General features: G+C 43.0%; 2 protein-coding genes and 1 pseudogene across 2 annotated transcripts; all 3 read left to right on the forward strand.

Moving 5' to 3' along the window:
- Nucleotides 1-509: 509 nt before the first annotated feature.
- LOC139309317 (E3 ubiquitin-protein ligase TRIM39-like) lies at nt 510-16,441 on the forward strand. The gene is made up of 7 exons (XM_070933372.1): nt 510-908; nt 1,693-1,788; nt 2,368-2,598; nt 4,215-4,237; nt 6,674-6,792; nt 8,098-8,130; nt 15,687-16,441. The coding sequence occupies exons 1-7, from the start codon at nt 510-512 to the stop codon at nt 16,199-16,201; spliced, it is 1,416 nt and encodes a 471-aa protein (XP_070789473.1). The 3' UTR covers nt 16,202-16,441.
- A 7,830-nt stretch (nt 16,442-24,271) lies between these two features.
- LOC139309318 (E3 ubiquitin-protein ligase TRIM17-like) lies at nt 24,272-27,490 on the forward strand. The gene is made up of 3 exons (XM_070933373.1): nt 24,272-24,714; nt 26,550-26,645; nt 27,224-27,490. Exons 1-3 carry the CDS (start codon nt 24,301-24,303, stop codon nt 27,374-27,376), a joined length of 663 nt encoding a protein of 220 aa, XP_070789474.1. The 5' UTR covers nt 24,272-24,300; the 3' UTR covers nt 27,377-27,490.
- Nucleotides 27,491-54,620: 27,130 nt separating this feature from the next.
- On the forward strand, nt 54,621-68,272 carry LOC139310081 (E3 ubiquitin-protein ligase TRIM39-like; annotated as a pseudogene).
- Nucleotides 68,273-71,532: the final 3,260 nt, after the last annotated feature.

Below are 71,532 nucleotides of genomic sequence, written 5' to 3' on the forward strand. Positions count from 1 at the left end.
TAGCCCCCTGCTCAAACAGGAGGCCCTATATACCATTTGAAATCCACAAGTCATAAAGGGCCCATGGTTCCCCACCTGTCCTTTAGCAGAATGTTTGGATCAATATTTGATGGGGTGGGGGAGCATCCCATGAATTTTGGCTTCTCCCCAGTTTTTAAAAACTTTTTTTTCTCTTTAACAGGATGCTGGGATCAATTGTAATTGATTGGTGATTAGTCCCAGGGATGCCTCCTTCTCTCCAGTTTTTAAAACAATTTCCCCCTTAATGAGCTGGTTGGGCTAATAATAATTGATCAGGGGTCCGTCCCGCAACTGTTTACTCCTCCCCAATTTGTTCCTTTCAACATACTGCAGTTCTTCTTTAAGAAGCCAGTGAAGCTGATCGCAAGAGGAACAAAAAATTCATTTTGGTTTCCTGCCTAGGCGCAGCCCAAAGACGGTCACCTGTTTTGGAGGAAAAGAAACTAAACTTATCTTTCTCTTTCTTTGTCCCGGCAGAGGAAGCGGTGATGGCAGCTGAAGCGTCCTTGCAGGATTTGGTGGAAGAAGCCACCTGCTCCATTTGCCTGGACTTTTTCCAGGACCCCGTGCTCATCCCGGAGTGCGGCCACAACTTCTGCCGGGGCTGCCTGACTCGCAGTTGGGGGACGTCGGAATCGGAGGCTTCCTGTCCCCAGTGCGGACAGACCTTCGCGCCCTGCAGACAGCTGGCGCGGGTGGCTGAAGTGGCCAGGCGATGCGGAGGTCCTTGGGGCGAGGAAGGATGGAGCTTCTGCCCAAAGCACCAGGAGCCCCGCAAACTCTTTTGTAAGCACCATGAGACTCTCATCTGCGTGGTCTGCTACCTATCCAAAGAGCACAAGGGCCACTCGGTGATCCCTGCGGAGGAGGCTTTCCAGGAATTCCAGGTAGGAGTCAGCCAGGAGGAATCGCTGCGGAGGGGCATCCAGTGCCAGCCCTCGCAGTCTTTTTACCTCTTTACTTGCTTCCTCCTGCTTTATCCCACCCCTTATCTCCCTGCCTGCAATGTTTAAAAAACAGGTTGACATCCCTGTTGTCACTGATCAAAATTCAGATGCTTGTCATGTCAACTGTCATGTTGTGTTGTCCTGGGCTCTTGTGTTCACCCTTTGCCACCTTCTGATAAGCAAAGTCAATGGGAAAGCCAGATTCGCTTAACAGCTGTGTGACTAACCTGACAATGGCAGTGATTCACTTAACAACATTTGGAAGAAAGGTTGTAAAATGAGACAAAACTTCCCTTAACTGTCTTGCTTAGCAACAGAAATTGCCTGTAGGAAGAAATAGGCTCCCTTCACCAGCTCCCTTTCCACATTTGCTCTAGAGCGAAATTGTCATGGAGTCCAAATCTTGAGTGCAGAGGCCAAAAACCACTCCTGCTGGATCAGCCCAAACTTTCATTTCTCAGTGATGCTTCTGGGATGATTGCAACCAGGAAACTCAGGCAGCTCACTTTAATGCCCTTGCAGGGAGTCCTTGGCAATGAAAAAAGTGACAGAATGTTTTTTACCCTTGTGATCATTGCAGGCATTCCATGGTCACAGGATCAAAATTTGGACGTTTGCCAACTGTCATGTATTTATGATGATTGAATATACTGGGTCTTCTAACTGGGTCTTCCCTCCGATGTAATTCTTTACAGAAAAGAAACTCAAAACTTATATTTTTCAGATCAAGGTGGAGGATTGCCTGAAGGCTCAGAAGGAGCAGAAAGAAAAAATAGCTACATACAAAGGAGACACAGAGCAAACTGTGCAGGAGATGCTTGTAAGTATTGATCCAACGGTGAGGAGCTTCTGAGCTAATAGGAAGGAGAACCTCAGTCGCCATCTTTAATAATAGGCAGCCTGTCTCTAAGTACAAGTTCTGACTTAAATTAATTCAAAGTTAAAGACTGTGTGAGGCACAGAACTTGTTCTTAACCTGGGGACTGAGATGTCACCATTGGCTGAATGAGTCTCAGTTGGGTTAAGTGCCCCTATCCCATGAGCTGTGTTTTATGCAATAGGTTTGGCTTCCTTAATAAATTAAGGCAAATCGTATTTCATCACTGAAAAAATTGTGAACACAAACATTTTTCTGTCTACATTTTTGAAATCCCTGATTGCTAAGAAAATTTTCATGAGAGATCATTTAAACTGGAGCCTTTTTTTTTTCTTTTTAGAAACTTCCCCCTTGTGTTTTTTAATGTCAAAAGGATTTTTTTCTTCCTAGGAAATTCTCCCACTTCACTTTTGGATTCTTCAAGGAATCCATTTAATTATCATGACAAAATTAAAATTATTAAATAAAATAATTAAAATAAAATAAAATTATGCCATTTGCTTTTTCTCTTTCTTGTTCTAGGATCGCATCGACAAAGTGAAAAAAAGTGTAATGGCTGAATTCAGAGAGCTACAACTCTGGTTAGAAGGACAGGAGAAGCTTCTATTGACTAAAATGGAAGAAACGGAGAAGGATATTATGGCAAGAAAGGAGAAGGGTTTGGCCAAGCACATGGAGGAACTGGGCTCTCTTGACCATCTCATCCAGGAGATAGAAGAGAAGCTTCAGCAGCCAGCCAGCAAACTCTTACAGGTCAGGTTGTATCATAGAGATCATAGAATCCTAGGGCTGGAAGGGACCTTGGAGATCTTCTCTGCCCAAGGCAGAGTCCTTATTCCATCCGGAACAAATCTATTATTGGAAGCCTCCAGTGATGGATCACCCAGAACTCTGGGAGGGAAGCTGTTCCACTGATAAATACTTCTCACTGTCAGGAAATTCTTTTGTATTTTAGGTTGGATCTCTTTGTGCTGAGTTTTCACCCCATGCCTCTTGTCCTGCCTTCAGGTGCTACGGAGACTAAATCATGCCCTTTTCTCTATGACAGCCTTCCAAGTATTGGAAGATGGCTGTAGGGTCTCCCCTAAGCCTTCTCTTTGTTAGGCTGAGTCCCCTTTGCCATTCATTGTACAGTTTGGCCTCCAGAGCCCTTATCACCTTTATTGCTCCTCTCTGTCTCAGCATTTTTTTGGTATCATGGTGTACCAATGATGAAATGGAATAGCCTGCTTTAGCCCCTCCACAGAATACTCTTTTTGACTCTTCCCTTCCCCCTCCCCAGAAATTTAATTGAAATTATAATAGTGAAAAGTACAAATGGAAATAAAGAAAATAGGGAAACGGAGAAGGATAAGAATGGGAAGGAAGTGTCAGATAAAGGGAAAACAAAACATTTTCAGCACAGTAAAATACAAAATAAAATTACAGCCTCAAGTTATTTTTTTATATTTACTCATTATTAGCCATGTGTATAAAAACAGATTAGTCTAATAAGAAAAATCAAGTATCAAGAGTTCTTTTTTTTTTCTATCTCAAGCAGAAAGTTTAGAAGCAGCTTCCAAGTAGAAGCAATGGGTCATATCTAATTAAAGCAGTCAATTTTGTCATTTTTTCTAGCTCCATCACTTTTTCCATCCCTTCTTCTCTTGTGGAGGTTGATATACCTTCCCATGTCTCCATGTAGGATTCTGTCTGCATTTGACTCTATGGAAAGGAACGGTCACCAAATGAGCTATTTAGTCAAGGACTAACTGTATTGGCTTAAATTAGGGATACATAATTTGATACAGAAAAAGCAGGCCATGCAAAAAGCAGGAATTCAAAGTACTGGTCACTGTCTCTATATTCTTCACAATTTGAGGTTCCTGTCCCCTATTAGAGGATGTAGTGGTGGGTGTTCTTTGTAGGGTCTCCCCCTCCCCTTAATCTCCAGGCAAGGAAAAACCCTACACTGATTTCTTTCTACAAAGTATTATAACCACCTGGATTTTCCAAAGTGCCTTCATTCTGGAAGCATAAATGCAGGACATGTTTTTATTCTATTGATGCACTGTTTTGTTTTTCAAATGGTCTTTTCTTTTTGCTATTATGTGTTATATATATATATATTCTGTAATTGTGTTGAATTCAAGTAGGGTATAATTTTTCTCAGACAAAAAAGTAAAAACAATACCTCTCCAAAAGAGGTTGAACAGCTGAGGAAAAAAGAGCAATGGGATTTTTTTTCTTTGAAAAAAATGGAAGTATTTTATCTGTCTGTTAGTGTCTGGTTGTCCAGAGGTTTCACTCATTTGTTTTTGTAAATGTAAGAATTTAATTTTCTGCTTAGGAAATGGCTCTTTTCAATGCTTTGTCTCTCTTATTTTTAGGACATTGGAAGCATCTTGAAGAAGTAAGTAAATCTACCCTTTTCTTTACAGTCTCAGAGATTAGCAGCTCCTCCAATAGTTTTCCTATTTTGGGAAGTTCTGTTTGTATTTCGGAGTATTTTAATGTAAAGATTGCGTACTGTATTTCAGGGCTTTTTAGACATTTCCTCAGATAACTTCAACACAATATAATTAGCAATATTGGATATGATCAATTATTGTTGGTTGCATAGTCAGCCAGATGTTTAGACTGAATTTGGCCATTTTACCTGCCTATTGAATCTTTCCCAAGAAGAGACAGATGTTTGATGGTTTTGAAGGTATCATTGTATGATGTAAACTGTTCCAAGTAATGCAACTATCATAAATACATGCCAGTTGCCAAGCACCAGAATAGTGATTACAAGGACATTGTGACAGATGTTATCTGCTATTTCATTGCATTACCTTTAAGTTTAAGGTTAAGTTTACTTTGTGTCATTGCACCTCGTACATCAAAATTAAATGCCATCTTCAGTGTACATCATACATAAGAAAACTATAAATAATAATAATAAAACAAAAACAAAAACATATCCTTCACATTCTACACAATTAAATTGAAAACCTGTGATACTGCATTAGTATTGCACTATACAGTAGAATTCAACATAGTTACCTCTCTGGGATAGAAGCTGTTTTTCAGCCTATTTGTCCTTGTTTTTATTTACCACGGTTGTTTTTTCCTGAGTAGTCTCAAGTAGTATAATCTCTGCTGGGCCCCTTTGACCAGTGCTGCAGTGTGAGCACCCCAGGTCAGATCCTCTTTTATGATAACACCCAAAAAACTAAACCTGGCCACTTGCTCCACCTGGTCTCCATTGATAAGCGAGGGCTGGATATCTGATCTGTTCCTTCTGTAGTCCACTATAAATTCCTTGGTCTTATTGGTGGTAAGGACGAAATTATTGTCTCCACACAGTGAAAGCAACTGGTCCACTTCATCTCGGTAGGCAGACTCATCCCACCCCCTGGAGATGAGTCCTACCATTGTTCTATCATCTGCAAATTTAATAATAGTATTATTGGCGTGAGTGAGAATGCAGTCATGTACGTAAAGAGTATAGAGTAAGGGACTCAACACACAACCTGTGGTTTACCAGTGTTAAGAATAAGGGCCGAGGAGGTGTGATTACCTAATCCTATTTGGAGTCCTATTTGGAGAAGGGCGGTATAGAAATTTAAACAAATAAATAAATAAATAAATAAATCTGACCCTCTTGAGAGCAGCCAGACAGGAAATCCATAATCCAAAGGTAGATTGAATGAGAAAGTCCAAGGTCCTTAAGTTTAGATAGACACTAGTCTATGTGGAAGAATTGTGTTAAATGCAGAACTAAAATCCATCAAGATCAGTTTGAATATTATATCCATCGTCTAATTACCTACGTCACCCATAGTAGTCATGTGTCATCAGTCATTTGGTAAGATACAATCCATTGTTTTGGCCAAGAGATTCACAAGAATTTTCAAGAGTAGGGAGCCCCAAAACTGAAACTTATTGGCCTTTACTAGATCTCTCCTTGAACTTGACGAAGGTGGATGAGTGCAGTTCTGGATCAGGATCCACTGAGTCGCACATGGTGCCCATATTTGAATAGCTAGCCAGAGAAATGACTGAAGCCATGGAAACAGGGCCCTTCTCAGTCAACAGGAGTGCTGATTTCCCACCAGCTTACCAGGTACTTGGGATCCGAGGACAGGGCAACATAAGAAAATGACAATCAATGAGTTAATAGCTGTCCATCAACACCCCACTTAACAACTAAAAGCCACACACAACCAGGCACCACATAAATACAATGCGTAGAACAGCCCAGTGCACACATTCTGGAGAGAGAGAGAGAGAGAGAGAGAGAGAGAGAGAAGTTCCCTAAGGATGGGCTCCAGCACGAGTCTGAAAGCTCAGAAGTCAAAACCTCCAGTGACCAACTCAGATTAGATCCTGTAGCTAGCCAATCCTCAAGCACCATCTGATGGTTTAGAAAGCTTCTTCTATTGGCATATTGATAAAGGTTGCAGGAACTGGGCATGGCTAGTCTAGTGAAGAGAAGGACCAGGGGAGACATGATAGCAACAGTGTTCCAATATTTGAGGGTCTGTCACAGAGAGGAGGGGGTCAACCTGATTTCCAAAGCACCTGAAGGCCAGACAAGGAATAATGGATGGAAACTGATCAAGGAGGGATTCAACCTGGAAATAAGAGAAAAATTCTGACTGAGGAGAATGAACCACTGGAAGAGCTTTGCCTTCAGACGTTGTGGGAGCTTCATCACTAGAAGCTTTCAAGAAGAGGCAGGACTGCCATCTGTCAGAAACGGTGTGGGGTCTCCTGCTTAGGGGTTGGTGGTGTGTGTGTTGGACTAGATGACCTACAAGGTCCCTTCCAACTCTGTTGTTCTGCTATTTTGTCTTGCCAGATACCAGGCAAAGGAAACATATGAGAATCCGGTGGATTTACTTCTAGAGCCAAAGTGGACAATCTGGGATTACAGTGATATGACTGAGCTTCTGAAAAGTGCCATGAAAAAACTGAGAGGTAAAAAACAGCCGCTGGGGTTTTACACTGGATGACATTTTGAGCATCCAAGAGAGATTCTGGGTCAATGTCACATGGATCAAAGAGGGATCGATTTCAGGATCAGTGTCTCAGTTAGGATTGTAAATGGAGACTACCTGTAGTCTTCGTAGCCCAAATCAGTGGTGGGTTCCTACCGGTTCGCTCTGGATCTTGCAAACTGGTAGTAGCGGCGGTGGGAGGCTCTGCCCATCCACCTGGACATCATCACAGACACTCTGCGCACGCACGCACATTGTGAACCGGTAGTGAAGGTAAGTGGAGCCCATCCCTGGCCCAAATCCATATGCCCTGATCACTGGGGAAGCAGAATAAGTTTCCACTAAGTATAATGGAATACATACAGGTAGTTCTTGACTTACGACCTTAGTTGAGCTGAAAATTTCTGTTGCTAAGCAAGGCAGTTGTTAAGTGAGCAGCGCCCCATTTTACAAACTTTTTTGCCACAGTTATTCAGAAAATGACGGCACTTAAGTGAATCGTGGTTGATAAATGAATCTGGATTCATGCATTGATTTTGCGTGTCAGAAGCTCCCCAGGAAGGTTGAAGAGGACAATCCCAGAATCATGGGATGCTGCAACCATCGTAAATACAAGCTGGTTCCCAAGTGCCCAAATTTTGATCACGGGACTGGGGAGGCTGCAACCGTCATAAGTGTGAGAACCGATCATAAAGCTCCTTTGTCAGTGCTGCTATAACGTCACTAAAAAAATAGTTGTAAATTGAGGACTACCTGTATATGGAATTTATTTATTTATTTTTATTATTTATTAGTCCAATTTATATGCCGCCCTTCTCCGTAGACTCAGGGCGGCTTACATTGCATTATAGCAATAGCCTGCATACTTTTTTGAATATACCTGCTTATTAGGGCTTCCCCCCCCCCGCGGTGTTGTTCTATACAAAGTTGGCTTATTGGCCCCACAATCCGGGTCCTCAATTTACCTACCTCGAAAGGATGGAAGGCTGAGTCAACCTTGAGCCTGGTGAGATTTGAACTTGCACTAATTGTAGGCAGCTGGCAGCTAAGCGCTAGCACTTAATAGCACTTTAGTCCGCTGCACCACTGAGGTGCATATATAGTAGAACATATTTATACCTGATGGAATATATATAGCCACCAATGACATTCTGGCTTGTAGCTTTCCCTATTCCTTATTTCCTGATCTGAGGCCAAGGAAAGCAAACCAGGGAATCTGAGGGAGGCCCTTCTGTTGCTCCAATTCCAGGGATGAGATGCTGAATTCCTCCCTTTTCTTCCCCAGATACTCTGGAAAGTGGACTTCAACTACAGGAAGGTAAATATGAGTTATAGGAATTGGATTTCCTTGCTATTTTAAGCTCTGATGCCAGTAACGTGAAGAGAAACATAATAGATCAAAAAGAAAAATATAGGATTAATTACTATATAAGACTATGATGATCCAGTAAACTTTAATGATTATATGATTTATGAACTATTACTTGCCATTTATATGTACAATATTAGCTAATGCAGTGGAGAAAAATTCCTTGTGTGACTGATCACATTTGGCCAAATAAAGCTGTTGTTCTGTTCTGTTCTGTTCTGTTCTACTCCTCTACTCCTGCTCCGCTCCGCTCCGTTCCGTTCTATACATACCATATTTTTTGGAATGTAAGACGAACCTTTCCTCCCCTAAAAGAGGCTGAAAATTTGGGTGCAACTTATACTCTGTATGTAGCTTTCTGGAAGCTTTTTTTCAGCCCCACCGAGGCACTAATGAAGCACTAGCAAGCAATCTTCCCAGCTTTGCCTGCTCCCTCAACTCCCTGAGTGAAGCAGTCTCCCTGCTTTGCTCCGATTCTCAGCTGTTCTTTAGAAGCTTTTTTCTGCCCTAACCAGGTACCAGCCGAGTGAAGCTTTGCCTGCTTTTCTCATTGCTCTTCCTCTCAGCTGTGCCTTAGAAGCTGTTTTTTATCCCCAAGCAGGGGATAAAAAACCAGCAAACTAATGTGCTGAAGCTGACCAGACTAAGGACGATAGCCAGATGAATACCTGGTAGGCAGATTTTTTTTTCCTATTTTCCTCCCCAAAAACTAAGCTGTGTTTTATACTCCGGTGCGTCTTATACTCTGAAAAATATGATAATCTAAAAAACTGAAGCCAATCTTGGTGTAGAATGAAATACCTAGACAAATGGGAAAATATGACTTGGGAGTGAAAGGAATCTTGAATTCCTACCAAGCTAATAACATCCTCTTGATTTTACTGCCTGACTATAAGTTGGTGAGAGACCAGGTCTTTGGGAGCAGAAATTAGGTCCTTTGGGTCAAAGCAAATAGCAAAGTTGGAGCATCAGGGTTGCCTCCACTCTGTGGGCCCTCAGACTGGTGAAAGCAGAGGTTTCCTGTATAAGATCCTCCCCTTTTGTACATCCCTGTGATACCCTGATGCTCGTAGAGAAAAAGACGGAGCTTCCTCACATCCCATCATGTGTCCTAAATTACCTCTGGGGGATCCTTCTGACTTTTCCCAGTTCAGAATTGAAACATGGCAGCCTCTTGCTCTGCCTGATCTTCTGGAAGAGGTGGAGCGCTATGAAGTATTTGAAGGACTTGGCCATTGTGAGACTTGTGGACTTCAGTTCCCAGAATTCCCCATCCAGGAATCCTGAAGGTGTGCAGCTTAGTGGCAGCTGGAGGGGAGGCAGATGGACTGGAAGATGGCGAAGGCAACCTAAGTGAATGGATGACATATAATTAGCAATATTTGAGATGATCAATTATTGTTGGTTGCATAGTCAGCCAAACGTTTAGACTGAATTTGGCCGTTTTATCTGCCTATTGAGTCCTTCCCAAGAAGAGACAGATGTTTGATGGGTTTGAAGGTATCATTGTAGGGTGTAAGCTGTTCCAAGTAATGCAACTATCATAAATACATGCCAGTTGCCAAGCACCAGAATAGTGATTACAGGGAAACTGTGACAGATGTTAAGTGTGAAAATGGTTGTGAGTCAGTTTTTTGAGAGCCGTTGTAACTGGTTGCTAACAAATACTCATCAATTTCCTTAGACAACCTCAACAGGACATAATTAGCATTATTTGATATGGTGAATTGTTATAGTCCGTCACACACTCAACCAGACGTTTAGATTTAATTTGGCATTTTTTTCCACCTATTGAGTCCTTTCTAAGAAGAGACAGATGTTTGATGGTTTTAAAGGTATTGTAGGATGTAAGCTATTCCAAGTAATGCAACTGTCATAAATACATGCCAGTTGCCAAGCACCTGAATTGTGATTACAGGGACATTGTGACAGATGTTATCTGCAATTTCATTGCATTACCTTTAAATTTAAGTTTACTTTGGTGTCATTGCACCTCGTACAATGAAATTAAATGCCATCTTCAGTGTACATCATACATAAGAAAACTATAAATAATAATAATAAAACAAAAACACATATCCTTCACATTCTACACAATTAAATTGAAAACCTGTGATACTGCATTAGTATTGCACTATACAGTAGAATTCAACATAGTTACCTCTCTGGGATAGAAGCTGTTTTTCAGCCTATTTGTCCTTGTTTTTATTTACCGTCTGCCAGATGGCAATAGTTCAACAAAAGGGGTGCCCAGGATGAGATGGATCTTTGGGAACGTTTTGAACTTTCTTAAGGCAGCGGGAGCTATAAAGCTCTTCCAAGGAGGGGAGGGGGCAACCAATGATCCTCTGGGCAATGATGTTAACCCTCTGGAGCGCTGTCCTATCTGCCACGGTGCAATTGGCAAACCATACACAGGTGCAGTAAGTTAAGATACTCTCTATAGTGCAGCGGTAGAAGGTCACCTGCAGTTTTTCATTCGGTTGTTTTTTCCTGAGTAGTCTCAAGTAGTATAATCTCTGCTGGGCCCTTTTGACCAGTGCTGCAGTGTGAGCACCCGAGGTCAGATCCTCTTTTATGATAACACCCAAAAACCTAAACCTGGCCACTTGCTCCACCTGGTCTCCATTGATAAGCGAGGGCTGGATATCTGATCTATTCCTTCTGTAGTCCACTATAAACTCCTTGGTCTTATTGGTGGTAAGGACCAAATTATTGTCTCCACACAGTGAAAGCAACTGGTCCACCTCATCTCAATAGGCAGACTCATCCCCCCTGGAGATGAGTCCTACCATTGTTGTATCATCTGCAAATTTAATAATAGTATTAGTGGCGTGAGTGAGAATGCAGTCATGTACGTAAAAAGTATAGAGTAAGGGACTCAACACACAACCCTGTGGTTTACCAGTGTTAAGAATAAGGGCCGAGGAGGTGTGATTACCTAATCTGACCCTCTTGAGAGCAGCCAGACAGGAAATCCATAATCCAAAGGTAGATTGAATGAGAAAGTCCAAGGTCCTTAAGTTTAGATAGACACTAGTCTATGTGGAAGAATTGTGTTAAATGCAGAACTAAAATCCATCAAGATCAGTTTGAATGTTATATCCATCGTCTAATTACCTACGTCACCCATAGTAGTCATGTGTCATCAATCATTTGGTAAGATACAATCCATTGTTTTGGCCAAGAGATTCACAAGAATTTTCAAGAGTAGGGAGCCCCAAAACTGAAACTTATTGGCCTTTACTAGATCTCTCCTTGAACATGACGAAGGTGGATGAGTGCAGTTCTGGATCAGGATCCACTGAGTCACACATGGTACCCATATTTGAATAGCTAGCCAGAGAAATGACTGAAGCCATGGAAACAGGGCCCTTCTCAGTCAACAGGAGTGCTGATTTCCCACCAGCTTACCAGGTACTTAGGATCCGAGGACAGGGCAACACAAGAAAATGACAATCAATGAGTTAATAGCTGTCCATCAACACCCCACTTAACAACTAAAAGCCACACACAACCAGGCACCACATAAATACAATGCGTAGAACAGTCCAGTGCACACATTCTGGAGAGAGAGAGAAAGAAAGAGAGAAGTTCCCTAAGGATGGGCTCCAGCACGAGTCTGAAAGCTCAGAAGTCAAAACCTCCAGTGACCAACTCAGATTAGATCCTGTAGCTAGCCAATCCTCAAGCACCATCTGATGGTTTAGAAAGCTTCTTCTATTGGCAGGTTGATAACGGTTGCAGGAACTGGGCATGGCTAGTCTAGTGAAGAGAAGGACCAGGGGAGACATGATAGCAACAGTGTTCCAATATTTGAGGGTCTGTCACAGAGAGGAGGGGGTCAATCTGTTTTCCAAAGCACCTGAAGGCCAGACAAGGAATAATGGATGGAAACTGATCAAGGAGAGATTCAACCTGGAAATAAGAGAAAAATTCTGACTGAGGAGAATGAACCACTGGAAGAGCTTTGCCTTCAGACGTTGTGGGAGCTTCATCACTGGAAGCTTTCAAGAAGAGGCCGGACTGCCATCTGTCAGAAATGGTGTGGGGTCTCCTGCTTGGGGGTTGGTGGTGTGTGTGTTGGACTAGATGACCTACAAGGTCGCTTCCAACTCTGTTATTCTGTTATTTTGTCTTGCCAGATACCAGGCAAAGGAAACATATGAAAATCCGGTGGATTTACTTCTAGAACCGAAGTGGACAATCTGGGATTACAGTGATATGACTGAGCTTCTGAAAAGTGCCATGAAAAAACTGAGAGGTAAAAAACAGCCACCAAGGTTTTACACTGGATGACATTTTGAGCATCCAAGAGAGATTCTGGGTCAGTGTCACATGGATCAAAGAGGAATCGATTTCAGGATCAGTGTCTCAGTTAGGATTGTAAATGGAGACTACCTGTACTCTTCGTAGCCCAAATCAGTGGTGGGTTCCTACCGGTTCGCTCTGGATCTTGCAAACTGGTAGTAGCGGTGGCGGGAGGCTCCGCCCATCCACCTGGACATCATCACAGACACTCTGCGCACGCACGCACATTGTGAACCGGTAGTGAAGGTAAGTGGAACCCACCCCTGGCCCAAATCCATATGCCCTGATCACTGGGGAAGCAGAATAAGTTTCCACAAAGTATAATGGAATACATACAGGTAGTTCTTGATTTACGACCTCAGTTGAGCTGAAAATTTCTGTGGCTAAGCAAGGCAGTTGTTAAGTGAACAGTGCCCCATTTTACGAACTTTTTTGCCACAGTTATTCAGAAAATCACGGCAGTTAAGGGAATCGTGGTTGATAAATGAATCTGGATTCATGCATTGATTTTGCGTGTCAGAAGCTCCCCAAGAAGGTTGAAGATAACAATCCCAGAATCACGGGATGCTGCAACCATCGTAAATACAAGCTGGTTCCCAAGTGCCCAAATTTTGATCACGGGACTGGGGAGGCTGCAACCGTCATAAGTGTGAGAACCGATCATAAAGCTCCTTTGTCAGTGCTGCTATAACGTCACTAAAAAAATAGTTGTAAATTGAGGACTACCTGTATATGGAATTTATTTATTTTTATTATTTATTAGTCCAATTTATATGCCGCCCTTCTCCGTAGACTCATGGCGGCTTACAATGCATTATAGCAATAGCCTGCATACTTTTTTGAATATACCTGCTTATTAGGGCTTTCGCCCCCCCCCCCCGGTGTTGTTCTATACAAAGTTGGCTTATTGGCCCCACAATCCGGGTCCTCAATTTACCTACCTCGAAAGGATGGAAGGCTGAGTCAACCTTGAGCCTGGTGAGATTTGAACTTGCACTAATTGTAGGCAGCTGGCAGCTAAGTGCTAGCACTTAATAGCACTTTAGTCCGCTGCACCACTGAGGTGCATATATAGTAGAATATATTTATACCTGATGGAATATATATAGCCACCAATGAGATTCTGGCTTGTAGCTTTCCCTATTCCTTATTTCCTGATCTGAGGCCAAGGAAAGCAAACCAGGGAATCTGAGGGAGGCCCTTTTGTTGCTCCAATTCCAGGGATGAGATGCTGAATTCCTCCCTTTTCTTCCCCAGATACTCTGGAAAGTGGACTTCAACTACAGGAAGGTAAATATGAGTTATAGGAATTGGATTTCCTTGCTATTTTAAGCTCTGATGCAGTAACGTGAAGAGAAACATAATAGATCAAAAAGAAAAATATTGGATTAATCACTATATAAGACTATGATGATCCAGTAAACTTTAATGATTATATGATTTATGAACTATTACTTGCCATCTATATGTACAATATTAGCTAATGCAGTGGAGAAAAATTCCTTGTGTGACTGATCACATTTGGCCAAATCAAGCGGTTGTTCTGTTCTGTTCTGTTCTACTCCTCTACTCCTGCTCCGCTCCGTTCCGTTCTATACATACCATATTTTTTGGAATGTAAGACGAACCTTTCCCCCCCTAAAAGAGGCTGAAAATTTGGGTGCAACTTATACTCCGTATGTAGCTTTTTGGAAGCTTTTTTCAGCCCCACCGAGGCACTAATGAAGCACTAGCAAGCAATCTTCCCAGCTTTGCCTGCTCCCTCAACTCCCTGAGTGAAGCAGTCTCCCTGCTTTGCTCCGACTCTCAGCTGTTCTTTAGAAGCTTTTTCCAGCCCTAACCAGGTACCAGCCGAGTGAAGCTTTGCCTGCTTTTCTCATTGCTGCTTCCTCTCAGCTGTGCCTTAGAAGCTGTTTTTTATCCCCAAGCAGGGGATAAAAAAACCAGCAAACTAATGTGCTGAAGCTGACCAGACTAAGGATGATAGCCAGATGAATACCTGGTAGGCAGATTTTTTTTTCCTATTTTCCTCCCCAAAAACTAAGCTGTGTCTTATACTCTGGTGCGTCTTATACTCTGAAAAATACGGTAATCTAAAAATCTGAAGCCAATCTTGGTGTAGAATGAAATACCTGGACAAATGGGAAAATATGACCTGGGAGTGAAAGGAATCTTGAATTCCTACCAAGCTAATAACATCCTCTTGATTTTACTGCCTGACTATAAGTTGGTGAGAGACCAGGTCTTTGGGAGCAGAAATTAGGTCCTTTGGGTCAAAGCAAATAGCAAAGTTGGAGCATCAGGGTTGCCTCCACTCTGTGGGCCATCAGACTGGTGAAAGCAGAGGTTTCCTGTATAAGATCCTCCCCTTTTGTACATCCCTGTGATACCCTGATGCTCGTAGAGAAAAAGACGGAGCTTCCTCACATCCCATCATGTGTCCTAAATTACCTCTGGGGGATCCTTCTGACTTTTCCCAGTTCAGAATTGAAACATGGCAGCCTCTTGCTCTGCCTGATCTTCTGGAAGAGGTGGAGCACTATGAAGGGTTTGAAGGACTTGGCCATTGTGAGACTTGTGGACTTCAGTTCCCAGAATTCCCCATCCAGGATGGCAAAGCTGGACGGTAATCAGCAGAGTGGTTGCCACATGGGAGACTAGAGACTAGGGGAATTGACCAGTGGAGCCAAGAGACGAAGAGCTGAGGGGAGGAGCCAAAAGCTGCACAGGTAGTCAACATATCCTGAAGGTGTGCAGCTTAGTGGCAGATGGAGGGGAGGCAGATGGACTGGAAGATGGCGAAGGCAACCTAAGTGAATGGAAGGAGAAGGCCAGAGGAGCGCTGAAGAGGCCGGCAGTTAACAGAGGATGGGACTAAGACAGTGGGAGAGCCTGAGTGCTTGGAGAAAAGGGAGCAGAGGGACCTGGACAATAGCAGCCCCATCAGCCATTGGAATTCTGTTAGTTGAAGTCTACAAGTCTTACAGTGGCCAATGTTGGAGGACTCTTGACCAGGCAATGCTTAGGTGTTGTTTAAAAAAAACAATGAGTCTTCCAGTCCGGGGGGGGGGGCAGTGTTTGGAAGCTGAACTCCATTCACACAAGAGGGTTAAACTCTTGGGGGGTGAAGACACAAACCAGGCCTGCAGCTGATATTCTTGTTCTTCCTTCCTTCCTTCTCTTCCCCCTTGCAGAGAATGTAACTCTGGATCCAGACACAGCCAATCGTGGCCGCCTTGAAGTCTCAGAAGATCGAAAAAGTGTCAAAGGAGTTGAGCCAGTTAAAGGAAAATATCTTCTCTCAGACCCAATGAGATTTGTACGCCATCCTTGTGTCCTTGGCTGTCAGAAGTTCTCCACAGGGAGACATTTCTGGGAAGTTATTGTTGGAGATAGAGAAGGATGGACTGTAGGGGTTGCCAGCAAACCACTGAACGTAACAAATGTTGATGAGCAGACCAGGCACTGGGTGTTTTGGAAATGCCTAGGGAAATACCAGGCCGTATCTCCATCAAAACGCTCTGACCTGGTCCTGACTGAGGAGCCCACGAGGATCCGCATCTCTCTCAACTGCGAAGGGGGACAAGTGAGCTTTTTTGATGCCAGCACAGCAACTCTGATCCATACATTCTCAGACGCTTCCTTGGTTGGAGAGACCCTTCTGCCCTCTTTCTGTTTGTTCGAAGGCACCTGCATGACACTCCCCTAAAAGAAGAGATAACCATAAACAAAAATTTGGAAAACTCCCTATTTGCCAAGCAGGGATCTCCGAAAGCCTTTAAAGCAGAGATTCCTTAGCTTTTTCCTACTTCAGCTTCCTTTATTGTTCTATGCCACCCTGGTCAGTCAATCAGTCCTTATAAAGGAATAACCTGATCATCATTTCTATTTGTCTGGATAAAAAAAAAATGAAGTGTCCTAGGAGCTTTATCGGCTTTAGCATCATGTGTTCAGGTGTATCAGTATTAAAGATACCTTACAGCTAAGCCTGTCAATCATGATTTAATATGTCTGTCACAGCTCTTCATCCCATTTATGGATCATGCTTGTTTTTTTCATGTTAGTTGCAATCAATGATTGTGTAGGTGTCCATAACTCCATATATTCTATAATCATTCCCTTCTTTTTTTTCTTTCCTTCCCCCTTTTTTCCTCCAGTTTCCTTTTAAGACATAATTGTCATAATCCAAGGAACCCTAGCAGGGCTTCAGCAGGTATTACACTCGATATAAGCTTTATAGCCTCACAGGTATAGGAGGAGGAAGATGTGTTGGATATGTTTGCCACCTTGAGTTATTTGTAAAAATAATAAAGGCGAGATAAAAATAAATAAGGGGAGTGAAACTTAACTCTGTTATGGTGACTTTGAATGCTGACAGCAGATCTCTGGAACCCCTCAAAGCATCTAAAGAACTGAAGATTGACAAGCTGCTGTTGGCAACGGAGCAAATGAGGAATCCTAATGAACATACCTAATACAGGTAGTCCTGGACTTACAATTGAGCCCCAAATTTCTGCTCCCAAGTGAGACAGCTGTTAAGTGAGCTTTGCCCCATTTTAACTCTCACGGGGGAAGAAGGGAATGAAAAGGAGGAGGTTTTGGCAGGAAAAAGGAGGGGAGCAGTGGATAGAGAGAGAGGGCGAGAGGGACAGGTGGGTCTCTTTGGGGGCAAACCTGAGGGAGAAGGGAGAGAAGGGAAGTGGGGCCTCCTGGCTCACCTGGACTCCACCCCACCAAGTGAGGGGGGGGAAGCGACACATGAGGACGGGTTGAGGAAAGGGAGAGAAAGGAGTGGGGGGGGGGAAAAGGAGGGAAAAGTGTGTGAGGAAAGGTTGAGAAAGGAGGAGGAGGAAGGAGATGGAGAGAAAGGGAGGCAGGCAGGGGAATCACGGGAGGAGCAGAGGCAGTGGCAGGAGAGACCAGCAAGCAGGAGGGGGCGGGGGAGAGAGGAGAGAGAGGGAGAACTGGCTGAATAGCCATCTGACCCCCACCCAACCATGTGAGGGAGCTGAGTGGAGTGGCAGCCACAAGGAATGGACTGTACCAGGGGAAGGCGCCTGGATGGTTGGAAAAGAAGGCAAGGGGAATCTATCACATGACTCGGGGACCCTGCAACCGTCATAAATATGAGCCAATAGCCAAGCGACTGAATTTTGATCAAGTAATCATGAGGATGCTGCAATGGTCATAAGTGTGAAACACTCTCATAAAGCACTTTTTAATGCCTATATACATTAACAACATCAACAAGCTGGCCTAGCTTAAAATGGTTTTAATGGGGTTTTTAAATGTTCGATTTTATTGATTCTGGGTTTTAAATTGGGAACTTTTCGATTTTGCAGATCTGGGATTTTAAATTGGAAATGCCGATGATTTAATTTATTTTTAGTTTTTTTTTAAACTTTTGTACTATATGTGTTTTAAGTTTGGCTGTTCACCGCCCTGAGTCCCCTTGGGGAGAAGGGCGGTTTACAAGTTGAATTAATAATAATAATAATAATGCAGCATTAGTTTTGGGCTTTTATCAAGGGCTTCTTATTGTCTCTTTCAGTCCAGGTTTACTCCCTCCGGTCCCATAAATGTTTCCTTCTTCCTATTGAAAAAAAAAGCATTTTCCCCTTTAACAAGCTGGTTGGATCAATAATAATTGCCCTACACACAGTTACTCGTGCTGGTCACCTCACGGATTGACTACTGCAATGCTCTCTACATGGGGCTGCCCTTGAGGACCACCCGGAGGCTTCAGCTGGTGCAGAATGCAGCCGCGCGGGTTGTGATGGGAGAATCCCGATACTCCCATGTTACACCCCTCCTACGCGGTTTGCATTGGCTACCGGTTGCCCTCCGGGTGAGATTCAAGGTGCTGGTGATGACCTATAAAGCCCAACATGGCTTAGGACCAGGATATTTGGCGGACCACTTACAGCCAGCAATGATATCCCATCGCCCGGTTCGCGCCCATAGAGAGGGCCTACTCAGGGTGCCGTCGGCTAGACAGTGGCGGCTGGCGGCCCCCAGGGGTAGAGCCTTCTCGGTCGTTGCGCCCACCCTCTGGAATCAACTTCCCTTGGAGCTCCGATTAGCGCCTGACCTTCGCACCTTCCGCCGTGAATTAAAAACTTGGCTTTTTAATTCCCTTGACCTGGACTGACGATGGGGTTTTAATGGTTTTAAGGGTTAATTTTAAATTTTTTAGATTTTAATTTTTATTTTATATTGTGGCTTGTGTTTTATTGTTGTGAGTCGCCCTGAGTCCATTGTGAGATAGGGCGGCATATAAGCCGAATAAAATAAAATAAAATAAATAATTGTTTGGCAATCTGTACAATGGATGTTTCTTTCTCCCCGGGATTTTTCAAAATCTTTCCCTTTAGCAATTGAGGGGGGGGGGGGGGAACCGATGGCCTTTTTATAATTTGCAGACTTCAGCTGCAAAAACTCCTGAGCCAACTGGCTCACAAATACTGAAGGTCAATCAATCAATCAATCAATCAATCAGAATAGAACTGGAAGGGGCCTTGGAGGTCTTCTAGTCTAGCCCCCTGCTCAAACACTTCTCCTCTTCTCCTCCTGCACATTCTTGTATCCCGGTTGCTGCGGTCTCAGGCCAGCCGCCATGGCCGCCATTCCACCGCCACCGGTGCAGAGGGCAAGCCTCCAGCCCCAGGAACCTGCCCGTTCCTCTCGGCCGTCCGAGCGGTCCCTCTCTATCCCCCTGTCCCTATAGGACAGGGTAGGTCCAAAGACCTACCGGCGGGTGCTTGGCAGACGGGTAGACTTGTGATCAGTCGATCCCAAATGCTGACTGTGAATGCTAGTAGCTTTATGGTAGAAGGCCAGAGAAAGGCAGGATATGCAGTGGTGACAGCATGGGAAGTTGGAGAAGTCAACCCATTACCAGTAAACATTTCTGCCCAACTGGCTGAACTGGTCACTCTAACTAGAGCCTTACAGCTGGCTGTGGGACAAACATTAATAGCAAATATACCTTTGGAGCCTTGCGTGCCCACGGAGCCTTATGGAAAGAAAGAGGATTATTAAATGCAAGAGAATCAACCATTAAATATAGCCCACAAATTTTAAAATTATTGGAGGCTGCTTGGCAAACAAAACAAGTAGGAGTCTTACATGTCAAGGGACATTCTAAGATACCCCTTTACACAAAAGGAAATTGGGCTGCAGATGGAGCTGCTAAGGAAGCCTCCCTACCACACTTAGAATAAACAGCCTACCTAACTCCTATTTCTCCCTACCCACTTCTCCACTCTCTTGGACTCCCAAGGGTAGGACATGGGCCACATCAGTTGGAGGCAGGGCGAGGAAGGATGGGTGGTGGAAGGTAGAGGGCAGACCTATTCTACCAAATACACCTCAAGAGGATTCATTTATAACAAATACATGCCAGCACACAATGGGGGGTCAAAGGGACTGGTAGACTAAGTGACATGCTGTGTAGTAGAAAAGGGTCTCTATTCCACAGCCTCCCAAGATGTAGCAGTTTGTCTGATCTATGCCAGAAATAATCCAAAAGTAGCCAGGCGCCCACCCCTTAGGAGTCCAACTTAAAGGCAACTACCCAGGGACAATTTGGGAAATAGACTTCACTGAATTACCTAGAAAGCAAGCTTTTGAGTATGTTGTGGGACTAGCATGGACCTTCACAGGATGGCCTGAGGCTTTTGCTTGCAGGACTAATAGAGAGCATGAAGTAGTAAACGTCCTACTGGAAGAAATCATTCCTGGGTTTGGGCTGCCAAATAGTACATCCTTTGATTGTGACCCATATTTCACAGCTAAGGTTTGTGTGAACGGTTAAAGATCACTCGGAAGCTTTACTCAGTCTACCACCTGGCAAGTAGTCCTATAGCAGAAAAAGGTAATGATTTTAAAAAAACAACAGCTAGCTCACTTATGCCAGGAGGCTCACCTGTCCTCATCGCAAACTTTGCCACTCATGTTGTTAGGGCTGCACATTGCACCTCGACAGAGAGTGGGCGTGAGCCTCTTTTGAGGCCCTTTTTGGGCGACCACATCCCTCCCTAAAGGCAGAGGAGAGGTCCATCCCACTGGTGGGCGAACTGACCTTGTACCAATATGTAAGACAACTCGCTGGGGTTATGAATTTTCTTTCCCGTTATCTGCAGGAAAATCAATACCCTGGACTAGATCATCCAGTACATCCATTTCAGCCTGCAGACTGGGTGCTTGTAAAGACATGGGGATTAACAATGTCCTTGGATCAGAAGTGGAAGGGACCGTTTCAAGTGCTTCTGACCACATATGTGGCACTAAAAGTGGAAGGCCTGGCATCTTGGACAGATCACTTCCAGAGTGACGAAATACCCACCATCTGATTCTTGGACTGTGCAGCCTGTGACTTCCTCAGTAGAAGAACTGGGACTTAAGTTATTGTTCTGGAAAGAAAAGCCTCTGGAACCATCGTTGTGTGAGAGGAGAACTACCATCTCCCATAGGTCTTCTCTGAATTAGGAAATTTCCCCAAAAGGTATTTGTAGCTCCCCACACTAGAATTAGGAGAGTTAGCCAATTATTACCACTAGCTGATTGGGGTGTGTGTATGTGAAGGCTAAAATATTAAGCCAAGTAGACTTAACTACTGTCAGGATGAGACCATATGATTTGTTATGGAACTGTGCTCCTCCCACCCACCTATATTATGCCCACTTTACCTGAAAGGAAGATTAGAAACCAGAGGGACCTTGAACAATCCAGAAAGTACCTGAAGAACTACCAATTCTTACTTTGTTCAGTGGGCTCTGGACCCTCAATAATGCCAGCTACAGGAGCCTTGGTGGCGAAGTGGACTAAATTGCTGTTAAATAGCACTTAGCTGCTAGCTGCCTGCAATTACCACAAGTTTAAATCTCAAGAGGCTCAAGGTTGACTCAGCCTTCCATTCTTCCGAGGTAGGTAAAATGAGGACCCGGATTGTGGGGGCAATAAACTGACTTTGTATAAAAAAGAACACCGCTTAGGGGGGCCAAAAGCCCTACTAAACAGGTATATACAAAAGTATGAAAGCCATTGCTTAACGCATTGCAAGCCGCCCTGAGTCTCCGGAGAAGGGCGGCATATAAATCAAACCAATAAATAAATAAATAAATAAATAAATAAATAAATAAATAAATAAATAAATAAATAAATAAATAAATAAATAAATGTATCGTGTACAGGCAGTGGAGGAAATCCTAGCTAATGAGACTGGGGAGTTTCTTTATTGCTGCAGCAGAAGATCAAGAACCCATTCGGAGAATGACAGTTCAGTTCAGAATAGGATGGCTCTAGATATATGGCATCCTAAGGACGTTTGTCTCCCTTACTTGGACAACAATGCTGTGTGCAGATTCTGGACAAATCAGAGGAATTCCACAGCTGAACTACACACATCACAAAGATAGCTGCAACTCCTCCCCCCACCCCCCATGGACGAATGGAAAGGCTGTTGGCACTGATTGACAGTATGGTTGCCTGATTCCAACTGGTTAAGAACCGAATAATGATGTTGGGTGAATCTTGGAAAATTAAATAGTTTTCAGATTCAAAGGGGGAGGGGGGGCAAATGATGGGCTGTCTGCTAAAATGAAGCCAGGTCTTGCACCCACTTGAAAGTAAGTCAGGAAGCCTGTAATTGTGGAGTCTGTCTGGCAAGAACAAAGACTGCTGATTCACAGGAAATATGCATGTGTAAAGCTTGTAACAATTCTGGGTAGTTAGAAAGCTGATAAAAGTAACTAGAGTTAGGCAAATTACAGACCTCAGCTAAAAGTTAGGAATAGAGATGGCCTGCAGCAAATCAAAGGGGCATTAGATAACTCCTGGGGCATTCATTAGCCAAGGCTTAGGAATAGGGACAGCTAGAGACCAATAGAACAAACTGTAAAATTATTACTACAATGTTTATTAGATGATATTTCTTACTATCCCGCCTTGTCCCGCCTTCTTCTTTAGTGAAAATGTATAAAGCTTTCTTCATCCTTTGTTGTTGGCTCTCTTGGCATTTTGGCCAGGAGCCCTTTTCCTTGGGGTACCCCAATAAAAAGCAATCAAAACCTGCACCTCGTGTCTGGCATCCTTCATTGGCCTCAGCACCAGGTTCAGACCCCAATTGGGGACAACAATTAGTTAGGAACAGAATTGTTACCTAAGAGTGTCCATTAGTGTAAAGAAAAGGATGCTACAGCAAGATATAGAGAAATGTTTTCAGTGATTTTACTAGTTAGAATACAGACTTTAAAAAATTAGATAGGATTTTGCTATACAGTACTTCCCTTTAACACACTAGATGATACAATTTTAAACTTCCTAGGTTGAAGGTTTTCCTGCAACATAAATATGGGATATTAAAAAGGGATTTAGATGTGAATATTATGGAAATTTGGTATCTATAGTTTCCAGGCCCTAAATCTGTTTAGTAGCATCATAGTAGCCTCAGTCATATTAGTGATTCCTTCCTTCCTTCCTTCCTTCCTTCCTTCCTTCCTTCCTTCCTTCCTTCCTTCCTTCCTTCCTTCCTTCCTTCCTCCCTCCCTTCCTTCCCCTCCCTCCCTCCCTCCCAACACAGAAGGGTTTTCACCTGGTGCCAAAATGAGGCCACTGTGGGTACCAACTGAGGGTCTCTGGGGAGGACATTCCATAAATGAGGTGCCACCTCTGAAATGGCAAGATAAAGGAAGGGGCTTGGGAGTGTCCATGTCCCCTTGGGGAGCCCATTGTGACTAAGGAAGCCTCCCCCAAAATCCCTTGAATAAATGGCCTATAAGATGTTCTCCACCCACCAGATTCCCTCCCCCTCTTAGGTTGGCCTGAGACTCCTAATGGCTCTTTCTATCCATCTTTTGCCTTAAGGGAGCTCATTGGTCAAACTTGAAGATTTCCATCCAGCAAATGATCCCATTCCACATTCTATATATTGCATAATCCACAAGGTAGTCTTTGCCCAATTTTGGAACTTTTCCTGATCCATTTCCTGATTGGCTGGCTGGGAAAGGGACAGTCCAGGAAGGTCTTCCTTTGCCAGATATTCATATTAGAAGTTAGGGAACAGATTATAATTTCTACATTCTCCTTTATCTGTGAGACATCCTATCGATTGCAGCATTGGCTTTGGGGTTTTATCAAGGGTTTCTCCCAGTTTCTGCCATGCCAAATTTACTCCATTCCATTTCTGTCCCATAAATGTGTCGTTCTTCCCATTTTTTAAAAAAGCATTTTCCCCTTTAACAAGTGGCTGGCTGAATAATAATTGATGGTGAATCAGCCCCATGAATGTTTCTTCCTCCCCAGGATTTTTCAATATCTTTCCCTCTAGCAGGATTATTGGATCAGTAATTGACTGGGGGGTCCGTCCCAAGAATATTTGCTTCTCCCCAGATTTTAAAAAGCAGTACTTTTTCATGCGGCTGTTGATAAAAATAGGATCGCCAACATGATCGCCAACATCCGATGAGGGATATGAAGGAGAAGGAAGAGGAGGGGGGGAGGAGGAAGGAAAGAAGGAAGAAGAAGAAGATTAAGATTATTTTGAAAACTCCCCCCCCCCTCTTTGACGAGCTGATTGGGCCAATAATAATTGATCGGGGGTCCATCCTGTGAATGTTTGCTTCTCTCCAGTTTGTTGTTTTTAAAACACTTTTTTCCCCTTTAAGAAGCCAGCGAGGCTGACCGCAAGAGGAACAACAATTCATTTCGGTTTCCCGTCTGGGCAGAGCCCAAAGGCGGTCACCTGATTTGGAGGAAAAGAAACGAAATTTAACTTTCTCTTTCTTTGTCCCGGCGGAGGAGGCGGCGATGGCGGCCGAAGCGCCCTTGCAGGGTTTCCTGGAAGAAGCCACCTGCTCCATCTGCCTGGACTTTTTCCAGGACCCCGTGCTCATCCCGGAGTGCGGCCACAACTTCTGCCGGGGCTGCCTGACCCGCAGTTGGGGGACGTCGGAATCGGAGGCTTCCTGCCCCCAATGCAGGCAGACCTTCGCGCCCCGCAGCCTCCTCCCCAACAGGCAGCTGGCGCGGGTGCTGGAAGGGGCCAAGCTATGCAGCAGCCATCCGGGCGAGGAAGAAGGGAGCCTCTGCCTGAAGCACCGGGAGCCCCTCGAGCTATTCTGTAAGGACCACGAGACCCTCATCTGCATGGTCTGCGACCGATCCAAAGAGCACGAGGGCCACTCGGTGATCCCTATGGAGGAGGCTTTCCAGGAATACCAGGTAGGAGTCAGCCAGGAGGAATCGCTGCGGAGGGGCATCCAGATCCTTGGTCTTCCTGGCAATCCTTGGACCAATTTACTTTTTCTGTTGTCCACAAACTGGGTTTAGCCTGGCGCAGATGCGAATTAAAACCAGACTGGAGAGGCGGCTCAAGGGACTTTTAATGACGTACTTCAGCAAAAGCCAGAATCACTTCACAACTGTGTTACTAAAAGTGAACAACTGCAGTGATTCACTTAACAACTGCAGCAAGACCTTGGAAATTTAAAAACAGAACAGGATTTTAAAAAAATAAGGAATAAAAATTGACTGGTGGCCATATTTGCAAATTAGGACAAAATATAAAAAAGACAGGGAACAATATGGTATACACAGAGAACAATTGGAATTGGATAAGATATTATTAGGACCAGGAGAAAAAATGATCACAAAAATGTATAATTTTCTGTTAAAATTTAAAATGGAAGAAGAAACCGTGAAGGAAACAATGATTAGCTGGGCAAGAAATTTTGGCTATAACATTCATTTGGATCAATGGGATAAATTATGGGAGAGAAACTATAAACTAACAATGTCAGCTGCTTACAAGGAGAATCTTTATAAGATGTTTTACCGATGGCACCTGCCACAAGCGAGATTGGCAAGGATGTTCTCAAAACAGGTCCCCGGATTGTTGGAGGTGCGGCCATAGCCGAGGGACCTTCTACCACATGTGGTGGACCTGCCCTAAGATTAGGAAATTTTGGTGGAAGATAAAAAAAATGGCTGGAAGAGATAACTGAGTGGAGGATAGAAAAAAAAACAGAACTATTCCTCCTTGGTATTTAAGAAGGGAAAATGGAAAAAAAATTACAATATATCACATTACACATACTAACTGCATGTAGACTTGCCATAGCACAAAATTGGAAACAACCGGATATCTCCCCAGACCAATTTATAATTTTAAAAAATTATGAGTGCGCAGAAATGGACAGATTATCTATGGAAATTAAGAAAAGGGAAGACACCAAATACTATTTAATTTGGAATAAATGGTATTCCTGGCTGGAGAGGAAATCTATAATGTAAGCGATATTTTGTTACGAAACCAAATTGTGAATAGAAGATATTGTAACTTAGATAAGGATGTAAATTAAGACAGATAGAAGTAGAATTTGTGTATGGAAGTTAATGAGGATAGAGATGCCGATATAGAAAATCTGTTACTAGTGCTTAGGTTTTGATATGTTTCTTTTTGTATGTTGTTTTTGTTGTTTGTTATAGTTTTTTATTTTTTGTTCTTTTCTATTTTTTTATACTGTATATTTTAATGTTTGAAAATTTAATAAATATTATTTTTTAAAAAAACAACTGCAGCAAGAACATCACTTAACTGTCTTGCTTAGCAAGGGAAATTGCCTGTAGGGGGAAATAGGCTCCCTTTGCCAGCTCCCTTTCCACATTTGCTCTAGAACGAAATTGTCATTCCTCCAAAGTCTTGAGTGCAGACCCCGAAAAACACTCCTGCTGGATCAGGCCAAACGTTCATTTCTCAGTGATGCTTCTGGATGACTGCAACCAGGAGACTCAGGCAGCTCACTTTAATGCCATTACAGGTAGTCCTCGACTTAAAACCATTCGTTTAGCGACTGTTCAAAGTTACGATGACAATGAAAAAAGTGACATAATGCTTTTCACCCTTGTGATCATTGCAGCATTCTGTGGTCACATGATCAAAATTTGGATGCTTGCCAACTGCCATGTATTTATGATGATTGCATATATCTTCTAACTGGGTCTTCCCTCCGATGTAATCCTTTACGGAAAAGAAACTCAAAACTTGTATTTTTCAGATCAAGCTGGAGGATTGCCTGAAGGCTCAGAAGGAGGAGAAAGAAAAAATAGCTACATACAAAGGAGACACAGAGCAAACAGTGAAGGAGATGCTTGTAAGTATTGATCCAAGGGTGAAGAGCTTCTGAGCTAATAGGAAGGAAAACACCGTCTGCCATCTTTGATAATAGGCAGCCTGTGTTTTAGTACAAATTCTGACTTAAATGAAATTCAAGTTAAAGATGGTGTTAGGGCACAGAACTTGGTCTTAACCTGGGGACTGAGATGTCACCATCGGCTGAATGAGTCACAGTTGGGTTAAGTGCCCCTATCCCATGAGCCGTGTTTTATACAATGGGTTTGTTTTGTTTAATAAATTAAGGCAAACCATATTTCCTCCTATTGAAAAAATTGTGACACAAACATTTTTCTATCTCTTTTTTTGGAATCCCTGATTGCCAAGAAAATTTTCATGAGAGATCATTAAACTAGAGCCTTTAAAAAAAAACCCTTTCCCCCCTCCACTTTTTAATATCAAATGGGTTTTTTGTCTTCTTCGGATATTCTCCCACCTCACTTCTGGATTCTTCAAGGAATCTGTTTAATTATTATAACAATTAAAATAAAAGTAAAAATAATTAAGTAAAACAATAAAAATAAAATAAAATTATGTCTTTTGTCCTTCTTGTTCTAGGACCTCATCAAAGAAGTGAAAAAAGATGTAGTGGCTGAATTCAGAGAGCTACAACTCTGGTTAGAAGGACAGGAGAAGCTTCTGTTGACTCAAATGGAAGAGACGGAGAAGGATATTATGGCAAGAAAGGAGAAGGGTGGACTGGAGGACTGAGATCTGGTCTGCCACCCCCTACTTACTCATGGAATGGGAGGCCCCAGACAAGGAGATCTCAGAGAAGCGGGGAGGCTGAGGAACAACATAATAAAAAATGAGTGACTCTTGTGATATCCAATCTCATTCAAAACTGAAACCTGAGATGCAGGCTCCACTTAGAGAAAATATAGTGGTACGAGGAGGAAATAGATTCCATCCTAGTTTACACATCATTTTCTATTTCAGACCTTTATAATAGAAGCAACAAAATCCCACTTATAGGGAAGACCCAGAGAAAATGTGCTTACTATTCTTACCTGTTATAAGGACACATAACCCCACTTGGGCAGACATTCAGACACAGATGAATGTCCTTCTAACACCAGAGGAACAGAGACTGGTAACGGGGGACAATGGAGTGGCAGTTTTTTTTAAAAAAAAGAGCATGAGAGTGACAACCGGCTGGGAATTCCACCTCAGGGAGCCGGAATGGGATCTGGATGATGATGGGGACAATATGAGGCTACAGAATTCTCAATCTTTAGTCTTCTATGGAATCCAAAATGGAGTTCCCTAAAGTAAGAATCTTGCAAAAGTATCTGAAATAAGGCAGAAAGAAAGATGAGAGTCCTGAGGACTTTTCTTGAAAGAATATACTGGGCTTTCAGGCAATACACTGATTTAGATCCTGAAGCCTCAGAAAATCAGAAAATGATAAACATGATTTCTATAGGGCAGTCAGCAGAAGATATTAGAAGAAAGTTACAGAAATTAGAAGGAGGTCCAGGGAAAGGCATTTGAGAATTGGTTGAGATAGCTTATAAAGTTTTTTTTTACCTCCAGAGGGTAAGAAGAAAATAAGAAAGAAATCCAGAAGGCTCCCCGAAATGCTATCTTCCTAGCAGATGCCCTTAGGCAGAAAAAGCTGTGAGGAAGGGGACACAATCCGGAAGAGGAGGGGAGTTCAGGGCATGGAAGAGGAAAGGTCCCCTTGGGCCCCAACCAGTGTGTTATATGCAGGAAAGGAGGATATTGGAAGAGTGGGTGCCTGATGGCTAGAGCCATTGCAAGCAGAAAAAGAAGATGAAGAGGCCAGGGGAAGGAAGCCATTGCTCCCCCAACACCCCAACCCCTGGTGGAAGTCCAAATTGGGGGATCTAAACATAAGGTGTTAATAGATACAGAAGCCGGTAGATCTGTCCTTAACAGACCTATTGCTCCTTGGACTACCTATGAGATACTTTTTGTTGGGGCTTCTGGAAAGGCTATAATGTGCCTGTAACAACAAAAGCCCAAATTGCACAGCAGGAGGTTCAAAACTTAGGATATGGCATCTCTGCAGCACAGCTGGAGACTTTTAGCCTAAGGAGGGAGGCAATCCATTAAAGCCCCCTTTTAACAGAAAACAATTGGGAGTCTTGGGTTTTTGTAGAATTTCAGATTCTTAATTTTTGATTTATCATCAAGCCCCTTTATGAGGCTGTTCAAGGGGGGATGGGAAAATATGTGAATGGATTAGATAACGCCAACAAACATTCACACAAATAGAGAGGGAGCTTTTTGGGAGCACCAGCACTGGGGGCTTCCAGACCCCACTACGCCTTTTACTCTATTTGTACAGGAATGGGAAGGCATTGCAATGGAAGTTCTCACCCAGAAATTAGGCTCTGGCATTGGGATGGCTTGGGAACAGCGGCAGCAACAGCCCTGCTAGTTGAAGAAGCTCAACAGTTAACACTATCACTTTATCCCATAGTAAAAGTCCCAAAGGGGGTTCAAGAGATTATGGAAGTAAAGGGAGCATTTTGGATGATTGGGGGGCCACCAAGCCAAATATCAGACCCTCTTGCTTGACTCCCCAGCCATACAATTAGAGGTATCCAATTAGAGCTACTCATTCCAGCTACACTCTTGCCCCAGGTGAATTGCATCACGATTGTGTACAGGTAGTGGATTCAGTCTGTGCCAGTAGACCCGATCTTTGTGATCAGTCGATCCCAAGTGCTGACTGTGAATGCTGGTAGCTTTATGGTAGAAGGCCAGAGAAAGGCAGGATATGCAGTGGTGACAGCATGGGAAGTTGTAGAAGTCAACCCATCACCAGTAAACATTTCTGCCCAGCTAGCTGAACTGGTCACTCTAACTAGAGCCTTACAGCTGGCTGTGGGACAAACATTAATAGCAAATATACCTTTGGAGCCTTGCGTGCCCATGGAGCCTTATGGAAGGAAAGAGGATTATTAAATGCAAGAGAATCAACCGTTAAATATAGCCCACAAATTTTAAAATTATTGGAGGCTGCTTGGCAAACAAAACAAGTAGCAGTCTTACATGTCAAGGGACATTCTAAGATTCCCCTTTACACAAAAGGAAATTGGGCTGCAGATGGAGCTGCTAAGGAAGCCTCCCTACCACACTTAGAATGAACAGCCTACCTCATTCCTATTTCTCCCTACCCACTTCTCCACTCTCTTGGACTCCCAAGGGTAGGACATGGGCCACATCAGTTGGAGGCAGGGAGAGGAAGGATGGGTGGTGGAAGGTAGAGGGCAGACCTATTCTACCAAATATACCTCAGAGGATTCATTTATAACAAATACATGCCAGCACACAATGGGGGGGTCAAAGGCACTGGTAGACTTAGTGACATGCTGTGTAGTAGACAAGGGTCTCTATTCCGCAGCCTCCCAAGCTGTAGCAGTTTGTCTGATCTATGCCAGAAATAATCCAAAAGTAGCCAGGCGCCCACCCCTTAGGAGTCCAACTTAAAGGCAACTACCCAGGGACAATTTGGGAAATAGACTTCACTGAATTACCTAGAAAGCAAGCTTTTGAGTATGTTGCGGGACTAGAATGTACCTTCACAGGATGGCCTGAGGCTTTTGCTTGCAGGACTAATAGAGAGCATGAAATAGTAAACGTCCTACTGGAAGAAATCATTCCTGGGTTTGGGCTGCCAAATAGTATATCCTTTGATTGTGACCCATATTTCACAGCTAAGGTTTGTGTGAACAGTTAAAGATCACTCGGAAGGCAGAGGCAGAGGAGAGGTCCATCCCACTGGTGGGCGAACTGACCTTGTACCAATATGTAAGACAACTCGCTGGGGTTATGAATTTTCTTTCCCGTTATCTGCAGGAAAATCAATACCCTGGACTAGATCATCCAGTACATCCGTTTCAGCCTGCAGACTGGGTGCTTGTAAAGACATGGGGATTAACAATGTCCTTGGATCAGAAGTGGAAGGGACCGTTTCAAGTGCTTCTGACCACATATGTGGCACTAAAAGTGGAAGGCCTGGCATCTTGGACAGATCACTTCCAGAGTGACGAAATACCCACCATCTGATTCTTGGACTGTGCAGCCTGCAGACTGGGTGCTTGTAAAGACATGGGGATTAACAACCTCCTTGGATCAGAAGAGGAAGTGGACAATCTGGGATTACGGTGATATCCCTGGGCTTCTGAAAAGTGCCATGAGAAAATTGAGAAGTAAAAAACAGCCGCCAGGGTTTCACCCTGGATGACATTTTGAGCATCCAAGAGTGATTCTGGGATCCAATGTCACATGGATCAAAGAGGGATCGATTTCCGGATCAGTGGAAGAGACAACCTCATTTCTCTGGGGAAAGGCCTCTTGTCTTGGCACCAGGAGGGGAAGAGGAGCTTTCTGGCTTCTCCCATTAAAGATGTGCCACCTAAAAACGGGAAACATTAGCTACTCATAATTGTCCATTTACAGGTAGTCCTTAATTTACAACAATTCACTTAGTGACTGTTCACAGTTATAATGGCACTGAAAAAAGTGACTTATGGTTGTTTTTCACACTTATGACCATTTTATCATCTCCAGAGCCACATGATTCACATTTAGATGCTTGACAACGGGTTCATATTTATGACGGTTGCAGTGATCATCTTTTGTGTTCTTCTGACAAACAAAGTCAATGGGGAAGCCAGATTCACTTAACAACCATGTTACCAATTTAGCAACTGGAGTTATTCACCTACCAAATGTGGCAAGAAAAGTCGTACATGGGGGAAAACTGACTTACCAAGTTTCTCACTTAGCAACATAAATTCTGGGTACAATTGTGGGTATAAGACGAGGACTACCTGTATTCTTTGTATCCCAAATCTAAGTGCACGGATCACTGGGGAAGCAGAATACGTTTCCACTAAGTATAATGGAATATATATTGGTAGTTCTTGACTTACGACTTCAGCTGAGTCCAAAATTTCTGTTGCTAAGGAAGGTAGTTTTTAAGTGAGCTGTGTCCCATTTTATGAACTTTTTTGGCACAGTTATTCAGAAAATCACAACTGTTAAGTGAAGAATGTGGCTGTTAAGCGACTTCCCCCATTGACTTTGCTTGTCAGAAGCTCCCCAGGAAGGTTGAAGATGACAATTCCAGGATCCTGGGAGGCTGCAACAATACTAAGTGTGAGAACTGGTCATAAATCACTTTTGTCAGTGCCGTTGTAACTTCACTAAACAAATGGTTGTAAGTTGAGGACCATATACCTAAGTTGAGGTATATGGAATATATAGTAGAATATATTTACTGTATTTTTCGGTGTATAAGAAGCACTCTCCACACTACCGCTATGGCTGGATCTTGGTCATACTTTGTGGAATACAAATATAATGTCACTCAGGGGGTTTTTATATAAAGAGGTTCTCTTTACAGATGCGGGCAGATGGCAGCTGAAGATATTACAGACACTGTTGGATGAAGGGTTTAATTTAACTTGGCTACAATATAATCAATTACAACTGAGATGGAAAGAGGACCAAAAAACTGGCATTATGTTGCATGAGGAAGAATTGGTTAGACATATAAGAGAGAAAGGTCCAATGCATATTAAAAGGCTTTATAATGTTTTGTTAGAAAGAGATTCAGAAACGGAATTAGTTAAAGATTGTATGATTAAGTGGGCACAGAATTTTGAAGAACCAGTGATGCTGGAAACTTGGGAAAAAATTTGGGTTCAGAATGTTAAATTTACACAGTCGCAAAACCTGAGAGAAAATTTTTATAAAATGTTTTATAGATGGCATTTAGATCCTAAAAAGTTGTCATGTATGTACCCTAATGTTCAGCCAAAATGTTGGAGATGTGAATGTTTAGATGCTACGTATTATCATGTTTGGTGGACCTGCAGGAAGGTTAAGGCTTTTTGGATAAAAATTTGGTGGGTTATGCAGAATGTTTTGAGGAAAAAAATTCAATTTTCTCCACAGTTGTTTTTACTGGGTATAGTTAAGGGTTTTACACGGGGTGAAATAAAACTGATATTGTATATGATAACAGCAGCAAGATTGTTGATAGGTAAATATTGGAAGAATGAAGCTTTGCCCACTATCGAGGAATGGATATTGAAGATGGCTAGTTTTGCAGAGATGGCGAAGATTTCAGCATATTTAAAAGACTGTTCACAAGAGACTTATGAATGGGAATGGAAAAGTTGGATAGAATATGTCCAGAACAAATACCAAACTAGAAAGTATCAAATAGCTTTTATTTGAAAATAATGTATTAGAAATATTTTAATGTAAAGAGATAAAGAGGAAAAATTATACAGGGGGAGGGATGGGTTCAAGCTTATATATCAGTGTTATTAGTTATGAATATATAATAGGGAAGTCTGGGGGGGGGAGGTTAGGGAGGGTTAGGGAGGATGGGAAGTTTGGGGAGGGAGGTGGGGGGGGTGAAAAAAGGGGTGAAAATGTAATTGTAAAACTTTTGCAATAATAAAAAAAAAGAAGCACTCTCCACACAAAGGTGGGTGGGAATATCTGTGCGTTTTGTACAGCCAATGTTGCCTGCCCACCCGCTGGCCCCCACCCTTCGGCCTCTGCCTCCCAGCAATTTGCCTCCATGCAGCAAACAGCAAACAGCCTGGTCAGCTTCAACACAGCCTAATTTAGCATCAGCAGCTGATTGTCTGGTTGGATCTCCCTCCCGGAATACCACCAATCAGCTGTTCTAGGCTGTGGGGATCGCCACCTCTGCATGCTCCGTTTTTTGACCTCCACACGCGGAGTCTGAAAACGGGGTGAATGGAGACCAAAAACAGGGCACACAGAGGCAACAATAGGCAATGGCGATCCCTGCAGACCAGGGGTGAAATCTAAATTTTTTTGCTACTGGTTTTGTGGGTGTGGCTTAATTAGTGGGCGGAGCTTGGTGGTAAGGTGACTGGGTGGGTGTGGCCAAGTCAATGTCACTTCTTTTCCCTTTTTTAACCTACAAAACACAACACAACACAACTGTCTCACCCACAATATAAAAGCAGCTGTGCTAGACCCAAAATGGCCCCTGCAACAAGTAGGAACCTCATACAGCCACAAAAAGCTCAAAAAAACAACTTTCCCACTTTACACACACACAACACAACACAACACAACACAACTGGCTCACCCACAATGTAAAAACAGCTGTGCTAGACCCAAAATGGCCCCTGCAACAAGAAGGAACCTCACACAGCCACAAAAAGCCCAAAAAACCAACTTTCACACTTCACACACACAAAATTCCACATACAGCTTTGTGAGATTTTGTGTGTTTGTGTAGTTAGAGTGAAACACTACAGAAACACACTAAATCTCAGAAAGCTGCACAAGTATTATTTTATTTTTATTTTTATATAAAAGCAGCTAAATTTAAAACTTCCTAAACTTTAAATGGCTAGGTCTAAAAAAAGAACAACTAAAAAAAAACCCAATTAACTATTTTTTTTTAAAGCTCCCAAAGGGGAAAAAAACTTACCCAATAGAACAGGGGTCTCCAACCTTGGCAACTTTAAGACCTGTGGACTTCAACTCCCAGAATTCCTCAGCCAGTTTTGCTGGGAGTTCACAAGTCCACAAGTCTTAAAGTTGCCAAGGTTGGAGATCCCTGCAATAGAAGGTACAGCAGGAAGGCAGGCAGGCAGGCAGGCAGATAGAGCTGTTCACCAATGAGCTTGATTGCAGGCAGGGAGATTCAGTTGCTTGCTGATGCAATGGATCGCAGGTATTACAGCAAGCGAAGCAAGGCAGGCGTTGCGACCAACAGCTAAGGTAACTCAGCTGGGATCGTCAGAGCTTGGCTCGTCAGAACCATTTAAAAGAAAAAAAAGGCTCTGATGATCGCGCAGCTCAGCTAGGCATGGGCGGGGGCAGGGACTTTTGCTACCGGTTCTACCTACTCGCCCGAGCCGGTCCGAACCGGGAGCATTTCACCCCTGCTACAGACTGGTACAGCTAATCGTTGGTATTCCAGGAGGCAGATACAGGCAACAATCAGCTGCTCATGCTAAATCAGACTGTGCTGAAGCTGACCAGGCTGTTTGCTGCAAGGAGGCAAATTGCTGGGAGGGAGAGGCAGATTTTTTTTTGTTGTTTTCTTCCCCAAAAGCTAAGTGCATCTTATAGTTTGGAGCATCTTATAGTCTGAAAAATACTGTATATCTGATGATATATATATAGCCACCAATGGCATTTTGGCTTGTAGCTTTCTATATTCCTTATTTCCTGATTTGAGTCCAAGGAAAGCAAATCAGGGTATACGAGGGAGGCCCTTCTGTTGCTCCAATTCCAGTGATGAGATGCTTAATCCCTCCCTTTTCTTCCCCAGATACTCTGGAAAGTGGACTTCAACTACAGGAAGGTAAATATGAGTTCTAAGAATCACAATCACTTGCTATTTTGAGCTCTTATGCCATTAACTTTAACATGATAGAGTCACCTAAAAGAAAAATATAGGAGTAGATACCTTAAAGACTAAGATGATTCGGTAAGCTTTAATGATTTTATTATTTATGACCTATTACTTGCTGTTTCTGTGTACATTATGAGTTTATGCACAGGAGACAAATTCATTGTGTGTCTGATCACATTTGGCCAATAAAGAATTCTGTTCTAGTCTGTTCTAGTCTAGTCTGGTCTGGTCTGGTCTGGTCTATTCTTGTTTATCTCCAAGGCGTCTGACAGCAACTCTGCCATCATATCAATGAGATCTTCCCCTTTTACTTCTTCAATGTTCTGGAATCTCAGGAAATGGCTTTTTCGATTTCTAAATTGATTACTAAATCCTTGTCTGCCTGTGTTAATCTTTGATTCATCTCCTCCATTCTTTTCTCTGCTTGCTCTGATTTCTCTTCTATTATCTTAATTTGTTGTTCATTTTTAGCTATCATTTGCTGGAAGTTCTTTATTTTTTCATCCATATTCTATTCTATTCTATTCTATTCTATTCTATTCTATTCTATTCTATTCTATTCTATTCTATTCTATTCTATTCTACTCTACTCTACTCTACTCTACTCTACTCTACTCTACTCTACTCTACTCTACTCCATCCCATCCCATCCCAATTTTAGTCTATTCTGTTCATTATGTATGATTATGTATATATAATCTAGAAAATTGAAGTCAGTCTTGATACAGAATGAAAAATCTGGAGAAATGGGAAAATATGGGGTGGGACTGAAAAGAACATAGTGTCCGGGTTCCAAGTAACAGACCCAACAGAATCAAAACTCCAAGGCAGCCATGTTCCTCAAAGTATAGATTTATTAGGCACATCATATTGGCACATCTGGGGAAACCCGACTCTGAGCCCCCCTTGGGTTTCCCCCTAATTAAAAGTAAAGTTTTCCCTTCCCTGCCCATGCAGTCTATCACATGGTCCAATCAGGTCACAGTCCAAGGGTCACTCAGTCTGAGACCACACCTCCTTGCACCTGGTGGGAAAACTCTTGGTTCTCAGGAGAAAGAATTTGATTATGGCTACAATCCCCAGTTGTCTCTTCCTTCCCCCTCTCACAGCTCGATCTTCTTCACTGTGGCCACCCTGAAATGCCAAGGTATGTATATGTGTGTGGGAAATGGTTCCAGGGCTGACACATAGAATTCCTACCAAGCTAATAACACTATCAAGCTATTGATTTTACTGCCTGAGTATAAGTTGGTGAGAGACCAGGTCTTTGGGAGCAGAGAAATTAGGTCCTTTGGATCAAAGCAAATAGCAAAGTTGGAGCATCAGGGTTGCCTCCACCTTGTGGGCCATCAGACTGATGAAAGCAGAGTGTCCTGTATAAGATCCTCCCCTTTTGTACATGCCTGTGATACCCTGATGCTCGCAGAGAAAAGGGCGGATCTTCCTCACATCCTATCATGTGTCCTAAGTTACCTCTGGGGGATACTTCTGACTGTGCCAGTTCACAATTGAAACATGACTACCACTGGCTCTGCCTGATCCTCTGGATTAAGGCTCCAGGCAGAGTCCCTGTTCAACCTGGGCCATCAAAGCAACTCACTGAAGGCAAAGCCAACTACTCTTCACTCCCAAACCCATTAATCTCATATGCAAGATGGAAGCTAATGAGAATTGTGTAGGGAGGCTGGAACAGGTGGAGCACTATGAAGGGTTTGAAGGACTTGGCCAGGGGTCCACAATTCTTTACAATTGCCAAAGTTGGAGAACCTTGGACCAGGCAATAGTTAGGTGTGTTGAAAAAAACAATGACTCCTCCAGTTCTGGGTAGTAGTGGTGGTGTTGGAAGCTGAACTCCATTCACAAAGGAGACTCTAGAGTTAAACCCTTGGGAGTTGAAGACACAAATTAGGCCTCAAGCTGAAGCTCCTGTTTTTTTTTTTCCCTTCCTTCCCTTCCCCATTACAGTGAATGTAACTCTGGATCCAGACACAGCCCATCCTGACCGCCTTGGCGTCTCCGAAGATCTAAAAAGCATCAAAGGAGTTAAGCCAGTTGAAGGAAAATATTCTGTCTCAGGCCGCAACAGATTTGTATATCATCCTTGTGTCCTTGGCTGTCAGAGGTTCTCAACAGGAAGACATTTCTGGGAAGTTATGGTAGGAGATAGAGCAGGATGGGGTATAGGGGTTGCCAACAAGCCACTGAACTTAACAAACATTGATGTGCAGACCAGGCGCTGGGAGTTTCAGAAATGGGAAGGAAAATACACAGCCATATCTCTGTCAAAACACTCTGAGCTGGTCCTGACTGAGGAGCCGACAAAGATCCGCATCTCTCTCAACTCCGAAGGGGGACAAGTGAACTTTTTTGATGCCAGGTCCGCAGCTCTGCTCCATACATTCTCAGATGCTTCCTTGGTTGGAGAGACCCTTCTGCCCTCTTTCTATTTGAGCCAAGGTGCTTGCATGACACTCCCCTCAAAGAAGGGACATCCATAAACAAAATTTAGAAAAATTCCTCTTTGCCAAGCAGGGATCTCGAAAGCCTTTAAAGCAGAGATTCCTTAACTTTTTGCTACTTCAGCTTCCTTTATTGTTCTATGCCATCCTGGTCAGTCAATCAATCATTATAAAGGAATAACCTGATCATCGTTTCTATTTGTCTGGAGAAAAAAAAATGAAGTGTCCTAGGAGGTTTATCGGCTTTAACATCATGTGTTGAGATGTATCAGTATTAAAGATACCTTATAGATAAGCCTGTCAATCATGATTTTATATGTCTGTCACAGCTCTCCATCCCATTTATGGATCATGCTTGTTTGTTTAATGTTAGTTGCAATCAATGATTGTCGATGACTCAGTATATTCTGTAATCTTTAACTTTTTTTCTTTCCTTCTCCGTTTTTTCCGTTTCCTTTTAACACATAATTGTCATAATCCAACAAACCCCAGCAGGGCTTCAGCAAGTATTACACTCAATATAAGTTTTATAGCCTCATTGGTTTTTTTAAAAACAAATCCTAGTATTTTTCCTATCTTTTTATACTTACGTAGGTTATCTACAACAATCGGATTACTGATTGTAAGACTGACTGTAATTTTATACAGTAGGTATCTCATGGATTGCAATTTTATGCCAATAAATTTATTCAGTGCAATACATAGAAACAGAAGATGCACAGAAGACAGAAAAAAAATAAAAATAAAACATAGCATTTGTTATCAAGATAGAAAACGTGAGTTTTCTCAAGCCAAAAGTCAAAAAGAATTGTTAATAGAATTGTAAAAATGAAATACATTATGAAATAAATGCATTATTTGACAATAACATTCTTTTTCCCTCTTGCTTGGAAGAGGAAGACTGTGAGTTCAAGTCCTGCCTTAGCCATGAAAGCCAGTTGGTAACTCTGAGCCAGTCATTCTCTCTCAGTCCAAACCACCTGACAGGATTGTTGTGGGGAAAATAGGAGGAGGAAGATAGGTTTGCCACCTTGAGTTATTTGTACAAATAATAAAGGCGAGATAAAAATAAATAAGGGGAGTGAAACGTAACTCTGATATGGTGACTTTGCTTGCTGACCGCAGCTCTCTGGAACATCTCAAAGCATCTAAACAACTGAAGATAATCCTAATGAACATACCTAATACAGGTAGTCCTGGACTTACAACCGAGCCCCAAATTTCTGCTGCCAAGTGAGACACCTGTTAAGTGAGCTTTGCGCCATTTTAACTGAATCATGGTGGAAGAAGGGAATGAAAAGGAGGATGTTTTGGCAGGAAAGAGGAGGAGAGCAGGGGATAGAGAGAGGGTGAGAGGGACAGGTGAGTCTCTTTGGAGGCAGAGAAGTGGAGTCTCCTGGCTCACCTGGCCTCCACCCCACCAAGAGAGAGGGGGAAGTGACGCATGAGGACAGGTTGAGGAAAGGGGGAGAAAGGAATGTGAAGGAGAGTGGAGAGTGGAGTGTGGAGAAAGGTAGGGAAAAGTGTGTGAGGAAAGGCTGAGAAAGGAGGAGGAGGAGGAAGGGGAAAGAGATGAAGAGAAAGGGAGGCAGGCAGGGGAATGAACAGAGGAGCAGAGGAAGTGGTAGGACAGACCAGCAAGCAGCAGAGATAAAGAGGGGAGAGAGGAAGAACTGGCTGATTGGCCGTCTGACCACCACCAGCCGCGTAATCCACCTGGTGAGAGGAGACTCCGGAAGGGACCGACTGGAAGGGCAATGCAGCAGAGTCCAGCCGAGCAGGGCAAGTGGAGGTGCCTGAGCAAGGGACCCGAATGGAGTGGCAACCAATAACAAACAGACTGTAGCAGAGGAAGGCGTTTGGATGGTTGAAAAAGAGGGCAAGGGGACCCCAGCGTCCCTTTTGGGGATAGCGCCTACATGATGATCTTTCTTGTCACAGTTGTTAAGTGAATCACTGCATGTGTCATGTTAGTGACACAGTTGCTAATGAATTCCATTTCCCCATTGTCAGAAGGTCATAAAGGGGGGACACTGCAATCGTCATAAATATGAGCCAATTGCCAAGCGACTGAATTTTGATCAAGTAACCATAAGGATGCTCATAAATGGGAAATGTTAAAATGCTTATTATTTGACTTCACATATCGCTACCTCAGAATTACAGGGTTCTATGTGTGTCGCGACCATTTTTGGGGAAATGAGCCTTAAACATTTGAAAAATTTTACTGGTTACCCCATTGTACGTAGAAGGAAAACGTTTGGTAGGTGAGCCTACCAACAAATGGTGCATGCAAGAAAAAAAAATGACGCCGATGGTGACTCATCTTGGGGTTATACTAGAGGCTCCGAATATCACATAGAACTTTGTCACACTAAGTTACACCATAAAAATGAGAATTACAAAGCTTAATAAAAAATTTTTTTGAAAAAAGTACTGAATTCAACTTGATATTAACTCGAATTTGTTTTTGTGACCATAAAATGCTTGTAAATTACTATTTGAAGGCTCAGCATTAAATGTAAGAATGCATGTCTGAATACCGAGAATTACTATTTAACCCCAGTTTTGCATAACGGTTCCTTCAAAATGGTGCAGTAATAGTCATTATCGACTTTAAGCATCCATTTGAGCATACTTTCTATGTCATCTTGTTTTGCTTTGGATAGTGTGTGTACTTGTAGCTCAGGGGTGGGTTCTACTTAACTTTACTACCGGTTCGTAACGGGATCGCTCGCGCACCCGCCTTGCTTCTGCGCATGCGCAGATCGCTTCTGGTAACATCAAGGTCAGTGGGTGGAGCCTCCCACTGGTTTTACTACCGGTTCTATAGAACCGGTCCGAACCGGGGGGCAATCCACCACTGCTGTAGCTCTGTCTTAGGCACAGGCAATGTAACAGATGCAGCAGGCGGTATTGGCAAAGCAGGTTTCCTCATCTTCTTTTCAAAGGCACAGATGGTGACCGTGTTCCAATTTTCCGGGCCTGCACTGTAATAGCGTTAGTGAGTGGTATAGACTTAAAGCACAGAATACGCAATTAAAAGTTCCATATCCGATTGGTATCTTCAGTTTCTGGAACATACTCGGATCCACTTGGTTCCTATAAGTCTGAACTTGCTTCCCTATCTTGGAAAAGAGACATTATTTTGGTATTCACGTATCCAGAAGGATGGAGCGCTGCAGGCTCCATCCTTGCTCCGTCACATGGGAGCAGCCAAGCACGACAATTGGCTGCTGCAAATCGAACCCTGTAGTTCTGAGTTTTCTTGCGATAGTGTAGATAGAACCTTGTCATTTTGCTATTTGTGGCGAATCTATTTAGAAATTTTACGAAATAAGTTGTTAAAAAATTAAGTCATGGTAGATAGAACCTTGTCACATTCTTAACTCATTTTTGACAAAAATGTCAGATAGAACGCTGTAATTCTGAGGTAGTGAAATGTCAAATTGAGAGTCACTGATCTAGCCCAACAGAACCTCAAAAGGGATGGGGATTACGGCCAGGGTGTCCCAAGGGATGTCAACAAACTCAAGGTGTCAGCCAGCTCTGCCTTCCTCACAAATAAGGGGTGGGGCTTCCCTCCCTTAGGCCTTTGTTGACTCCCTCTAGGGTTGTTCCTGCTTTGCAGCATCTCCCCACTTCTGGGGAATATTCAAAAGAGATTTAGATGTGAATTCTATAAATTAGGTCTCTAAAGTTTCCAGGCCCTAAACCTGTTTAGTACTGGTACTGTAGTTGCAGTCATATTCGTGGTGCTCTCCTTCCTTCCTTCCTTCCTTCCTTCCTTCCTTCCTTCCTTCCTTCCTTCCTTCCCAGAAATGCCTTCACCTGGTGCCAAAATGATGCCACTGTGGGTGCCAGTTAAAGGACTCTGGGGAGGTCATCCAGAAATTATGTGCCACCACCAAAAAGGCAAGATAAAGGAGGGGGCTTGGGACTGTCTATGGCCTCTCAGAGACTCTGTTCTGATTAAAGAAGCCTCCTGAAAAAGCCCTTGAAAAAAGAGCAAAGGTGTATAAAATGTTCTCCACCCACCAGATTTCCTCCCTCTCCCCTCCTAAATTGGCCTGAGGCTACTAATAACTCTTTCTATCCATCTTTTGCCTTAAGGCACCTCAAACTTGAAGATTTCTATTCAGCAAATGATCTTATTCCACATTTTATATATTCCATATTCTACATCTACAAGATAAGTCTTCTGCATCTCCCTTGTACGGACTGCCCCAGTCTGCCTCTTCACCTTGACTTTTGCCCAGTTTTAGAGCTTTTCCTGGTCCATTTGCTGATTGGCTGGCTGGGAAGGGGGCAGTCCAGGCAGTTCTTCCTCTGCTGGATATTTGTATTAAAAGTGACCAAAGAAAAGAGATTAATTTCTACCTGTCCTTTTCCTTTATCTCTGAGACATCCCATCATTTGCAGCATTAGATTTGGGCTTTTATCAAGGGCTTCTTACTGTCTGTTTCATTCCAAGTTTACTCCCTCTGGTCACATGCTTCCTTCTTACTAGTTTTTAAAAACCATTTTCCCCTTTAACAAACTGGTTGGATCAATAATAATTGATTGGGAATCTGTCCTATGGATGTTTCTTTCTCCCCAGGATTTTTCAATATCTTTTCCTTTAGCAAGTGTGTGTGTGGGGGGGAGGAACTATGGCCCTTTTATAATTTGCAGACTTCAGCTCCCAAAATTCCTGAGCCAGCCGGCTCACAAATAAGTCAATCAATCAATCAATCAGTCAATCAATCAATCAGAATAGAGCTGGAAGGGCCCTTGGAGGTCTTCTAGTCTAGCCCCCTGCTCAAACAGGAGGCCCTATATACCATTTGAAATCCACAAGTCATAAAGGGCCCATGGTTCCCCACCTCTCCTTTAGCAGAATGTTTGGATCAATATTTGATGGGGTGGGGGAGCATCCCATGAATTTTGGCTTCTCCCCAGTTTTTAAAAACTTTTTTTTCTCTTTAACAGGATGCTGGGATCAATTGTAATTGATTGGTGATTAGTCCCAGGGATGCCTCCTTCTCTCCAGTTTTTAAAACAATTTCCCCCTTAACGAGCTGGTTGGGCTAATAATAATTGATCAGGGGTCCGTCCCGCAACTGTTTACTCCTCCCCAATTTGTTCCTTTCAACATACTGCAGTTCTTCTTTAAGAAGCCAGTGAAGCTGATCGCAAGAGGAACAAAAAAATCATTTTGGTTTCCTGCCTAGGCGCAGCCCAAAGACGGTCACCTGTTTTGGAGGAAAAGAAACTAAACTTATCTTTCTCTTTCTTTGTCCCGGCAGAGGAAGCGGTGATGGCAGCTGAAGCGTCCTTGCAGGATTTGGTGGAAGAAGCCACCTGCTCCATTTGCCTGGACTTTTTCCAGGACCCCGTGCTCATCCCGGAGTGCGGCCACAACTTCTGCCGGGGCTGCCTGACTCGCAGTTGGGGGACGTCGGAATCGGAGGCTTCCTGTCCCCAGTGCAGACAGACCTTCGCGCCCTGCAGACAGCTGGCGCGGGTGGCTGAAGTGGCCAGGCGATGCGGAGGTCCTTGGGGCGAGGAAGGATGGAGCTTCTGCCCAAAGCACCAGGAGCCCCGCAAACTCTTTTGTAAGCACCATGAGACTCTCATCTGCGTGGTCTGCTACCTATCCAAAGAGCACAAGGGCCACTCGGTGATCCCTGCGGAAGAGACTTTCCAGGAATTCCAGGTAGGAGTCAGCCAGGAGGAATCGCTGCGGAGGGGCATCCAGTGCCAGCCCTCGCAGTCTTTTTACCTCTTTACTTGCTTCCTCCTGCTTTATCCCACCCCTTATCTCCCTGCCTGCAATGTTTAAAAAACAGGTTGACATCCCTGTTGTCACTGATCAAAATTCAGATGCTTGTCATGTCAACTGTCATGTTGTGTTGTCCTGGGCTCTTGTGTTCACCCTTTGCCACCTTCTGATAAGCAAAGTCAATGGGAAAGCCAGATTCGCTTAACAGCTGTGTGACTAACCTGACAATGGCAGTGATTCACTTAACAACATTTGGAAGAAAGGTTGTAAAATGAGACAAAACTTCCCTTAACTGTCTTGCTTAGCAACAGAAATTGCCTGTAGGAAGAAATAGGCTCCCTTCACCAGCTCCCTTTCCACATTTGCTCTAGAGCGAAATTGTCATGGAGTCCAAATCTTGAGTGCAGAGGCCAAAAACCACTCCTGCTGGATCAGCCCAAACTTTCATTTCTCAGTGATGCTTCTGGGATGACTGCAACCAGGAGACTCAGGCAGCTCACTTTAATGCCCTTGCAGGGAGTCCTTGGCAATGAAAAAAGTGACAGAATGTTTTTTACCCTTGTGATCATTGCAGGCATTCCATGGTCACAGGATCAAAATTTGGACGTTTGCCAACTGTCATGTATTTATGATGATTGAATATACTGGGTCTTCTAACTGGGTCTTCCCTCCGATGTAATTCTTTACAGAAAAGAAACTCAAAACTTATATTTTTCAGATCAAGGTGGAGGATTGCCTGAAGGCTCAGAAGGAGCAGAAAGAAAAAATAGCTACATACAAAGGAGACACAGAGCAAACTGTGCAGGAGATGCTTGTAAGTATTGATCCAACGGTGAGGAGCTTCTGAGCTAATAGGAAGGAGAACCTCAGTCGCCATCTTTAATAATAGGCAGCCTGTCTCTAAGTACAAGTTCTGACTTAAATTAATTCAAAGTTAAAGACTGTGTGAGGCACAGAACTTGTTCTTAACCTGGGGACTGAGATGTCACCATTGGCTGAATGAGTCTCAGTTGGGTTAAGTGCCCCTATCCCATGAGCTGTGTTTTATGCAATAGGTTTGGCTTCCTTAATAAATTAAGGCAAATCGTATTTCATCACTGAAAAAATTGTGAACACAAACATTTTTCTGTCTACATTTTTGAAATCCCTGATTGCTAAGAAAATTTTCATGAGAGATCATTTAAACTGGAGCCTTTTTTTTTCTTTTTAGAAACTTCCCCCTTGTGTTTTTTAATGTCAAAAGGGTTTTTTTCTTCCTAGGAAATTCTCCCACTTCACTTTTGGATTCTTCAAGGAATCCATTTAATTATCATGACAAAATTAAAATTATTAAATAAAATAATTAAAATAAAATAAAATTATGCCATTTGCTTTTTCTCTTTCTTGTTCTAGGATCGCATCGACAAAGTGAAAAAAAGTGTAATGGCTGAATTCAGAGAGCTACAACTCTGGTTAGAAGGACAGGAGAAGCTTCTATTGACTAAAATGGAAGAAACGGAGAAGGATATTATGGCAAGAAAGGAGAAGGGTTTGGCCAAGCACATGGAGGAACTGGGCTCTCTTGACCATCTCATCCAGGAGATAGAAGAGAAGCTTCAGCAGCCAGCCAGCAAACTCTTACAGGTCAGGTAATATCATAGAGATCATAGAATCCTAGGGCTGGAAGGGACCTTGGAGGTCTTCTCTGCCCAAGGCAGAGTCCTTATTCCATCCGGAACAAATCTATTATTGGAAGCCTCCAGTGATGGATCACCCAGAACTCTGGGAGGGAAGCTGTTCCACTGATAAATACTTCTCACTGTCAGGAAATTCTTTTGTATTTTAGGTTGGATCTCTTTGTGCTGAGTTTTCACCCCATGCCTCTTGTCCTGCCTTCAGGTGCTACGGAGACTAAATCGATGCCCTTTTCTCTATGACAGCCTTCCAAGTATTGGAAGATGGCGGTAGGGTCTCCCCTAAGCCTTCTCTTTGTTAGGCTGAGTCCCCTTTGCCATTCATTGTACAGTTTGGCCTCCAGAGCCCTTATCACCTTTATTGCTCCTCTCTGTCTCAGCATTTTTTTGGTATCATGGTGTACCAATGATGAAATGGAATAGCCTGCTTTAGCCCCTCCACAGAATACTCTTTTTGACTCTTCCCTTCCCCCTCCCCAGAAATTTAATTGAAATTATAATAGTGAAAAGTACAAATGGAAATAAAGAAAATAGGGAAACGGAGAAGGATAAGAATGGGAAGGAAGTGTCAGATAAAGGGAAAACAAAACATTTTCAGCACAGTAAAATACAAAATAAAATTACAGCCTCAAGTTATTTTTTTATATTTACTCATTATTAGCCATGTGTATAAAAACAGATTAGTCTAATAAGAAAAATCAAGTTTCAAGAGTTCTTTTTTTTTTCTATCTCAAGCAGAAAGTTTAGAAGCAGCTTCCAAGTAGAAGCAATGGGTCATATCTAATTAAAGCAGTCAATTTTGTCATTTTTTTCTAGCTCCATCACTTTTTCCATCCATTCTTCTCTTGTGGAGGTTGATATACCTTCCCATGTCTCCATGTAGGATTCTGGCTGCATTTGACTCTATGGAAAGGAACGATCACCAAATGAGCTATTTAGTCAAGGACTAACTGTATTGGCTTAAATTAGGGATACATAATTTGATACAGAAAAAGCAGGCCATGCAAAAAGCAGGAATTCAAAGTACTGGTCACTGTCTCTATATTCTTCACAATTTGAGGTTCCTGTCCCCTATTAGAGGATGTAGTGGTGGGTGTTCTTTGTAGGGTCTCCCCCTCCCCTTAATCTCCAGGCAAGGAAAAACCCTACACTGATTTCTTTCTACAAAGTATTATAACCACCTGGATTTTCCAAAGTGCCTTCATTCTGGAAGCATAAATGCAGGACATGTTTTTATTCTATTGATGCACTGTTTTGTTTTTCAAATGGTCTTTTCTTTTTGCTATTATGTGTTATATATATATATATATATATTCTGTAATTGTGTTGAATTCAAGTAGGGTATAATTTTTCTCAGGCAAAAAAGTAAAAACAATACCTCTCCAAAAGAGGTTGAACAGCTGAGGAAAAAAGAGCAATGGGATTTTTTTTCTTTGAAAAAAATGGAAGTATTTTATCTGTCTGTTAGTGTCTGGTTGTCCAGAGGTTTCACTCATTTGTTTTTGTAAATGTAAGAATTTAATTTTCTGCTTAGGAAATGGCTCTTTTCAATGCTTTGTCTCTCTTATTTTTAGGACATTGGAAGCATCTTGAAGAAGTAAGTAAATCTACCCTTTTCTTTACAGTCTCAGAGATTAGCAGCTCCTCCAACAGTTTTCCTATTTTGGGAAGTTCTGTTTGTATTTCGGAGTATTTTAATGTAAAGATTGCGTACTGTATTTCAGGGCTTTTTAGACATTTCCTCAGATAACTTCAACACAATATAATTAGCAATATTGGATATGATCAATTATTGTTGGTTGCATAGTCAGCCAGATGTTTAGACTGAATTTGGCCATTTTACCTGCCTATTGAATCTTTCCCAAGAAGAGACAGATGTTTGATGGTTTTGAAGGTATCATTGTATGATGTAAACTGTTCCAAGTAATGCAACTATCATAAATACATGCCAGTTGCCAAGCACCAGAATAGTGATTACAAGGACATTGTGACAGATGTTATCTGCTATTTCATTGCATTACCTTTAAGTTTAAGGTTAAGTTTACTTTGTGTCATTGCACCTCGTACATCAAAATTAAATGCCATCTTCAGTGTACATCATACATAAGAAAACTATAAATAATAATAATAAAACAAAAACAAAAACATATCCTTCACATTCTACACAATTAAATTGAAAACCTGTGATACTGCATTAGTATTGCACTATACAGTAGAATTCAACATAGTTACCTCTCTGGGATAGAAGCTGTTTTTCAGCCTATTTGTCCTTGTTTTTATTTACCGTCTGCCAGATGGCAATAGTTCAACAAAAGGGGTGCCCAGGATGAGATGGATCTTTGGGAACGTTTTGAACTTTCTTAAGGCAGCGGGAGCTATAAAGCTCTTCCAAGGAGGGGAGGGGGCAACCAGTGATCCTCTGGGCAATGATCTTAACCCTCTGGAGCGCTGTCCTATCTGCCACGGTGCAATTGGCAAACCATACACAGGTGCAGTAAGTTAAGATACTCTCTATAGTGCAGCCGTAGAAGGTCACCTGCAGTTTTTCATTCGGTTGTTTTTTCCTGAGTAGTCTCAAGTAGTATAATCTCTGCTGGGCCCTTTTGACCAGTGCTGCAGTGTGAGCACCCCAGGTCAGATCCTCTTTTATGATAATGCCCCAAAACCTAAAACTGGCCACTTGCTCCACGTGGTCTCCATTGATAAGCGAGGGCTGGATATCTGATCTGTTCCTTCTGTAGTCCACTATAAATTCCTTGGTCTTATTGGTGGTAAGGACGAAATTATTGTCTCCACACAGTGAAAGCAACTGGTCCACTTCATCTCGGTAGGCAGACTCATCCCACCCCCTGGAGATGAGTCCTACCATTGTTCTATCATCTGCAAATTTAATAATAGTATTATTGGCGTGAGTGAGAATGCAGTCATGTACGTAAAGAGTATAGAGTAAGGGACTCAACACACAACCCTGTGGTTTACCAGTGTTAAGAATAAGGGCCGAGGAGGTGTGATTACCTAATCCTATTTGGAGTCCTATTTGGAGAAGGGCGGTATAGAAATTTAAACAAATAAATAAATAAATAAATAAATCTGACCCTCTTGAGAGCAGCCAGACAGGAAATCCATAATCCAAAGGTAGATTGAATGAGAAAGTCCAAGGTCCTTAAGTTTAGATAGACACTAGTCTATGTGGAAGAATTGTGTTAAATGCAGAACTAAAATCCATCAAGATCAGTTTGAATATTATATCCATCGTCTAATTACCTACGTCACCCATAGTAGTCATGTGTCATCAGTCATTTGGTAAGATACAATCCATTGTTTTGGCCAAGAGATTCACAAGAATTTTCAAGAGTAGGGAGCCCCAAAACTGAAACTTATTGGCCTTTACTAGATCTCTCCTTGAACTTGACGAAGGTGGATGAGTGCAGTTCTGGATCAGGATCCACTGAGTCACACATGGTGCCCATATTTGAATAGCTAGCCAGAGAAATGACTGAAGCCATGGAAACAGGGCCCTTCTCAGTCAACAGGAGTGCTGATTTCCCACCAGCTTACCAGGTACTTAGGATCCGAGGACAGGGCAACATAAGAAAATGACAATCAATGAGTTAATAGCTGTCCATCAACACCCCACTTAACAACTAAAAGCCACACACAACCAGGCACCACATAAATACAATGCGTAGAACAGCCCAGTGCACACATTCTGGAGAGAGAGAGAGAGAGAGAGAGAGAGAGAGAGAGAGAGAGAGAGAGAGAGAGAGAGAGAGAGAGAGAGAGAGAAGTTCCCTAAGGATGGGCTCCAGCACGAGTCTGAAAGCTCAGAAGTCAAAACCTCCAGTGACCAACTCAGATTAGATCCTGTAGCTAGCCAATCCTCAAGCACCATCTGATGGTTTAGAAAGCTTCTTCTATTGGCATATTGATAAAGGTTGCAGGAACTGGGCATGGCTAGTCTAGTGAAGAGAAGGACCAGGGGAGACATGATAGCAACAGTGTTCCAATATTTGAGGGTCTGTCACAGAGAGGAGGGGGTCAACCTGATTTCCAAAGCACCTGAAGGCCAGACAAGGAATAATGGATGGAAACTGATCAAGGAGGGATTCAACCTGGAAATAAGAGAAAAATTCTGACTGAGGAGAATGAACCACTGGAAGAGCTTTGCCTTCAGACGTTGTGGGAGCTTCATCACTGGAAGCTTTCAAGAAGAGGCAGGACTGCCATCTGTCAGAAACGGTGTGGGGTCTCCTGCTTAGGGGTTGGTGGTGTGTGTGTTGGACTAGATGACCTACAAGGTCCCTTCCAACTCTTGTGTTCTGCTATTTTGTCTTGCCAGATACCAGGCAAAGGAAACATATGAGAATCCGGTGGATTTACTTCTAGAGCCAAAGTGGACAATCTGGGATTACAGTGATATGACTGAGCTTCTGAAAGGTGCCATGAAAAAACTGAGAGGTAAAAAACAGCCGCTGGGGTTTTACACTGGATGACATTTTGAGCATCCAAGAGAGATTCTGGGTCAATGTCACATGGATCAAAGAGGGATCGATTTCAGGATCAGTGTCTCAGTTAGGATTGTAAATGGAGACTACCTGTAGTCTTCGTAGCCCAAATCAGTGGTGGGTTCCTACCGGTTCGCTCTGGATCTTGCAAACTGGTAGTAGCGGCGGTGGGAGGCTCTGCCCATCCACCTGGACATCATCACAGACACTCTGCGCACGCACGCACATTGTGAACCGGTAGTGAAGGTAAGTGGAGCCCATCCCTGGCCCAAATCCATATGCCCTGATCACTGGGGAAGCAGAATAAGTTTCCACTAAGTATAATGGAATACATACAGGTAGTTCTTGACTTACGACCTTAGTTGAGCTGAAAATTTCTGTTGCTAAGCAAGGCAGTTGTTAAGTGAGCAGTGCCCCATTTTACAAACTTTTTTGCCACAGTTATTCAGAAAATGACGGCACTTAAGTGAATCGTGGTTGATAAATGAATCTGGATTCATGCATTGATTTTGCGTGTCAGAAGCTCCCCAGGAAGGTTGAAGAGGACAATCCCAGAATCATGGGATGCTGCAACCATCGTAAATACAAGCTGGTTCCCAAGGGCCCAAATTTTGATCACGGGACTGGGGAGGCTGCAACCGTCCTAAGTGTGAGAACCGATCATAAAGCTCCTTTGTCAGTGCTGCTATAACGTCACTAAAAAAATAGTTGTAAATTGAGGACTACCTGTATATGGAATTTATTTATTTATTTTTATTATTTATTAGTCCAATTTATATGCCGCCCTTCTCCGTAGACTCAGGGCGGCTTACATTGCATTATAGCAATAGCCTGCATACTTTTTTGAATATACCTGCTTATTAGGGCTTCCCCCCCCCCCGCGGTGTTGTTCTATACAAAGTTGGCTTATTGGCCCCACAATCCAGGTCCTCAATTTACCTACCTCGAAAGGATGGAAGGCTGAGTCAACCTTGAGCCTGGTGAGATTTGAACTTGCACTAATTGTAGGCAGCTGGCAGCTAAGCGCTAGCACTTAATAGCACTTTAGTCCGCTGCACCACTGAGGTGCATATATAGTAGAACATATTTATACCTAATGGAATATATATAGCCACCAATGACATTCTGGCTTGTAGCTTTCCCTATTCCTTATTTCCTGATCTGAGGCCAAGGAAAGCAAACCAGGGAATCTGAGGGAGGCCCTTCTGTTGCTCCAATTCCAGTGATGAGATGCTGAATTCCTCCCTTTTCTTCCCCAGATACTCTGGAAAGTGGACTTCAACTACAGGAAGGTAAATATGAGTTATAGGAATTGGATTTCCTTGCTATTTTAAGCTCTGATGCCAGTAACGTGAAGAGAAACATAATAGATCAAAAAGAAAAATATAGGTTTAATTACTATATAAGACTATGATGATCCAGTAAACTTTAATGATTATATGATTTATGAACTATTACTTGCCATTTATATGTACAATATTAGCTAATGCAGTGGAGAAAAATTCCTTGTGTGACTGATCACATTTGGCCAAATCAAGCGGTTGTTCTGTTCTGTTCTGTTCTACTCCTCTACTCCTGCTCCGCTCCGCTCCGTTCCGTTCTATACATACCATATTTTTTGGAATGTAAGACGAACCTTTCCTCCCCTAAAAGAGGCTGAAAATTTGGGTGCAACTTATACTCTGTATGTAGCTTTCTGGAAGCTTTTTTTCAGCCCCACTGAGGCACTAATGAAGCACTAGCAAGCAATCTTCCCAGCTTTGCCTGCTCCCTCAACTCCCTGAGTGAAGTGGTCTCCCTGCTTTGCTCCGACTCTCAGCTGTTCTTTAGAAGCTTTTTTCTGCCCTAACCAGGTACCAGCCGAGTGAAGCTTTGCCTGCTTTTCTCATTGCTGCTTCCTCTCAGCTGTGCCTTAGAAGCTGTTTTTTATCCCCAAGCAGGGGATAAAAAACCAGCAAACTAATGTGCTGAAGCTGACCAGACTAAGGACGATAGCCAGATGAATACCTGGTAGGCAGATTTTTTTTTCCTATTTTCCTCCCCAAAAACTAAGCTGTGTTTTATACTCCGGTGCGTCTTATACTCTGAAAAATATGATAATCTAAAAAACTGAAGCCAATCTTGGTGTAGAATGAAATACCTGGACAAATGGGAAAATGTGACCTGGGAGTGAAAGGAATATTGAATTCCTACCAAGCTAATAACATCCTCTTGATTTTACTGCCTGACTATAAGTTGGTGAGAGACCAGGTCTTTGGGAGCAGAAATTAGGTCCTTTGGGTCAAAGCAAATAGCAAAGTTGGAGCATCAGGGTTGCCTCCACTCTGTGGGCCATCAGACTGATGAAAGCAGAGGTTTCCTGTGTAAGATCCTCCCCTTTTGTACATCCCTGTGATACCCTGATGCTCGTAGAGAAAAAGACGGAGCTTCCTCACATCCCATCATGTGTCCTAAGTTACCTCTGGGGGATCCTTCTGACTTTTCCCAGTTCAGAATTGAAACATGGCAGCCTCTTGCTCTGCCTGATCCTCTGGAAGAGGTGGAGCGCTATGAAGTATTTGAAGGACTTGGCCATTGTGAGACTTGTGGACTTCAGTTCCCAGAATTCCCTATCCAGGATGGCGAAGCTGGACGGTAATCAGCAGAGTGGAGGCCACCTGGGAGACTAGAGACTAGGGGAATTGACCAGTGGAGCCAAGAGACGAAGAGCTGAGGGGAGGAGCCAAAAGCTGTACAGGTAGTCAAGGTATCCTGAAGGTGTGCAGCTTAGTGGCAGATGGAGGGGAGGCAGATGGACTGGAAGATGGCGAAGGGAACCTAAGTGAATGGAAGGAGAAGGCCAGAGGAGTGCTGAAGAGGCCGGTAGTTAACAGAGGATGGGACTAAGACAGTGGGAGAGCCCGAGTGCTTGGAGAAAAGGGAGCAGAGGGACCTGGACAATAGCAGCCCCATCAGCCATTGGAATTCTGTTAGTTGAAGTCTACAAGTCTTACAGTTGCCAAAGTTGGAGGACTCTTGACCAGGCAATGCTTAGGTGTTGTTTAAAAGAACAATGAGTCTTCCAGTCCTTGGGGGGTGTTTGAAAGCTGAACTCCATTCACACAAGAGGGTTAAAGTCTTGGGGGTGAAGACTCAAACCAGGCCTGCAGCTGAAGCTCTTGTTTTTTTCCTTCCTTCTTCTCTTCCCCCTTACAGAGAATGTACCTCTGGATCCAGACACAGCCAATCCTGGCCGCCTTGAAATCTCTGAAGATCGGAAAAGTGTCAAAGGAGTTAAAGGAAAACATTTTTTACATTATGCTTCTGTCCTTGGCTGTCAGAAGTTCTCAACAGGGAGACATTTCTGGGAAGTTATTGTTGGAGGTAAAGGAGACTGGCGTGTAGGGGTTGCCAAAAAGCCAGTGAACATAACAAATGTTGATGAGCAGATCAGGCTCTGCGAGTTTGTGAAAAGCGTAGGGAAATACTGGGCCATATCATCAAGATTCTCTGAACTGGTCCTGACTAAGGAGCTCACGAGGATCCACGTCTCTCTCAACTGCGAAGGGGGACAAGTGAGCTTTTTTGATGCCAGCACAGCAGCTCTGATCCATATAGTCTCAGACGCTTCCTTGGTTGGAGAGACCCTTCTGCCCTTTTTCTCTTTGGATGAGGGCACCTGCATGACACTCCCCTAAAAGAAGAGATAACCATAGACAAAAATTTGGAAAAGTCCCTATTTACCAAGCAGGGATCTTTGAAAGCCTTTAAAGCAGAGATTCCTTAGCTTTTTGCTACTTCAGCTTCCTTTATTGTTCTATGCCACCCTGGTCAGTCAATCAGTCCTTATAAAGGAATAACCTGATCATCATTTCTATTTGTCTGGATAAAAAAAAAGAGGTGTGCTAGGAGCTTTATCGGTGTTAGCATTGTGTGTTCAGATGTATCAGTATTAAAGATACTTTACAACTAAACCTGTCAATCATTATTTTATATGTCTGTGACAGCTCTCCATCCCATTTATGGATCATGCTTGTTTGTTTCATGTTAGTTGCAATCAATGATTGTTTAGGTGTCCATAACTCGGTATATTCTGTAATCTTTCCCTTCTTTTTTTCTTTCCTTCCCCCTTTTTTCCTCCCGTTTCCTTTTAACACATAATTGTCATAATCCAACAAACCCTAGCAAATATTACACTCAGTGTAAACTTTATAGCCTCACAGGTTTTTTGTTGTTGTTGTTGTTACAAATCCTAGTACTTTTTCTATCTTTTTATACTTACGTAGGTTATCTAGAACAATCGGATTTAATTTAAGTTAATTTAATTTATTGAATTTCTGTGCCGCCCAATCCCCAAGGGACTCTGGGCAGCTTACAGCAAAAAAATAATAATACAACAAAGAACATAGGAAACTTATTAAAAACATTTTTTTACTGATTGGAAGACTGATTGTAATTTTATACAGTGGGTGTCTCATGGATTGTAGTTCCCTCTTTTGCAATTTTATGCCAATAAATTTATTCAGTAATCAGCCCAAAACGCTTCGATATTGAGATGGGCGTCAGATCCAGTTTGATCTACTGGTTAAGGCACCTGGCTAGGAAGAGGAAGACGGTGAGTTCAAGTCCTGCCTTAGCCCTGAAAGCCAGTTGGTAACTTTGAGCCAGTCATTCTGTCTCAGTCCAATCCACTTCACAGGTTTGTTGTGGGGAAAATAGGAGGAGGAAGATGTGTTTCATATGTTTGCCACCTTGAGGTATTTATAAAAATAATAAAGGCGAGATACAAATAAATAATAAGGAGAGTGAAACTTAACACTGATATGGTGACACTGATTGCTAACAGCAGCTCTCTGGAACATCTCAAAGCATCTAAACTGAAGACTTGACAAGTTGCTGTTGGCAAAGGTGCAGGTGAGTTATCCAAACTTACCTAATACAGGTAGTCCTCGATTTACAACCACAACTGAGCTCCAAATTTTTGCTGCCAAGTGAGACGGCTATTAAGTGAGCTTTGCCCCATTTTAAGTGCATCATGAGGGGGAAGGGAAGGTAAAGGAGGTGGTTTTGACAGGAAGGAGGAGACCAAGAGAGAGAGATGGGAAGAGGCAGCAGAGAAGGGAAGTGGGGCCTCCTGGCTCATCTGGCCTCCACCCCATAGAATGAGGGGGGAAGCAATGCATGAGGATAGATGGGAAAGCTCCGTTTGCCTGGACTTTTTCCAGGACCCCGTGCTCATCCCCAAGTGCGGCCACAACTTCTGCCGGGACTGCCTGATCCGCAGTTGGGGGACGTCGAAATCAAAGGCTTCCTGCCCCCAGTGCAGACAGACCTTCGCGCCCCGCAGCCTCCTCCCCAACCGGCAGCTGGCGCGGCTGGTGGAAGTGGCCAGGCAATGCGGCGGCTATCCAGGCGAGGAAGGAGGGAGCCTCTGCCCGAAGCACTGGGAACCCCTCAAGCTCTTCTGTAAGGACCACGAGACCCTCATCTGCGTGGTCTGCGACCGATCCAAAGAGCACAGGGGCCACTGGGTGATCCCTGCGGAGGAGGCTTTCCAGGAATACCAGGTAGGAGTCAGCCAGGAGGAATCGCTGAGGAGGGGCATCCAGGTGGCAATCTGGCAATCCTTGGACCAATTTACTTGTTTCCTCTGTTGTCAGCAAACTGGGTTTAGCCTGGTGCAGATACCAATCAGAACCAGACTGGAGACCCTGTTCAGGGGACTTTTATTGAAATGCTTCAAAAGGGTCTCACCAGTTAAAGGAGCCAAGACCCCGAACCATATACCAATACAAATTTTATACACTGAAGATCAAGGAAGTTAACACCCTAAGAATCACTCATTGGTTCTTTGAGAGGTGTTTCTTTTGATCTCTTATCCTGGACTACTTTACCCTCCTCTTTCATAAATTGCATATTTTATGCTAATAATCTTTGTTATCAAAAGGAGTTTGTGTTTTATTGTTATAATAAAGTAGAAGTTACCAAAGTTTATGTCTATGTGCCTCAGCTAACATTTTTCTAATCGGAGTCCTTCTAACTTTCTTTAATTTTCTTGTTGCTAGGTAGTAGTGTCCCACCCACCATTCATTACTGGTCTTATTACATCATGTGCAACTTTCTGCCTCAGCCATTCCTTTAACAATCTTCCCTAATTCCAACCTGAGACCTTCACCTCCTGCTTTATCTTCTGAGGTTGCAATTCTTTGAAGACAGATTTACCATAGTCCTCAATTTACAACCACTTGTTTAGTAACTGTTCAAAGTTACAACACCATCGAAAAAAGTGACTTATGACTGTTTTCACACATATGACCATTGTAGCATCCCTGTGGTCACTGATCAAAATTGGGACGCCTGGCAACCGGCATGTATTTATGACGATTGCAGTGTCCCTGTCTTGCTTAGTAAAGGAAATTGCCTGTAGGGAGAAATAGGCTCCCTTTGCCAGCTCCCTTTCCGCATTTGCTCTAGAGCAAAATTGTCATGGAGTCCTCCAAAATCTTGAGTCCAGATGCCGAAAATCACTCCTGCTGGATCAGCCCAAACTATAATTTCTCAGTGATGTTTCTGGGATGACTATATTTTCTATATAGTCATATGACTATATTTTCCAATTGTCATGTATTTATGACGATTGAATATATATTCTAACTAGGTCTTCCCTCCGATGTAATCCTTTACCGAAAAAAAACTTAAAACTTTGTATTTTCTCTTCAGATGAAGGTTGAGGATTGCCTGAAGGCTCAGAAGGAGCAGAAAGAAAAAATAGCTACATACAAAGGAGATATAGAGCAAAAATTGCAGGAGAGGCTTGTAAGTATTGATCCAACGGTTAGGAGCTTCTGAGCTAATAGGAAGATTAGATTAAATTAGATTAGACTTATTAAATTTCTATACCGCCCTTCACCCGAAGGACTCGGGGCGGTGTACAGCCATCATAAAACAATATGAAAATACAAAATTTAAAACAATTTAAAAATAGATTAAATATTTCAGCCGTTACATTAAAACCCTCAATTTTAAAACACCCCATTCCAATTTCATTATACCAGTCCAGCCTGTTGAAATAGCAGGGTCTTAAGGGCACGGCAAAAGGTACACAGGTCGGGAATCATACGTATCCCGGCGGGCAGTTCATTCCAGAGGGTGAGTGCCCCCACAGAGAAATCTCTCCCCCTGGGGGTCGACAGTCTACATTGTTTAGCTGACGGCACCCTGAGGAGTCCCTCTCTGTGGGAGCGTATTGGTCGGTGGGAGGCTATCGGTGGCAGAAGGCTGTCCCGTAAATAGCCAGGTCCTAAGCCATGGAGCGCTTTAAAGATGGTCACTAACACCTTGAACCGCACCTGGAAGACCACCGGGAGTCAGTGCAGCTCACACAGGAGAGGTGTCATGTGGGTGCATCGGGTCGCACCCATAATCACCCGCGCGGCCGCATTCTGGACCAGTTGGAACCTCCGAGTGCCCTTCAAGGGGAGCCCCATGTAGAGAGTGTTGCAGTAGTCCAGACGGGACATGACGAGGGTGTGAGTGATTGTGCGCAGGGCATCCCGGTCCAAAAAGGGATGCAACTGGTGGATCAGGCGAATCTGATAAAAAGCCCCCCTGGCCACAGCTGTCATATGGTCGTCTAAAGACAGCCGTGCATCCAGGAGGACACCCAGATTGCGAGCCCTCTCTGAGGGGGCCAGAGTTTCACCCCCAATAGCCAGCAATGGTACCAGCTGGCTATACCGGGAAGCCGGGAGCCATAGTCTTTGAGGGGTTGAGTCAGAGTCTGTTTCCCCTCATCCAGATCTGCACAGCCTCCAGACATCGGGACATCACGTCAAGGGCATCATTGGGGTGGTCTGGGGTGGAGATGTACAGCTGGGTATCATCAGCGTACATATGACACTTCACCCCAAAACCACGGATGATCTCCCCCAGCGGCTTCACATAAATGTTGAACAACAGGGGCGAGAGGACCGACCCTTGTGGCACCCTGCACATGAGGCGCCTCGAGGTCGACCTCTGACCTCCTGCCAACACAGATTGTGTCCGGTCGGAGAGGAAGGAGGAGAACCACCGCAGCACGGTGCCCCCCACTCCCAGCCCCTCCAGTTGGCGCAGCATGATATCATGGTTGATGGTATCAAAAGCCGCTGAGAGGTCCAATAGGACTAGGACAGAGGAGCACCTCTTGTCCCGAGCCCTCCAGAGATCATCAACCAAAGCGACCAATGACGTTTCCATGCTGTATCCCGGCCTGAAGCCCGACTGGAACGGATCCAGATAGACAGTTTCATCCAGCTACCAAGGAAGTTGTTGTGCCACCACACTCTCAACAACCTTCGCCACAAAGCGGAGGTTGGAGACTGTATGATAGTTCGCTAATACAGCCGGGTCCAGAGCAAGCTTCTTGAGGAGGGGCCTCACCACTGCCTTTTTCAAGGCGGGGGGGGGAGGAAACCCTCACTCAAAGAAGCATTAATAATCATCTGGAGCCAGCCTCATGTGACCTCCCGGGAGGCCAGCACCAACCAGGAGGGACACGGGTCCAATAAACATGTGGCAGAGCTCAGCCTCCCCAGAATCCTGTCCACGTTCTCGGGAGTCACAGAGTCAAACTCCTCCCAGATAACACTCTCAAGGCCCCCCTCCATCACCCCCCCTGAAGCCATCCAATCGGAGTCCAGACCTTCCCGAATCTGATTTTATCATGCAGGAATTGCACAAAATCCTCAGCCCTCTCCTGCAAGGGGTCTTCCCGCATTCCCATATGGAGGAGGGAGTGGGTCACCCTAAACAGGAAGGCTGGGCGGTTCTCTGCAGACGCAATAAGAGCCGAGAAATAATTAGATTTCGCTGCTTTTATCGCCACTAGGTAGGTCTTAATGTAAGACCTCACCAGTGTTCGGTCGGATTCGGAACGGCTGGCCCTCCAATCACTCTCCAGGCATCTTCTCCGGCGCTTTATCTCCCTCAGCTCCTCCGAAAACCAGGGAGCCAGACGGCATCAGGTCAGAGGCCGCAGAGGCACGACTCGGTCCAAAGCTCCGGCGGCCGCCCTTTCCCAGGCTGCCACCAGTTCTTCAGTCGAGTCGTGAGCCAGAGTCTCAGGGAATGGCCCAAGCTCCATCAGGAACCTATCAGGATCCATCAGGAGAACCCCATCCGCCATCTTTAATAATAGGCAGCCTGTTTGTAAGTACAAGTTCTGACTTAAATGAAATTGAAGCTAAAGACGGTGTAGGACACAGAACTTATTCTTAACCTGGGAACTGAGATGTCACCATTGGCTGAATGAGTCACGCGTTAAGTGCCCCTATCCCATGAGCCATCTTTTATACAATGGGTTTGTTTTGTTTAATAATTGAATGCAAACCATATTTCATCTTATTGAAAAAATTGTGAATTCAAACATTTTTCTGTCTCCTTTTTTGGAATCCCAGATTGCCAAGAAAATTTTAATGAAAGATCTTTTTTTTTTTTAATTTGATTTATATGCCGCCCTTCTCCGGAGACTCAGGGTGGCTTACAATGCGTTAAGCAATAGCCTTCATACTTTTGTATATTTTACACAAAGTCAGCTTATTGCCCCCACAAACTGGGTCCTCAATTTACCTACCTTAGAAAGGATGGAAGGCTGAGTCAACCTTGAGCCTGGTGAGATTCGAATTTATAGTAATTGCAGACAGCTGGAGTTAAATACAATGCATTAGTCTGATGAGCTATCCAGGCTCCTTTAAACTGGAGCCATTTACTTTCCTCCCTGCATGTTTTAATGTCAAAAGGGGTTTTTCCCCACCTCACTTCTGGATTCTTCAAGAAATCTGTTTAATTATTATAACAATTAAAATAAAAATCATTAAGTAAAATAATTAAAATAAAAATATGCCTTTTGCTTTTTCTCTTTCTTGTTTTAGGACCTCATTGAAAAAGAGAAAAAAAATGTAGTGGCTGAATTCAGAGAGCTACAACTCTGGTTAGAAGGACAGGAGAAGCTTCTATTGACTCAAATGGAAGAGACGGAGGAGGATATTATGGCAAGAATGGAGAAGGGTTTGGCCAAGCACATGGAGGAACTGGGCTCTCTTGACCATCTCATCCAGGAGATAGAAGAGAAGCTTCAGCAGCCAGCCAGCAAACTCTTACAGGTCAGGCAGGAAGTTGAGATCATAGAATCCTAGGGCTGGAAGGGACCTTGGAGGTCATTTTATTTTTGCATATTTAGTCATTATTAGCCATGTCTATAAAAACAGATTAATCTAATAAGCAAAATCAAACATCAAAAATTCATTTTTTTCTATCTTGAGCACAAAGTTCAAAAGCAGCTTCCAAGTAGAAACAATGGTATTGTCTGGGTCAATTTACTTTATACACAATACTAATAATAATAATGCTGTTTATGTATACATGGTAATAATTTTTCAATTTCTAACATTTACGTATACCTACTGATAGTATTTGTAATATATTATGTAGCAGTATACATATTTTCTCAATTTCTAATTTCTACCTCTATTTTCTAACCCTTATTAAAGTTATCCCATATTAAGAAGTATACTGTATGTATCCATTATCTCTTGCCCTTTTTAGTATTTCAACTCTTACTGGCTTTTTGACTTTTTCTCCATACTCTTCCCTTGGGATCTTGTATCCCCTTACATCACTCATATTTAGTCTAAATATTTCATCTGCCTCTGCATCTACCTCTCGCTGTTCAATCTCTAGAGCACCCATCAATAACTCTTTCATTACTTCTGGGAGATCATTCTCTTTGTCCTCTTCTATGTTTTGACCTCTTAAAGAGTAATCTACTTGTTCCATTTCAAAAAATAATTTACTATCTCTTCCGTATCTTTATCTGTTTGTGTCATTTGTTGATTTATCTCCTCTATTCTTTCCTCTTCTTCTAGTTTGTCCTCTGTTTTCTGAATTTGTTGTTCATTTTTCATTGTCTTTTTGCTGAGGATTTCCTAGTCTCACATCTGTATCATGCATCAGTGTCTTCATCTCCCTATCATTCCTTGTCATAGCTTCCTGAGTACATTGAAGCTTCAATAGTATTTCTTTTTGAAGTGTATTTATTTTTCTGTGTTGTAACATTTTGCTTTAATTTAATGGGCTAAAAGTCACTCAATGGTCCACCAAAATCCCAATGTCCCAATGGTCCAGAACACCAAAAAGCCGATATTAAAAGAATTTCCCAGTCCCGGTATTGTTCCTAAGAATCCACAATTTTTATAGTCCCCAAAATCTGACAATTTACTCCCTCTGAGTTATCCAAATTTGTAAAGAACTTTTCTTCTTTCACCTCGTAAGATGATCTATCAAACAGTATTTATAATCCAGATTAGCCCACCAAATTTCCTCATGTCTCATTAATCCACAGAGTCAAATGTTCAGTTTCGAGGGCAATTCCTATTGTTTATAATCCACACTCCTTTGAAGATCTTCAAAAGGCTCACCAGTTACTCCCAAACAGCCAGAAAGCAAATAGAAGTAGAACACAAAACAAATAGACGGCTTCCAGGTGTTGTTTACCTTTCACTTTGTTTCCCTTCTTTTTATCAATTCTGGCTTCCTGTCAAAGTTTTTTCCAACCATGTAGTACAGGGGTGTCAAACTCAAGGCTCAGATGCAGCCTGTGATGTGGTCGGATCCGGCCCGTGGGGCCGTCCTGGTCTACCCAGTGTGAAGAGAAAAGATCAGGCCAGTGTAACTTCGGCCCAATCTCTACCCAGTATGAAGAGGAAACATGCCAGCAGTTTAGAGGGTGGCATCAAGTAAGCCACACCCACCCAGTTGGCCACACCCACCCAGTTTTCCCCCCCATCAACCACAGCCCTGATGTGGCCCTCAGTGAAATTGAGTTTGACATCCCTGATGTAGTAGTATAGTATCTTTTTTCACACATAGGTGGTATCCCAGCTCTAGGTTCCAGCATTAAAAGGAAGCAGAAGATATAACAGCTGATTTGTCAAATGATCAAAACATCCATTTTTCTTTATATACTTTCTTCTAATAGTCAGACAATATTATCAGCAAATTAAAATCATTTTTCACAGTACTGTAAGTTCCAGTCCGGTCTTTCTATATTTTAAAACTTCATAGTCTTCCATTAAAATTTCATTTCTCTTTTGGGTCTGTAATCTATCTCCATCTGTTAATTTGCTGCTTTCTCAGCGCTTTGGAGAGATATATCTTTTCATGTCTGCATGTAAGATTCTGGCTGTACTCGACAAAGTTCAAAATCTTTTTTTCAACTCCTTATTTATTAATCTTTTTTTACTTTTTCTATCTCTATGGAAAGGAAACTGGAAGGTATGAAGGCTATCGGTAGTCCTCCCCTTGGGCCCGAAATTTCTGTGGCTAAGTAAAACTTGTTAAGTGAATTTTGCCCCATTTTACAACCTTTCATGCCACTTCTTAAGTGAATCGCTGCAGTGGTAAAATTAGTAACACTGTTGTTAAATGAATCCGGCTTCCCTATTGACTTTGCTTGTCAGAAGGTCACTAATGGTGATCCCATGACCCCCAGGACACTTGAACCGTCATAAATATTTATTTATTTATTTATTTATTACATGTATTTATATGCCGCCCTTCTCCCGAAGGACTCAAGGCGGCGAACACAAGTTAAGAAACATGTACAATAAAATCCCATTTTAAACCAAATAACTAATTAATTATAAATTATAAAACCCAGAATCAGAGTCAGCCTAAATATGACTAAATAATAGTCAGTTCATAAATATGAACCAGTTGCCATGAATTTGATCATGTGACTATGAGGATGCTGCAACTTTCTTAAGTGTGAAAAATGGTCATAATTCAGTTTTTTTCGGTGCTGGGGTAACTTCGAATGCTCACTAAGGACTACCTGTAATGGCCAATATTAGGGATACATAGTGTAATACAGAAACAGCAGGCCATGCAAAAAGCAAGGATTCTAAATTCTAGGCACTGTCTCTATATTCCTCACCATTTGAGGTTCCTATGCCCTATTAGAGGATGTGGTGGTGGGTGTTCTTTGTAGGGTCTCCCCCTCCTCTTAAATCTCCAGGCCAAGGAGAAACCCAACACTGATCACCTTCTCCAAAGTATTATCACCACTTGGATTTTCCAAAGTGCCTTGATTCTGGAAGCATAAATGCAGGGGATTTTTTAATCCTATTGACGCACTATTTTGTCTTTCAAATGGTCTTTTCTTTTTGCTATTATGTATGTTTGTGTGTGTGTGTGTGTGTGTGTGTATGTATGTATGTATGTATGTATGTATGTATGTATGTATGTTTATGTATTTCTCGTTCTTCCTACGTAAACCAAGATTTTTATGCAGCCCTAGTTCATTGAAATCACAATCCACTTTACAGGGAGGATACATGGGATGAGGGTGTGGCTAACTGATGAGGGTTTATAAGCCTGAAATAGATCTATCTTAGTCTCCTTAGTCTAAGAAAAAGATTAAAAAAAAAGCCTAGAAACTACTGGATTGTGATTTCACTGATATATATAACATATAACAAGAACACATCCTAAAGAGATAAACAGCTGGGGAAAAAAGAGCAATGGGATTTAAAAAAAAAATAATAGAAGTACTTTATATGTATGTTAGTGTCTGGTTGTCCAGACGTTTCACTCATTTATTTTGTGAATATAAGGAATATAATATTAGGATATTAGGAAATGGTTCCTTTCAGTGCTTTGTCTCTTTATTTTTCAGGACATCGGAAGCATCTTGAAGAAGTAAGTAAATCCACCCTTTTCTTTACAGTCTCAGAGATCAGCAGCTCCGCCAGCAGTTTTCCTATTTTGGAAAGGTCTTTCTTTATTTCACAGTATTTTAATGTAAGGATAACGTACTGTATTTCACAGCTTTTTAGACATTTCCTCAGATAACTGAGGAACACAATATAATTTCAATTTTTGATATGATCAATTTTTATAGTTGGTTGCATAGTCAGTCAGATGTTTAGAATGAATTTGCCTTTTTATCCACCTATTGAGTCCTTCCCAAGAAGAGACAGATGTTTGATGGTTTTAAAAATATCATTGTGGGATGTGGGCTGTTCCAAGTAATGCAACTATCATAAATACATGCCAAGCACCTGAACTGTGATTACAGGGACACTGTGACAAATGTTAAGTGGAAAAATGGTTGTAAGTCAGTTTTTTGAGAGCCGTTATAACTGGTTGCTAACAAATAGTCATAAATTGAAGGTTACTTGTAACTGCATCCATCTCTATTAAATTTCATTGCATTACCTTTAATCCATCAAGATCAATTTGAATGTGACATCCATCTTCTTTTTGATTACGTATCTCACCCATATTAGTCATCAGTCATTTGGTAAGACACAATCCTGTCAGTGTATAAGAAATTATGAGCTGGAATAGCCATAACAACAAGTCAGCCAATGGGAACTGTTTGGTGACTAACAAACAGGATCTATTGTGAGCCATGGGAGATGGCTCGGAGCCTGGGCGGGGCTTAGCTTGACTGATCTGTATATATATAAAAGAGTTACTTTGTCCTTGCAATATAGCTTCTGTGTTTCTGAGTTCTGGTTATTCTGGTCCTGGCTTCTACTGCATGGGTATTGTATACATGCATCATGCTCTATATTATTGTATATAAAGAAGTTTCTTCTATAAATGAATCCTGCTGAATTATTTACTTGGGTGCTGGTTGGATTGCTGCAAACTCTGACAAATCCATTGTTTTCGCCAAGAGATTCACAAGAATTTTGAAGATTAGGGAGCCCCAAACTGGAACTTAGTTGCCTCTACTAGATCTCTTGTTTAAGTTGATGAAGGTGGATGAGTGCAGTTCTGGGTCAGGATCCACTGAGTCGCACATGGTGCCTATATTTGAATAGCTAGCCAGAGAATTGACTGAAGCCATGGAAACAGGGGCCTTGTCAGTCAACAGGACTGCTTATTTCCCACCAGCTTACGGTACTTAGGATCCGAGGATGGGGCAACACAAGAAAATGACAATCAATGAGTTAATAGCTGTCCATCAACACCCCACTTAACAACTAAAAGCCACATACAACCAGGCCCCACATAAATACCATGTGTAGAACAGCCCAGTGCAGACATTCTGGAGAGAGAGAGAGAGAGAGAAGTTCCCTGAGGATGGGCTCCAGCATGAATCCGAAATCTCAGAAGACAAAACCTCTGGTGACCAACCCAGACTGGATCGTGTAGCTAGCCAATCCTCAAGCACCATCTGATGGTTTAGAAAGCTTCTTCTATTGGCAGGTTGATAACGGTTGCAGGAACTGGGCATGGCTAGTCTAGTGAAGAGAAGGACCAGGGGAGACATGATAGCAACAGTGTTCCAATATTTGAGGGTCTGTCACAGAGAGAAGGGGGTCAATCTGTTTTCCAAAGCACCTGAAGGCCAGAAAAGGAATAATGGATGGAAACTGATCAAGGAGAGATTCAACCTGGAAATAAGAGAAAAATTCTGACTGAGGAGAATGAACCACTGGAAGAGCTTTGCCTTCACACGTTGTAGGATCTTCATCAGTGGAAGTTTTCAAGAAGGGACTAGAGTGCCATCTGTCAGAAACAGTGTGGGGTCTCCTCCTTGGGCCGATGGGGTGTGTGTGCTGGACTAGATGACCTACAAGGTTCCTTCCAACTCTGTTATTCTGCTATTTTGTCTTGCCAGGTACCAGTCTAAGGAAACATCTGAGAATCCGGTGGATTTACTTCTAGAGCCAAAGTGGACAATTCGGGATTACAGCGATATTCCTGGGCTTCTGAAAAGCACTATGAAAAAACTGAGAGGTAAAAAACAGCCGCTGGAGTTTTACACTGGATGACATTTTGAGCATCCAAGAGAGATTCTGGGTCAATGTCACATGGATCAAAGAGGGATCAATTTCAGGATCAGTGTCTCAGTTAGGTTGGTAAATTGAAACTACCTGTATTCTTCGTAGCCCAAATCCATATGCCCTGATCACTGGGGACGCAGAATAAGTTTCCACTAAGTATAATGGAATATATGCAGGTAGTTCTTGACTTACGATCTCAGTTGAGCTGAAAATTTCTGTTGCTAAGCAAGGCAGTTGTTAAGTGATCTGTGCCCCATTTTATGAACTTTTTTGCCAGTTATTCAGAAAATGATGGCAGTTAAGTGAATCGTGGTTGATAAATGAATCTGGATTCATGCATTGACTTTGAATGTCAGAAGCTCCCCAGGAAGGTTGAAGAGGACAATCCCAGAATCATGGGATGCTGCAACCATCGTAAATACAAGCTGGTCCCCAAGTGTCCGAATTTTGATCACGGGACTGGGGAGGCTGCAACAGTCCTAAGTGTGAGAACCGGTCATAAAGCTCTTTTGTCAGTGCTGCTATAACGTCACTAAAGAAATAGTTGTAAATTGAGGACTACCTGTATATGGAATTTATTTATTTATTTTTATTATTTATTAGTCCAATTTATATGCCGCCCTTCTCCGTAGACTCAGGGCGGCTTACAATGCATTATAGCAATAGCCTGCATACTTTTTTGAATATACCTGCTTATTAGGGCTTTCGCCCCCCCCCCCAAAGCGGTGTTGTTCTATACAAAGTTGGCTTATTGCCCCCACAATCCGGGTCCTCAATTTACCTACCTCGAAAGGATGGAAGGCTGAGTCAACCTTGAGCCTGGTGAGATTCGAACTTGGACTAATTGCAGACAGCTGGCAGCTAAGTGCTAGCACTTAATAGCACTTTAGTCCGCTGCACCACTGAGGTGCATATATAGTAGAATATATTTATACCTGATGGAATATATATAGCCACCAATGACATTCTGGCTTGTAGCTTTCCCTATTCCTTATTTCCTGATCTGAGGCCAAGGAAAGCAAACCAGGGAATCTGAGGGAGGCCCTTCTGTTGCTCCAATTCCAGGGATGAGATGCTGAATTCCTCCCTTTTCTTCCCCAGATACTCTGGAAAGTGGACTTCAACTACAGGAAGGTAAATATCAGTTATAGGAATTGGATTTCCTTGCTATTTTAAGCTCTGATGCCAGTAACTTTAAGAGAAACATAAAGGATTAACAAAAAAGAAAAATGTAGGATTAGATACTATATAAAACTATGATGATCCAGTAAACTTTAATGATTTATGAACTATTACTTGCCATTTATATGTAAAATAGGAGCTAATGCAGCAGAGACAAATTCCTTGTGTGTCTGATCACACTTGGCCAAATAAAGCTTTTGTTCTGTTCTGTTCTACTCCTCCTTTCCTATTCTGCTCCACTCTGCTCCATTCTCTACATAATCTGGAAAACTGAAGTCAATCTTGGTGTAGAATGAAATATTTGGATAAATGGGAAAATATGACCTGGGAGTGAAAGGATCATTGAATTCCTACCAAGCTAATAACATTCTGTTGATTTTACTGCCTGACTATAAATTGGTGAGAGCCTCTTGCTCTGCGTAATCTGGATTAATGCTCCAGGTAGAGTCCCTGTTCAACCTTGGCCCTCCCAGCAACTCACTAAAGGCAAAGCCAACCACTTTTCTCTTTGAATCCCATTATTCTCACCTACAACATGGAAGCTAAAGAAAATTGTGCAGGGAGGCTAGAAGAGGTGGAGCACTATGAAGGGTTTGAAGGACTTGGCCAGAAATCTTCATCCTTGGCCACTGTAAGACTTGTGGACTTCAGTTCCCAGAATTCTCCAGCCAGCATGGGGGAACTGGGGGGCAATTAGCCGAGTGTTGGCCACATGGGAGACTAGAGACTAGGGGAATTGACCAGTGGAGCCAAGAGATGAAGAGCTGAGTGGAGGAGCCAAAAGCAATACAGGTATCCTGAAGGTGTGCAGCTTAGTGGCCATTGAAGGGGAGGCAGATGGACTGGAAGATGGCAAAGGCAACCTAAGTGAATGGAACGAGAAGACCTGAACAGGGCGGCAGTTAACAGAGGATGGGACAAAGACAGTGAGAGATCCTGAGTGCTTGGAGAAAAGGGAGCAGAGAGACCTGGACACCAGCAGCCCCATCAGGGGAATTCTGGGAGTTGAAGTCTACAAGTCTTACAGTGGCCAAAGTTGGAGGACTCTTGACAAGACAATGGCTTAGGTGTTGTTTAAAAAAACAATGAGTCTTCCAGTCCTGGAGGGGGTGTTTGGAAGCTGAACTCCATTCACACAAGAGGGTTAAACTCTTGGGGGTGAAGACACAAACCAGGCCTGCAGCTGAAATTCTTGTTCTTCTCCTCCCTCCCTTCCTTTCCCCCTTACAGCAGATGTAACTCTGGATCCAGACACAGCCCATCCTGGCCTCCTTGATGTCTCCCAGGATCTAAAGAGTGTTAAAGGATTTAAGCAAGTTAAAGAAAAATATCTTGTCTCAGACACCTTGAGATTTTTACAGGATTCTTCTGTCCCAGGATGTAAGATAGCTATAGCAATATGTAGGCGCAGGTGATTTGGACATTATCCTTGTGTCCTTGGCTGTCAGAAGTTCTCAACAGGGAGACATTTCTGGGAAGTTATTGTTGGAGATAGAGAAGGATGGGCTGTAGGGGTTGCCAGCAAGCCACTGAACGTAACAAATGTTGATGAGCAGACCAGGCACTGGGTGTTTTGGAAATGCCTAGGGAAATACGAGGCCATGTCTCCATCAAAACGCTCTGACCTGATCCTGACTGAGGAGCCCACGAGGATCCGCATCTCTCTCAACTGCAAAGGGGGACAAGTGAGCTTTTTTGATGCCAGGACAGCATCTTTGATCCATACATTCTCAGACGCTTCCTTGGTTAGAGAGACCCTTCTGCCCTGTTTCTGTTTGTTCAAAGGCGCCTGCGTGACACTCCCCTAAAAGAAGGGATAACCATAGACAAAAATTTGGAAAAATCCCTATTTACCAAGCAGGGATCTCCGAAAGCCTTTAAAGCAGAGATTCCTTAGCTTTTTGCTACTTCAGCTTCCTTTATTGTTCTATGCCACCCTGGTCAGTCAATCAGTCATTATAAAGGAATAACCTGATCATCATTTTTATTTGTCTGGATAAAAAAAAAAGAGGTGTGCTAGGAACTTTATCAGTGTTAGCAACATGTGTTCAGGTGTATCAGTATTAAAGATACTTTACAACTAAACCTATCAATCTTTTTATACTTGCGTAGGTTATCTACAACAATCGGATTACTGATTATAAGACCGATTGTAATTTGATACAGTAGGTGTCTCATGGATTGTAGTTCCCTTTTTTGCAATTTTATGCCAATAAATTTATTAAGTAATACATTGAGTAATACAGTACTACAAGGAGCCTTGGTGACCCAGTGGACTAAAGTGCTGTTAAGTAGCACTTAGCTGCCAGCTGCCTGCAATTACTGCGAGTTCAAATCTCACCAGGCTCAAGGTTGACTCAGCCTTCCATCCTTCCGAGGTAGGTAAAATGAGGACCCGAATTGTGGGGGCAATAAACTGACTTTGTATAAAAAAGAACACCGCTTAGGGGGGCCGAAAGCCCTACTAAGCAGGTATATACAAAAAGTATGAAGGCTATTGCTTAACGCATTGTAAGCTGCCCTGAGTCTCCAGAGAAGGGCGGCATATAAATCGAACACATACATACATACATATATACATACATACATACATACATACATACATAAATAAGAGGGAGCACAGAAGGGAAGTGGGGCCTCCTGGCTCATCTGGCCTCCACCCCATAGAATGAGGGAGGAAGCAATGCATGAGGATAGATTGGGAAAAGGGGGAGAAAGGAGGGTTGGGAAAGGTAGGGAGAACTGTGTGAGGAAAGACAGAAAGGAGGAGGGAGGAGAAAGATGGAGAGAATCAAGGAAGGAGCAGAGGCAGCGGCAGGAGAGGTTAGCAAGCAGCAGGAAGGAGAGAGGAAGAAGGACCAACCAGACTTCTGACCACCACCCAACCGTGTGATCCGCCTGCTGAGGAGACAGCACAAGGGTCCAGCTGGGAGGACAAGATAGCAGAGTCCAGCTGAGCCGGGCAAGTGGGGGGACCCAAGTGGATGGGCAGCCACATGATGGATTGTAAGAGGGAAAGGGGGACCTGGTCCCCTGCGACCCCTTCAGGGGTGACGCTACATCACCATCTTTCATGTCACAGTTGTTAAGTGAATCACTTCCGTTGTTAAGTTAGTGACACAGCTGCTAAGTGAGAATCTGACTTCCCCGTTGACTCTGCTTGTCAGAAGGTCACAAAGGTTCATCACACGACCAGGGGACCCTGCAACCGTCACAGATATGAGCCAATTGCCAAGCGACTGAATGTTGATCATATAATCGTGGGGATGCTGCAATGGTCGTAAGTGTGAAAATCTGTCATAGGGCACTTTTTAATGTCTATGTGCATTAAAAATGAGACATGTTAAAATGCTTAATTATTTGACTTCACAACCTACACATGGAGAGCCACTGATCTAATGATTAAAATTAAATTAAAAACATAATTAGCAGAATTTGATGCTGCTGGCTAGCCTGGCTAGGTGGCTCAGTGGCTAAGACACTGAGCTTGTCGATCAGAAAGGTCGGCAGTTCGAAACCCTAGTATAGGTCTCAAGCATGAGCAGGGGGTTGGACTAGATGACCTCCACGATCCCTTCCCACTCTGTGACTGTTACATGTGAATTGTTATAGTCCATCTCACACTCAGCCGGATGTTGAGAGTGAATTTGGCCTTTTGATCCACCTATTGAGTCCTTCCCAAGAACAGACAGGTGTTTGTTGGTTTCAAAGGTATCATTGTAGGATGTAAGCTCTTCCAAGTAATACAACTATCATAAATACCTGCCAGTCTGAAAGCACCCAAATTGTGACTACAGGGACACTGCAACAGATGTTAAGTGTGAAAATGGTTTTAAGCCCTTTTTTTCCCCCAGAGCCATTTGTACCTGGTTGCTAACAAATAGTCATAAATTGAAGGTTATTGTAACTCCTTTCGTCCTTATTAAATTTTATTCCGTTCCCTTTAATCCATCAAGATCAGTTTCCATGTTATATAAAGCTTCTAATAGATTACGGAGTGGGCGGAAATATAGGGGAAAGTCTGAGGGAAAGCTGAGGAAAGGGGAGGGGGAGGAGGAAGGGGAAAGAGATGGAGAGAAGGGGAAAGAGATGGAAAGAAAGGGAGGCAGGCAGGGGAATCAAAGGAGGAGCAGAGACAGGAGAGAGAGAGAGAGGGAGAAGGGCCGACTGGCCATCTGATCACCCCCACCACTGCCTGATCCGCCTGCTGAGAGGAGACTCCAGAAGGGACCGGCTGGAAGGAGGAGACAGCAGAGTCCAGCCGAGCAGGGCAAGTGGAGGGGCCTGAGCAAAGGGACCAGAGTGGAGTGGCAGCCACAAGGAATGGACCGAAGCAGGGAAGGGTGCCTGGATGGTTGGAAAAGAGGGCAGGGGGAACCCGGATCTCATTGACCCTTTCGGGTGTTGAAGTCAATCAATCAACCAATCTGAATGAAAGGAAACAATAATAAGGATATAATAAATAATACTAGGATATGATATACCGGCATACTAGATTCTGTAACCATTAGGTTCCTGTAATACACATATGCCTTTGTATCTTTATCTCCTGTAACAAACATATTCTGTTATTAGGCCTGTAATGTATCTGGTATTTGTCAAACATATGTCCCTGCCGTTTGACCTGAACCCATATCAATCTTCTCCCTGTTTTTTCTTGTGCCATCTAAGAGCATGGTACGTATCTCCAAGGCATAATTTACACCTCAGTCTTAATTTATGTTGATCTGGATAGCCTCCTACTTTCCAGGGCCAGGGGGCCTAAGTGGCCAATTGAGTAAACAAAGAAATGCTCAAGATGACTAATTGGGAAGTTTCTATTCCCCCTTGCAGGGCAACAAGGAATGCACAGGCCTGGATTGGGAGGCCAGAGTTGGGTACTAAGCTGACTAAGTCTCTGAGGGTATAAAAGGACGCCATACCTTCCCCAAGGTGTGGCTATCTCCTCACATGCATTGTATCTGTATGTTCTGGATATAGTTCCACCCAGTATTTTGTGTTTGGCCATAAATAAAATCTGTTTTTTTTGCAAGCCTCGTCTTGAGTCTCTCTCTCTTTGGCATTGTGG

Source organism: Pituophis catenifer, unplaced genomic scaffold (genome assembly GCF_029215685.1).
Source record: "Pituophis catenifer annectens isolate HBS135680 unplaced genomic scaffold, rPitCat1.0.hap2 SCAF_2, whole genome shotgun sequence".
NCBI lineage: Eukaryota > Metazoa > Chordata > Lepidosauria > Squamata > Colubridae > Pituophis > Pituophis catenifer.

Excerpts from the sequence above, each read along its gene's own strand:
- LOC139309317 (XM_070933372.1), top strand. The coding sequence starts at position 510 with ATGGCAGCTGAAGCGTCCTTGCAGGATTTGGTGGAAGAAGCCACCTGC. Across the intron at positions 1,789-2,367 it reads AAACTGTGCAGGAGATGCTT|GATCGCATCGACAAAGTGAA; the intron begins GTAAGTATTGAT and ends TTCTTGTTCTAG. Across the intron at positions 8,131-15,686 it reads TGGACTTCAACTACAGGAAG|AGAATGTAACTCTGGATCCA; the intron begins GTAAATATGAGT and ends TCCCCCTTGCAG.
- LOC139309318 (XM_070933373.1), top strand. The coding sequence starts at position 24,301 with ATGGCGGCCGAAGCGCCCTTGCAGGGTTTCCTGGAAGAAGCCACCTGC. Across the intron at positions 24,715-26,549 it reads AGGCTTTCCAGGAATACCAG|ATCAAGCTGGAGGATTGCCT; the intron begins GTAGGAGTCAGC and ends TGTATTTTTCAG. Across the intron at positions 26,646-27,223 it reads AAACAGTGAAGGAGATGCTT|GACCTCATCAAAGAAGTGAA; the intron begins GTAAGTATTGAT and ends TTCTTGTTCTAG.